The sequence below is a fragment of the Arctopsyche grandis genome, chromosome 6 (assembly GCF_051622035.1).
Source record: "Arctopsyche grandis isolate Sample6627 chromosome 6, ASM5162203v2, whole genome shotgun sequence".
NCBI classification, from domain to species: domain Eukaryota; kingdom Metazoa; phylum Arthropoda; class Insecta; order Trichoptera; family Hydropsychidae; genus Arctopsyche; species Arctopsyche grandis.
In genome coordinates this window covers 7,466,507-7,538,595 of record NC_135360.1, presented here as the reverse complement: position 1 = coordinate 7,538,595, position 72,089 = coordinate 7,466,507, and the positions used below count along the sequence as shown (strand labels likewise).

At 34.2% G+C, this 72,089-nt stretch overlaps 5 protein-coding genes across 9 annotated transcripts; 1 reads left to right on the top strand and 4 right to left on the bottom strand.

Moving 5' to 3' along the window:
- Positions 1-12,080: 12,080 nt before the first annotated feature.
- On the bottom strand, positions 12,081-23,925 carry phtf (putative homeodomain transcription factor). Its single transcript, XM_077432768.1, has 15 exons — positions 23,840-23,925; positions 21,761-21,854; positions 21,546-21,685; positions 19,436-19,644; positions 19,267-19,364; positions 19,113-19,190; positions 17,218-18,040; positions 16,264-16,363; positions 15,456-15,563; positions 15,197-15,378; positions 15,014-15,123; positions 14,707-14,935; positions 13,844-13,939; positions 13,527-13,766; positions 12,081-12,410 (listed from the first exon to the last, which is right to left on the bottom strand). Exons 2-15 carry the CDS (start codon positions 21,778-21,780, stop codon positions 12,261-12,263), a joined length of 2,583 nt encoding a protein of 860 aa, XP_077288894.1. The 5' UTR covers positions 21,781-21,854; positions 23,840-23,925; the 3' UTR covers positions 12,081-12,260.
- A 692-nt stretch (positions 23,926-24,617) lies between these two features.
- Positions 24,618-34,264, bottom strand: LOC143913091 (neprilysin-4-like). Its single transcript, XM_077432685.1, has 13 exons — positions 33,631-34,264; positions 29,476-29,991; positions 28,387-28,526; positions 27,965-28,133; positions 27,347-27,891; positions 27,059-27,209; positions 26,625-26,811; positions 26,369-26,487; positions 25,900-26,292; positions 25,459-25,698; positions 25,272-25,389; positions 25,060-25,203; positions 24,618-24,991 (listed from the first exon to the last, which is right to left on the bottom strand). Exons 1-13 carry the CDS (start codon positions 33,711-33,713, stop codon positions 24,815-24,817), a joined length of 2,982 nt encoding a protein of 993 aa, XP_077288811.1. The 5' UTR covers positions 33,714-34,264; the 3' UTR covers positions 24,618-24,814.
- A 521-nt stretch (positions 34,265-34,785) lies between these two features.
- Positions 34,786-43,772, bottom strand: Shmt (serine hydroxymethyl transferase). 5 transcript variants are annotated; one of them, XM_077432695.1, is made up of 10 exons: positions 42,753-42,897; positions 40,040-40,221; positions 39,714-39,970; positions 39,302-39,417; positions 37,152-37,312; positions 36,879-37,074; positions 36,468-36,598; positions 36,249-36,389; positions 35,840-36,059; positions 35,434-35,762 (listed from the first exon to the last, which is right to left on the bottom strand). In XM_077432695.1, exons 3-10 carry the CDS (start codon positions 39,914-39,916, stop codon positions 35,524-35,526), a joined length of 1,407 nt encoding a protein of 468 aa, XP_077288821.1. In that variant the 5' UTR covers positions 39,917-39,970; positions 40,040-40,221; positions 42,753-42,897; the 3' UTR covers positions 35,434-35,523. The 5 variants fall into 5 exon arrangements, with proteins under 5 accessions (XP_077288818.1, XP_077288821.1, XP_077288820.1 ...); XM_077432694.1 differs by having other exon boundaries at positions 42,776-42,897; XM_077432696.1 differs by having other exon boundaries at positions 42,787-42,897.
- A 2,007-nt stretch (positions 43,773-45,779) lies between these two features.
- STUB1 (STIP1 homology and U-box containing protein 1) lies at positions 45,780-59,602 on the top strand. Its single transcript, XM_077432708.1, has 7 exons — positions 45,780-46,028; positions 55,642-55,840; positions 55,971-56,112; positions 57,997-58,102; positions 58,191-58,247; positions 58,320-58,436; positions 58,585-59,602. Exons 1-7 carry the CDS (start codon positions 45,909-45,911, stop codon positions 58,708-58,710), a joined length of 867 nt encoding a protein of 288 aa, XP_077288834.1. The 5' UTR covers positions 45,780-45,908; the 3' UTR covers positions 58,711-59,602.
- Positions 59,603-63,343: 3,741 nt separating this feature from the next.
- LOC143913623 (uncharacterized) lies at positions 63,344-69,478 on the bottom strand. Its single transcript, XM_077433519.1, has 2 exons — positions 69,316-69,478; positions 63,344-65,303 (listed from the first exon to the last, which is right to left on the bottom strand). The coding sequence occupies exons 1-2, from the start codon at positions 69,328-69,330 to the stop codon at positions 64,500-64,502; spliced, it is 819 nt and encodes a 272-aa protein (XP_077289645.1). The 5' UTR covers positions 69,331-69,478; the 3' UTR covers positions 63,344-64,499.
- Positions 69,479-72,089: the final 2,611 nt, after the last annotated feature.

Here is a 72,089-nt window from a genome sequence, read left to right as displayed (position 1 = left end):
CATCATCTCTGTGATATAAATTATTGCAAAATTAAAAATATGATAATTTTTTGACTAGGGTAACCAGGCTTTTTATACAAAAATTTTTTTTGAGTTGGAAATAAAATTTAAAAGTCTTAATGCTATAAATATTGCACGCTTAAAATATTATTTTTGAGACAGGGCTTACCAATCTTTTCATACAACAATTTTTAATGTGAAAAAACAATCAATATAATATGTAAGTAATTTTTAATGACAGTTTATTATTATTTTAATTTAAAAAATAAATAAACTCAATTTAAATTTTAAAATTTGTAAATCGTTGTTAAAAAATTATTTTTTAAAAAATTTTAATATTTAATAATTTTAAAATAAAATTCGATCAAATCAAGATACAGTTAATAATGTATGTAAGTTTAACTTTAAGCGAGAAAAAATCCAAAAATATTCCCATCGTTTAAATGCTTTCAATTATTCTAAAATTTAAAATAAAATACAATAATTTTTTGACTACAGTAACCAGCCTTTTTTATACAACAAAAAAAAAATTAAAATATTCCCACCGTTCTTATACAAAATTTAAAATAAAATAGATTTTCAAAATAAATTAGATTATTTTGTCAATTAAAAAAATTCGTTGTATAAAAAAGGCTGGTTACCCTAATAAAATTTATAATATATTAAATTTTAATCATAAAGATGATGGGAATATTTTGAGATGTTTTTTGACTTAAAAAAAAGTTGTTGTATGTATAACAAGGTTGGTTGCCCTAGTCAAAAAAATTATTTTATTTTAAATTTTGCATAGGGACGATGGGAATATTTTTCGTTTTTAATCTCACTACAAAAATTTTGCTGTATAAAAAAGCCTGGTTACCCTAATCAAAATTTATAGTATTTTAAATTTTAATCATAAAGAAGATGGGAATATTTGTAGATGTTTTCTCGCTTAAAAAAAATGTATTAAAAGGATGGTTACCTTAGTCCAAAAAATATTTTTTTTTTAAATTTTGTCATCATTCATAGGCCATAGCATAAAAACAATGAGAATATTTTTAGATTTTATTTACAACTTGAAAATATTGTTGCGTAGGGGTGGGTGGAGGATCCAAGTAAAAGGCCAAAGTCGTTTCACAGCATTTATTGGTGATTAAGGAGATACACGCACTGGCAGTGCTCCGTCCAGAATGTCTTGATATCGCCTTATAACGGATAGGTCTCTCAGGGCATCTTCAACGTCCGATTTGCTTGCCTATTGTTGTGGTCACGTACTAGATGTCCCACGCTACCGCTGTGGGTTCTGAGAACTCTACCGGAATGCGACCCCGAGTTACCGCTACTCCCGCTAAGTGCATTCGGGGGAGATAATCCTCGAAACCAATTATAACGGTCACACAGTCTCTGGGATGCTACTCGGCCTAATCCAATTGCACTTACTCGGCCTAATCCGAGTGTACGTAACAATATTTTTTGTATAAAAAAAGGCTGGTTACCCTAGTCAATATTTAATCATATTTTAAATATTGCAACTTCTTCAGTGGGATTCATCATTGGTGAGTATGAATGTAAGTAATTAAAAATATGGTTTGTACGTTCAACCAGCTCACTCACTTCTGGGGTATGGTGGATGCTGGTGTTGTCTAACACTAACCATACTTTTTCAAGATTAATACTTAATCTTTAAGAAACACCGAGCTTAACATTATTATTTTGACATCTTGGTCTTGAACTTTCGCAATTTACAAAAAAAAAAAAAAATGTCGTCTCGTAATTATTAATGGCTAAAGAGTATTTTTTAAATAAAAAAGTTAAAGAATCACCGAATCAAAATTGTTAATGTATTTACATAAAAAATACAGTTTGAGAATAATTCTTGGAAAATAAATTTTATGACCTCCTAAAAATAGTTGCCTTTTTTAAACTCAAAATATCGCTTTACAAAAATGCAAGTTAGAGAAACACTGGATCTTTAAAAAAATTTAAAACACAGATGATACCGTTCTCAAGAATTCACTAGTTGATTTTGGATACTAAAAAAATATACTTATACTTTACAGTTAATTTAAATTAAACCCAAATATCCTATTTAAACATTATCCTAAGCTATTATTATTCCGAAGTTATCACAAATTGTCTCATTTTCAAATGTGTGAAAAATGATTTTATTCTTCACATTTTTGGAATTTTGATTTACCATGGTCTGTCTATTACTGTCCACTACTACAAAATTCAGTTTTATGCTATTTTTATATTCAAAGGCTATTCGGATGACATTTACGTAATTTATTATTTTTTAACATTAATTCGCGTACTCCAGTTTAAAATCCCTGGTTTTAATTTTTAGATGTTTGCAGAGTGATATAATGAACACTGTTTCAAAATATCACTACAATACGATTATTATTCTAGAAGTAATCAAATGCACAAAAAAGGCTTTTTTTTCTATTGAAACTGAAATCGGCCCGGATTCTGGTGAAAATAGTCGCGCACATTTCCGGACATGGGTGAAAACAATCCACGCGTCAAAGCAGGCGGTAAGGTGTTAATGAATGTATTTCTCCAAAACTAGGTCCATCTTCTTTATTGTTGTTAAAATGTAATGCTCACAATCTAAAATACTCTGCAGTTAGGGTTCTGCTATGGTTATAAATTCATAAATTCCGGTGTAAACGAGTCTTCATAAATATTGACAAATGAATGACACGGATTACACGACCCATGTTCAATGCATTTTTTTTCAACGCTACCCGTAAAGGCTCAGCGGGTAGTATTCTTGTTTACTTTGTACATGCTCAAAAAACAACGCCCATCGGCGTATTTCAGGCTCATGGACTTGTTAGCAAAACGCCGATCGGTGTCGGTCAGCATTCAAAGGGTTAAGAAGATAATATATGTTTTTATTATTTATTTTTTACTTAAATATATACCAAGGAGGCCCAACAGGTAGACCCCAATGCGCCTTCCTAAACAATGAATTACAAACATTGCAGCATTTTTATTACATAACTCGCTGTATTTCGAGAGGCTGAAAAACGTGAAATTGACAATTTATTAATTAATGAATTAATCTATGATGTAGACTTGTACATAAATTTGTACATAGATCATAGTTAGCTATTTGTGATAGGGGGTAGGATGATTTTTGCCAATTTGATGAAGGAACCGTTTCAACAATGAAATCAGATATATTGACAAACTCTGATATGAAACGATCGACTTTGAGTCACAAATATCCAAGTCTGACCAGCAGTATTAAAATTAACACGGAATCGTACCCGGTAACCTCTCGGTGCTAAACATAAACGCAACCACCGAGACATACTGCTGGCTAATATAATACGAACTAAGAAGAAAAAATGCAAAAAATATATTTAAATCATATAAGAATGTATGTTAGCTATGATAACAAATAAAAATTGATATTAATATGACTTAAATGGAGGAACATGATCAGGGCTGCGCCTAGGAGTTCGGGCGCCTGTTTTCAAACTTAAATCGGCCGCTCTAATTTTATCAGCATTTGTAAAAATCATATTAATAAAAAAATTAAGTTCATGCGAGTAGTGCAAAAATCTTACCTTGTGATAAATATTGTGAGAGAAATATAGTGTTGAAAATTTTAATCACAATAAAAACTAACCAGAAGAACAGACAGAAAACCAAAACGTATGGTTCTGAACAGGACCAGACGACAAGAGAGACTGGACGTGTTCAAGTTCATTCATGAAAATATAGTGTTTTACCCTCAATCCCACAACTTGGTTTTTGGGTAGTCAAATTCCAAACAAATGCCTTGAATATCTTACTTCGAACCACATCAAGTTAATTAATACGAAATACTTGTAGAAACAAATCAAGTAAATATGTTTTTCCCGACGATATCCATCAAATTACGCAAAATGTCAATATACCCTTCCCTCAAACAACCGCCGTGAAAGGTATTAATAACTTTCCCGACTTGAAAGTGTAAATAATTTGGGAATTCATCGTATTCATTTATATGTATAATTTAAAAATAATAAAAATGGAGAAAATATTCAATTTGACATTTTAAAACCGGAATCGTGTTTTTTCAACGACTCAACAGCCCCGCTAATTATTTTTATAAGTTTATCTATTGCGCAATCGATTTTTTTTAAATAAAAAAACATCCCTTACTTCTACGCTTTCTACGATTTGTTGTTACCAGATCGTTTTGTTTTATCGGTCCTGTGGAGTCGATTAAAAAACATTCGTTCATGCCGTAAAATAACAAAACCCTACATATTTGTAACTTGTACAATGTACACACATACACATTATTGAGTTATAAAAAAAATACTCCACGACTCAATGGTACTGACTCCAACTCTACAACCCTGGTTTTTATGGTGAAAATTAATTGATCAATTATAAAATTAAACCTTGAATATATGACCATTAATTTTATAAAATAAAATTTATCCTAAAAATCAATAAAAAACTAATGAAAATGGATTCTGTCATCACACATGAATCCAAAAAAAAGTCATAATACTGGAATATACATAATTATCAGCAAGTACAAAGTTTAAGCGGAATATGATAAATTGATAAGAATGCATTTACGATAAAAAGGTTTTTTAAGCATGTCTGCTCATTTGTATAAATGTTGAAAAGTATAAAATATTGAAAAAAGTTACGCGACATGACGTTCTCTCAAAAATTTCAGAGGGGAATTGATGCGTCAATTAATTGGATGCGACATTCATAAAAATTATAAAACGTCGACACAAAAATTAACCAATTACGTTAATCGTATATTCTTATATCTATTCGTAAAAAAAACTGTTGACCAAAAGTCAAGGAAAACACAATTTGTAAATGTAATTGGTTTTAAAATGAGACCCAACGAAACGCTTTCAATTGGCTACATTTTTGTCAATTTTTACATCGTCTTCATTAAAAATAAACAAAGGAAGTAGAAATTTAACAATTTTTCTATACTTTCAAAGCCACATTACCAGGCTCGGCCGAGGGTATATGGCGCCCCTAGGCATACTATTTTCAGCATCCCCCCCCCCCTTATATTTTGTTTAACCAATTAAAAGTTCTTGAAATTTTATGTTGAAGAAAAATGGTAAACGGTTTACATCACAAATGTGAATCGCTACCAGGATAACCACCGTTACAAAAATCACTCAGTAAATGCTTTTTTTACGAGATTTGGGCAGTTTTAAGCAATATTTGGACAGTTTTCTGTACGCCAATTTTCCTAAGCGACGAATTTTCATGCGACAGGAGATCCGCGCGAGTGATTTTCGTAGCGGCGGTTATCCTGGTAGCGATTCACATTTGGAATGTAATCACCGAACCAAGTAAACTATATTAAAACAAAAAAATATATTTAAAATTTTTATTCAAAATAAATATGATATATAAAATTTTAATTTTCAATAATAATCAAAAAAGAAAAATGGGGTGCCTTGCAGCGCCCCTTATCTATGGCGCCCTAGGCATTTGCCTAGTCTGCTGCTCCTTTGAGCTGACTCTGCGCATTTCTATAATAATTTGAAATAACTTTTTAACACTTCTTCCCATGAAAACGCAAAGTATGCAATTATAACAAACTTTATATTTCTGAGCACGTTATATAATTTTATTTTACCAAATGATGGGCCATCCATGCTAAATGAAAATGACAAAACACGGAATTTCCTGTTCTATGTTCGCCATGTTCGTGTTCGTTATTTTCGTGTAGTTTGGACAAGCAACTACATACATACATACATACATATGTACATGTACATAAACTCGCAAAATTTACAAATAAAATCATCATTACTATTCAAATTTCGTATTTGCAACAAACTAAAGCGATGACTAAAAATAATAAGTATATTAATGCAATCTGAACCGAGTATATAATAGCCGCTATTATGTACATCCGCTATTTATGACTAATCTAATACATATGTACATATTCTTATGAGTATGTTGCCACTTCTGGGATTCCCCAAGGATCAAATCTTGGCCCTTTATTATTCCTAATATTTATCAACGATATTCAATCTTCTATTCACCATTCTAAATTTTTATTATATGCGGATGACTTAAAAATCTATAAGAGAATAATTGATTTACCTGACGCTCTTTATTTGCAAGAGGATTTGAATTCTATTTATGAATGGGCTAATGTTAATAAACTTCCCTTCAATATCCTAAAGTGTCGGGTCATTTCTTACTCTCGTTCTCGTTCTCCTATTAAATATCCGTATAAATTTCATGATTCTCTTCTTCAGAGAGAATTATTTATATCTGATCTGGGAATAGTCTTCGAAAATAGTTGGAGTTTCAACATTCACATTGAGAATATCTGTGATAGGGCAACAAAAATCCTTGGATTCGTAATCCGTAATTCGTCTGAACTAGGGCTCACTGCCATTCGTCTCTTATATTGTACATTAGTTCGCAGTGTGCTCGAGTTTGGCTCCATTATATGGTCTCCCTATCAACTTCGTTACTCTCTAATGTTGGAACGAGTCCAAAGGAAATTCCTTAGATTTTTATATCTGAAGACATTTGGATTTTATCCATATCTGTTCCCTAGTGCCTTTGTCTTGGGATCTTTGGGTTTCAACTCCCTGGCAAAGAGAAGAGATTTATTTCTTGGGAAACATTTCGTAAAATTACTTAGAGGAGAGATTCACAATCCCACTATCCTGGAGAAACTAAAATTCTGGGCCCCGGAAAATCGTAGAGTTTTAAGAAAACATGATATATTTTTACCAATTAGGGCTAAATCAAACGTGCTCATGAACTCCCCCCTCTCGAGAGCTGTTCGACTCCTTAACTTACTGGCACAATACTTGGACCTATTCGATGCCAGTTATGTTGAGTTGGTGGAACACATCCTAAATAGCACGATATAAATTTTTCAATCTTATTTCTTTGTTTTTATTTTGTGTACATATTTTTTACTTGATTTTTATTATTTTTTTATGATGTTTTTTTTTATTTATGATTTTTATTATTTTCTTATGTTTTTTTTTTTATTTATGATTTTTATTATTTTTTTTATGATGTTTTTTTTGTAATTTTTATGATTTTTATTATTTGTATTAAAATCACATTGACGCTTTGGGGCAACCTGTCAAGTCTCTGTGGTATTGATTTTTTAAAATAAAATAAAATAAAATAAAAATAAAATAGGGGAAACACTACTCATTAGTTTTGCGAAAGTCGTTGGCCATTTCAATTAAAATAATGCTCGCCAACCGACTTTTAATAAATATGTATATTACTCAGAGTGGTCCATATGTATGTGCGAATTGTGCAAATCACACATCGGCTGAATTTCTCATGGCAGCCGTCCACGAACCAGAAAAAATCCTCGGGTCCACTTTCATTATTACTAGATGTGAAACAAAAATCTAAAAGGCGAACATTGGTAAAAAATAACACTTTTTTCTACATGTTTTGCCGGGTTTTATCACGGCCGCCTTTTGTATTGTTTTGTATTTTGTACTGAGAAACGATTTTCGAATGCAAACCCATACAACAAGGGTGTGACCATGAACAAGAAAAGTGACCGTGTTCGGTGCAATAAATTTTGTTTTCGACGTACAATTCTTAGAATTATTTCGAAGCTTGTTTGATATTATGTAATATTTGAACGCCACTCGGATGAGGTTTTTTTGGCGAAACCACACGTGCTGAGCACCCCTGCCATACATATATAACGTCAATGAAGATTATTACTCGCAAATTTCTCCGAAAAGAATTTCACTCTTACGACTCAAAAGCTACGAAATTTCAATACTGTTCTGTTCAGTTCTGTTCGGTCTTACCTCGACAGTTGTTGAAAGATCGTTTAAAGAATTTAATAAAATTATAACTCGGTGTTTTTATAATATTAAGGAATAAAAAACATTCGGGATCGCTTTTAAAATTTATCACAACAAATAATGAGGACGGTTCGATCGCATGTGGATCTCCACGTGATTCTATAGTATCGGGAAATAATAGTGAAGTAATTGAAAATAGTGAAAGAGTTATTGTAAATGGTGAAAAAATGATAGTGAGAGTCTTCAAAAAAATAGTGAGAGTCTTCATCCAAAATGTGTGATAAACCGCTTTTCGAATTTCATAAATATTTTGTAATAAATAACAATAATGTCGTGGCGGTTCGCTATACGACATGGTCGAGCTTGGTCACCTTCCTGCGAGTGTGGACCAACTCGGCTGTGTTCAGAGTAGCTACCTTACTCTGCCTTCAGCTATCATACATAAAGCACGTATCTAATTCGTTCATCCCCCATAATGTATTTAATTTTATCATATCCTTTTCCTCGAAGTGAATAAATGTTATTTGATAGTTTAAAAACAAATTAGAAAAGGGGGGGGGGGGAGGCAGCAAACATATTTTTGACACAGGCTGCTGAACTCCTCGAGGCGGGCCTGATAATGCTATCAGTTGGTAATAAACTAGAGCACTATCAAGGAAACAGTAGGTTGAAAAAAGTCACAGGATTTTTATTGTTCAAATTTAAAATCCAAGTGGATCGCGATTGTGCTGTTTAAATAGTATTCAATAGAAATTATTGATAAAATACACCCATTGACATTGCGATGCACACTAAATGAGAACGACAGATTAAAAAATGCCCGATAATCATATTTTACATACATAGGTATAAATTGTATTATTGGTATTGGCATACATTGGTATAAATTGTACATAAATGAGAGATCAATAGATCACATCCGGTTCAATCGATTGATCTTATTGTAAACGAGCATTAGATAAATAAGCATGGAACTCTCTAACGAATCGTTACAAACTACATACATGTGATCACATACAAGTTCAGAGACTATATATTTCGAATTCTAAAATACGACATTTACTTAAGTAGGTTGCGACCGTTGCATCGAGTTCGATGACTCATCCAAATATAGTAACTCACGAATGTGATGCTGTTCCGACAGAAAAAAAATGGTCAAGAAAAGTGGGTTTCGGATATTTTGGTTCTAATATTGTGCCATACACACTCGATGGGTTGAACGTCGATAAGAAACATTTGACTTAAAAGTAAATATGTGCTGATTTATCACCAGATATTGATGTTTTTATAGCTTGCTTCGAAAAGGTTCTGTCGTAGTATATTTGGTTGTACGAGTTATGTTGAAAGTTTTCCATTTAATGGATATTTATATACATATATACCAAGTCAATTGAAATCCAGACCCGATACTAGATAGGGTAAAAGTAAAAAGAATACTTTGTAATATTTTGACCTAAATTATCATGTATGTGTGTATCCATGGGAACGAACACATGTCGTCTTATTTTTCTCATATATATTTTGCTTTTTATAGATTCATATCATTATGAAAATACATACTGACCCATTTATTGAAACATAGCTGAAATACCCAGCACTTAGGAGGGCTGGACACCAGCGCCATGTCCATACAAACGTATTAGACTTCTCCCCTCCTCAATTATGGCACTAGAGAAATTATTTTTTAATATGCTATGGATATCCACCATTGGGATGCATCTATCGTTTTATTTTTTTGATTAGTTATTTTTTATAGGAGCTAGGAGCCTCCAAACATCTATAAAATCGCCTCTTTTTTACACCCACGAAATGAGTCCAGCGTGCTGTGCTTATTTAACGGTCGATTTAAAAAAAAATACGCGCATAGTTGCACAGAAAATATCTTTCTCATACCGATGATGAAATTTTTTTAAAAATTGGTCCAGTTTTGGAGGAGCAAATAGGAGAATACGAAACCTCGATTTTGTCGATTTAAAATACGTATTATCTGGTTGAAGCGCAACTGTCGCATTCACTCAATATATATATCGAAGAAAGGAACGACAACAAAATTAAGGTTTCGGGTGTACAGCCCTCTTAATACATAAATAATGCATTCTCTCGACATGGAACTAATTTGAACAATTAAATAATGTGATTCATTGAATGATTTAGATCTGAATGACGCCCAGTAAGTATCTCTGTTAGTTGCTAACACCAAAAAAATAAGGAATCACATTACGGTCAATATAAAGTAATGAAATTAACATAAAAGTTGTGCTGATTGATATTCTTAGTAGTATCCCTACCCGCCTTCAACGTATATAATGATTATAATTATAATGTTTCTGATAAAATGGTTTGGTAATGTTTATTTTTAATGTTGAAACGAAATCGCCAATTTTCGCCAAGCAACAATCGATATCGCAAAATCAGAAAATACTGCACTATCTTCACTTTAATAGCGTATTTATAAATATCTAAGTAAAAATCAATCGATACAATATTGACATGCCGTCAAACTTTTATCAACGGCATTAGTGTCATAGATTCGATCTAATCGTTACAGAATAAATAATAAATTAAATTAAAATTAAACTAAGTAATGACATAAGTTTGATAAATTGTTATCTTAAAACAGGCCAGGTTTTTATTGGTTTAATAGTGGCGTGATCATTCACAATATCATAACATGTAAATTTCACTGATTCATATGATTTTTTTTGCAATGACTCTCGATGCATATTCCACACAAATAAAAGACGAAGATTATATGTACTATATACTGTATTTTATCCAACGTAATGAGTATTATCACATTTGACTATAAACTATTAAATTCTTCTAATAATATGAAGTTGTTATAATTCGTAAATTAGCAATACATACAAACATGAAAAAAATAATAGTTAACGTTAACATTTTCGAAATAATAATAATAAAACATTAACAAATAGAATCGATTCGTTTAAAATAGGAAAAAAAAAGCACCAAATAAACCTACAAAGTATAAAGAAAAAAAAACCCCCAACAATGAAATTGTTGAAACTTTTTAAACGAGTCTAAAACGAGTACGAGCTACAATAGTTTTAACATTACAATACAATTTTTTACTCAGCACGATCGTTCACTATCGAAGTTTAGAAATCTCCGATGACTAAAAAGCTCAATTGTATAATCTACTTCACAAAGGTATCACAGGGACTACATAAGTGTGATAAACTCGGCTAATTGAAATCTCGGCGGAAGCAAAATCATAATAGTCTATCGCATAAATATTATACTAGATTTGTATTAGAATGCCGCAGACAATTAGCCGAGTCAATCATTTCTTTACTTTTACTACAAACTGTATTTTTTCTTTTATTGTACATGACCTATAAATACATAAAAATGTTAACCCATAAAAGGTGCGAGCTTGTTTCTCCAACAATACAAAACATATTTTAATAAAAAAATTAAAATATTTGACTGGCTGAAAACCAGACTGGTACAAGTGATATTTAAAAAAAAAATCTGGTTTAAGTGCTAAAATAATGGCATATATAAAATGCTATTATTTTAGCACTTAAACCAGCTTTTTTTAAAAATGTCACTTGTACCAGTCTGGTTTTCAGCCCGTCATTTGAGAAAAATTACAGGTTCGTTCACAATGAAAAACCCGAACATTATTATTGAGATCAAAATGGCATTATTTACGAGCTTAATTTTTTCCAAAAAAATTGTCCTCATAAATACATATGTAGGTACATACAAGCACAGACATTTAAAATATAATATACATACATATATATCATTAATGCATACTGATTGTACATTTCCGTATTTTGTTACCTTACTAATCGGTATAAAAATATGATTATTAACGTTTTTCTCAGATATAATAGAATATATAAAATAAACTTTATTTAAAAATTTAAAATCTGCTATCAAGTGCTTAAACATGATTTTATATATAAAATATATATATATATATATATATACATATATAATTTATAGCGTTTTACTGTGACAATACGTCAATTTGTTATCATTTAATAACCTAGCACACACCCGTCAAAATTAATATAACATAAAATAAAGTTATTAAAACTTTTCATTTTAATCGATAGTCAAAGAGAATAAAGTAATAAGCTAAGCGTCAAAGGAACTTGTTAAATATTAGGAAAATATGAAAAAAATATTTCATACCATAGATTAAATCATACAAAATTGAAGATAAATTTTCTAAAGCAAGTATGCATAGCAAATTGAAATCCGCACTAGAGTGTATCAATGACTTTTAGAAGTGTTTTTTTACTAGTTTTTATTTTTATAAAGTGCATACGTAATAATAATCAAGTGAAGAAAAATATTTTGAAATTAATAATTCCGAAAAAAATTGTCTATAAAATTTAATGAGATAATTTACATCAAAAATTTATTATTTATATAAAAAAATGAAAATTAAAAATTGAAGATTTGCAATAGTACTAAGTATGATGATAAATTGATCTACTTTATTTTAATCTTATGCAACTTCAATTTGAAACCTAATATTTCGGATAAGACGCCCGAAAGAGCTGAAAGTACAACGACTTTAGTTATAGTATATAAATACGGATTTGCACTCAATCCTGATATCTTGAAGGGGCTCTCCAACTCCTAAAAAAAAATAAAAGAGAAAAAAAATTAACAATAACATCATTAAAAAAACAAAACAAATAATAAAAGCATTCTGTATTCTATAAAAAAGCAGTTGATCAAGCTTAAATGCCCACCGCGTTAAAGGTCTGTTCAAACCTAACCATCACGAACCGGCAGCAGCAGGTATCATGCAAGTACGGACAGTATAAATGCGTCCATATAGAATGTATCAAAGAATACTGTCCGTACTTGCAGGATACCTGCTGCTGCCGGTTTGTGCTGGATAGCTATGAACAGACCCTAACAAGTGCTTAAGTTTAACCGTTTGCCCGTGGCCGTCTTCTATGGCAGCTTTGGGCGGCAAGTCTGCAGCGCGGCTGTCTTCCATAGAATTTCTGAACTTTGCACGGGATTTTGAGCCTTATATGCGTCTATTTCAACTGTTTTAAGGTTCAAATTGGTTGAATATATTACTGAGAGTTGAATGCCATCTATTCAATTTGCTTAAAATGAATATATACCAGTCAAAATTAGTTTTTTGTGGAACCATACTGAAACCTCGTTTATGTGACGTCACGTCTGTTGAAAAATGGCTAGTAAGTAAGCTACTTTTGCTCATCAGTACCTAAAGCTGAAAAATGTATACTTTGGGCGACAAGTCTGTAGCGCGGCTGTCTTCCATAGAATTTCTGAACTTGGCAAAGGATTTTGAGGCTTATATGCACCTATTTCAACTGTTTTAAGGTTCAAAATTGGTTGAATATATTACAGAGAGTTGAATGCCATCTATTAAATTTGATTAAAATGAATATATACCAGTCAAAATTAGTTTTTTGTGGAACCATACTGAAACCTCGTTTATGTGACGTCACGTTTTCATACAATTATGAAGAATGATTGTTTGACAATTAATCCGAAACTACGAGATATATTATGTATTTTATTGTTTAAAATAATACTTTATGTGTTAATTAACATATCTGTTTACTTGAGTAAATATTAAAATCTATATTTAAGGTCGAAAACTCGATTGCCAAATTCGCGAAAAAGGTGTCGCGTACAGGGCTTGTTCGCTATATTTATTGCCGCGGGCAAAAGGGTATGTTAGGTTTGTGATCAATTATCAAAAGTTACCTTCAAGAGATCGGCAGCTAATTTCAACACGTTATTAGCAACGGAGAGTCGATCTTTGCTAGCTGGACGCCTTTCCATCGCCAGGTGCAGGTTAATCTGCTCAGTGAGCAAAACCGGCATGCACCTATGCTTTCGACTGGCTCGGGTTCCAAGAGCGACCAGCCTCAAAAGCACGGCACCCAGAGCCACAGCCCAACCGAGAGTTTCGGCCGTCCGAGAAAAGTCACCTTGACTTTGATCCTACAAACATGATCAAATTAATCACCGCAATCTAAATAAAATCCCATTTAACAAAAAAAAAAAAACCCAATACATACCTGTAATAGATCAATAACGAGGAATGATATCAAAAGTACTAATAAAATAAATGCAGCAGACACGATAATGTCAACAGATCTTTGCGGTCCTCGTCTCTGGAAATAGACATGATTGATTAAACTCGGAATGGTACATTTGGCGAATATCTAATCAGTATCTAGCGCTGTAACAATGAGTGATACAAGTTCGTGTAGTTTAACCCTTTGAGTGCTGACGTCTTTTCTGATGAAATCCCGCCAGGCTGAAAATTTCGCCAACAATTCCAACTAGAATTATTTAGAAATCCCAATAGAAAGCAGGTATAAAAATTGTATCTAATCCAAACAAACCTTAGATAACTACCGCCGAGGATTTCGAGTTTTGTAAAGGTGTGTTTAGACTCTCTAATATATCTTGCAACAATATAAAATAAACAAAAGAAGTCTATTAATGAATGTACTTTTCCAAAACTAGTTCCATCTTCTTCATTGTTGTTAAAATGTAATGCTCACAATCTAAATGCTAAGCCACAATCTAAAATACTCAGAAACTAGGGGTTTCCATCGAGAAATTCTGCTATAGTTATAAATTCAGAAATTCCGGTGTAGACCAGTCTTTATAAACATTGATACGGATTACACGACCCATGTTCAATGCATTTTTTTTCAACGCTACCTGGAAAGGCTTAGCGGGTAGTATTCTTGTTTACTTTGTACATGCTCAAAATACAACGCCTATCGGGGTTTTTCAGGCCTATGGCCTTGTTGGCAAAACGCCGATCAGCGTTGGTCAACATTCAAAGGGTTAAGTACTGTTATGGCAAACGAATTAACGCTTTGACAGAGATACCAAATAAGTGTTTTCGAATAAAAATCATATATACCATGAGGTACGATCGTACAGAGAGCCAAGTCTTTATATTTCGAACTCTGTTCAGACGAAAGTGAGGTAGAGACGATTGACGGGCACGTCTGGCCGATGTCAAGTGAGAGAAGAGTTTGGCGTATAAAAATCGTTGGTTGAAAGCTCGTTGGGCGACAGTTAAAAGGAAAAAAATAAGTACGCCTGATCCTAGTCGGAGAAACGTGGCCAACAGATTAATTATACGCTCCCTGTAACATGATAAAAATAGCTTATAAAGTATTCTGAATGAATGATATGAGAAATGCACATACAATACAATAGCATACCAAAGGGTCACACCAAATGCAGCACATACAAGTTGAAACGGCGAATTCGACAAGAAAAGTACAGGTAAATCCCAAACAGTCACCTGATCGCTACCGGTTTCGATGAGTATCTAAAAATCATTGATTCAATGAAGTATTAAAATCAAATATACATTGATCATAAATACAATATGTAATATGTACTTGTAGTAAACGCGTGATTGGAGGTATAGCAGCTAGGGTAGCCGCTACGAGAGTGCCAGGCCAGAGTCCTCCGTCGATTCTGTTCAGGGCCAGTTCGGCTCGTCGGACTACCGCGTGACTGATTTCGACTACCGACATCGGAGTCTTCAAGATACGTCCATTCTCCCAGATAGTACACGATACTAAAAATCAATATACAACGAATATTAACATACGATGATAATTGAATATTTACATATGTATGAAAAAAAAAATTAACCTCGATCACTAGCCGGGTTTAAAATCGTGAAAGGTTCCCATGCAGAATCGCCTTCTAAGCCTTCAGATTCGGATTCGTCAGGCTCTGAGTAATAGCTGCACTCTTCACCTGGAATTGTTAATTGGTTATTTATTTTACTATATATATGTAGTAGTTGATGGGTGACCGTCACCGCACCGAATGTTAAAAAATCGAAAATGTTCGTTTACCATGAATACATATGAAAAACGGTTAGTATATATATATCAGTGGCGTGCGGTAAAACTATCTCTCCCCCTGTCGTACATCCTCACTAAATTTGCGCGAGCAGGATACAACAGGAACAAGAGGAACAGGCTTTTCCTCCAGTATCCTGCGCGCGCACATTAAACAAGGCTGTATGACAAAAAGAGAGATAATTTCACCGCATGCCACTGATATATATTATATATACATAGTACTGTTTACCATGCATCCTTGTTTTTTGATCTTTCGACTTAAGATCTTTCGATTTTCGATCTTTGTCTTCAAATATTTGCTTTTTCGATCTATTGACTTTCCCTGCCGTGAAGTAGACCCAATATGTATGAATGGAAATTTCAAACTAAATCTTTTAAATAATACTTTTTTTTGTATGTAGTTTGAAGGATTCAAAAACACACAAGCTTTTCTGACGGCCTTTGAATGAAGTTTAATTAAAAACGCAGCGTATATGTTTTCGGCCCATAATTAAAAGTTTAAAGCTTTTATTTTCATTTGAGATTGGTCTGGAATTGGATGTGAATAATAATTTTCGTAACGGCCTCAATACGAATCGCAACCAACTTACTATTAGTAGTTTGAGCAAAATCTGCATGTTGTGACGGCGCTGACGCAGATGCTGTATCACACTCTTCCTCACTCGACGATGTGATATGAGTACCGCGATCCTGTCATAAACAAACTATTAACAAAACTTCACAAAAAAAAACCACATTCAATTTCATTTCCTAATTTACTATGAAGCTAAATGTTTATACACTTTCCAAAACCTAAGTAATAAAAACGTGAAAAAATACAAGCATTAATTTTCATATATAAGGAACAGTTTGGTGATTATTCCGCAAAAAGTGATGTCGAGCGAATCGCTAAAATCTCGATCACGGAACATCTAGCTCCTAAAAACTCCATCAATCGAAAGCTAACCACGCGAAACATTGTACTAACGAGAGATCGAGTGCCAGATGTTCCGTGGTCGAGATTTTAGTGACTTAGTTTTAATTTAGATCACTTTTTGCGGAATAATCCGTTCACCACGAGGAACAATGTATCTCAAACAGAGAAATTTAATATTGATAGTGTTACGTACACCGCCGAGTAAGTGCAATCGGATTAGGCCGAGTAGCATCCCAGAAACTGTGTGGCCGTTATAATTGGTTTCAAGGATTATCTCCAGACTAAGTGCAAGTAGGCTTTTTGGCCGCTATTGGTCCCTTCTCAGAAGTGAACGATAGCGTGGGACTGAGTGTCGTGGGAATACATATTCGGGTATATGCCTAAACAATAGGGAAGTAACCGGACGTCGAAGATGCCCTGAGCGACCTATCCGTTATAAGGCGGTACTTAGGCGATATCAAGACATTCTGGACGGAGCACTGCCAGTGTGTGTATCTCCTTAATCACCAATAAATGCTGTGAAACGACTTTGGCCTTTTACTTGGATCCTCCACCCACCCCTACGCAAAAACAGTATGTATGTGTCTCCATAGTGCATTAGTAAATGAAATAAAATAAATCTAATTACTTTTCGAGACTTTCTTCCACGGCATTCAGATCTCGATCCATGTTTTTCTTTAACTTTGAGCCAGTTGAAATCATACCACTCGTCGCTCTCACAGTGCCCCTGATCTCCACTCAGATTGGTGCTGCTTCCACCGTCGCTGCACAGTTGAGGACCCCGACGAAATCGCACGGTATTACCGCTACCGACAGACACATTCTCATACGTCTTGCTGTCTTTGGAATCGGCGTTGTCCCAATAGTCAGGATCGCTCTTCTTGTCAGTGAATGGATAAAACTTCCTATCGAATTGGTTCATCTTGTTCATCGACCTCTTCGGTCTTTTGTCTTTGTACTGTTTGAGATTCGGAACGTCTTCGCAACCGTGAACCTTATCCTTATTCGAGTCGACCACCTCATCTTTTTCAGCTTCGGCGCTAGAGTCGGGCGTTTTCTTTGTGACGTTGTAATCGTCACCATTTTCGCTACCGTTAGAGTTGTTCCCATTTAGACTTTCAAAGCCGTCGTCTCCCTCGGCGCTAAATCTCGCATTTCTGACATTGCCGTTGGCACGTCGTCGTCTGAGGATCGGGCTGCTATTATTATCATCATCTAAAGATTTTCTACGCGTGGCTGAAACGCTGTCCAAGTTGAATTTGACGCACTGGCTCGTCGGAGGCGTCAAACTCAAAGTCGGTATTTGCAGATTCTCATTCCATTTGTTTTCCTTTTCTTCAGTTTCCTCGTCGAAATTCTCCGTTTGCGTAGACGCATTGACTGGTGTACTAGCTTTGGCTGGTCTGAGTGCCGACGATAGATCAGACGGTGGATTTAAAATATCAGCAGATCTGAACATATAAAAGCACACGATTACAATTCGATTAAATCATGTACACGTGTGTGTAATTTACAATGGATAGATACGGAAGTAATTACGATGCGTCAACATCCGATATCAGACTTGATTGATGACATTTGTGGAGCATAAGCTCGACGCATTAAAATACCACTCATTTATATGATAACTTATGAACTGGTCACGAATCTTTGAATAATTACCATAGATATAGAATACATAGATACGCCCTGACGCTCTAAGCCGATCACCCTTTTGATGCATGCACACTCTCTCTCAGTAGCTAGTTAGCTTCTAAGTCGGAAGGTCGATTGACGTTCTTCGAAAATGCCAACATATTCAGTGAAATTGTGTTACAATTACTCAAGAAAACATAAAAAGGCGGATGGCATCACATATCATAAATAAGAATTAATATATAATGTCTTCAATTATAGTAGTATTTAACATATAATGAAATATCGGCGCGATGTATGTAGTGTTGTATGCAGTGATTGAACAGCGGTCGACATCCTCTGCCACAGATGTCTTTAAATGCACACGTATATCTTGTTGGCACTGAAGGAAATTCAGAAATCGACATTAAGTTTAAAACTACAAACAATGAACTAAATATTAAAGTGTCAGCTTTAAAATTGATCCTTGTGGAAGTTACTAATATTTAAATATTGTAATAGTTAATGATGGTTTTATTATAGTAACATACATTTGTAGTTTAATATGGTGTGTATAGCTAAATATTTTTTTCTTAATATGGCTTTATTAGTTTGGTTTACTGTCACGCGGAGTGTCCAATAAAATAAAATTTCAGTGCATGTACATATGTACATAAACTGGTTGCTGACCACTGCCGCCCGCTGCGTCGAACTTTTTTTTCACCACTTCCCCGCTAGTTAAACCCCCCGCACCCCTCAGTTAATGGCGACAAGATCTCCAACGAAATTTGTATGTAAAGGCATATCTATGTATTCTATATCTATGATCATTACAGTTAGCAAAAATTACAGAGAAAACATTTCAATTTAAAAATTATTCTATCAGTCTTATATTGCACCGTTACAAACCTAAAAATTTCACTTTCCTCCACTCCAGAAGATAACAAGCACGACCTTTTCCTATCATGATTCAAAGATCGGCTGCATCTACAAGCACACACATACACATGTGTTACGATACTTACAAAAAGATAATAGGAGAATATCAACGAATGAAATATACCTATGACTTATTGGATGCGTGTGAGCCGTACTCACAATGAAAGCGTGCACCACTCCCAATCCAGCCATGAGAAACAACGGCACCAAAATGCACGAGCCCTAAAATTTGCATACAATGTAAGTACAGCACAGTAAGTATGTAAATTATGCAATATATAATATGTACTCACGTCTAGGTTTGCCGAGGAAGGAGCTAATAGATACAGTATGGTGTTCGTGACTTGTAGAATCCACAGTGCAAAGAATAGCCGAGTGGCTAGAGACGAGGTGTGTAATGTCCACCATCGTTTCCAAAATGGAAATAACAATACTCGAGCTAGGGCTAGCCGTACTATTGTGCTGAGACCTTGCACTGGTTTTGCTTTTGGAAATGATGATCCTGAGTGGAAGAAAGGGAATACATCTTTTTATTTTTTTTCTGAATTTATAACATCTAATGATGGGTATGGTGCAAACGATCGACAAGCGCCAGACAGACTGAACCACAGATTAACTGGATGGCTGCTTTAAACGCAATTCTCGACTTCACGAATGATAGATTGCACATCAGATGACGAGTAAACTTTCGATGTGCACAGATGCAATTATTAAAATTGAGTTGGATCTTTCTGGCGAGTTTAATAAGGCAAAATTCGGAACCAAAGTATCAGAAGCAAAGAACGTATACAGGGTAGGTATGTCGGGACTTCGGATAGATTTCGTTTAGTGTAAGTGCGAGCAGTGCGCACGCATAAGGTACACGTGTCGTTAATCTGTGGTTCAGTCTGTCTGGCGCTTGTCGATCGTTTGCACCGCATCGCTAACGATATACACCAGCTTTGCATGGGTTCGTTTTTGAAAAGGGTAATAAAAAAAAGCTGTATAAGTTTGTATCTATTGAAAATGGATCCACATGCACATGCAGGAACTTTTATTCTATATATTATTATGATTTTGTGGTACTTATTGGTTATACGGGCGCATACGAACATCGAGTACACACAATTACACTGAAAATACAAATACATCGTAGTATGGCTCGTCACAACATGAAAAGTTATTTAGTTTATGTGACGGGATATATGTATGTAATACAAAACCAAGATCCATTTGAAGAGATTATCTCTGCAATAAGGCAATACTGGCCTCGTAGACATACATATGTAAGTAAGGATAATAAAATTACTTGAGAAATGCTTTTTCAATATTGTTCGACATAATCCCAATCAGTGATTGCGTACTGTCACTTTACTAAAAGGTCATTCACGTAACTGTCGTGTATTTGTATGTGTATGTAAGTGTAAGTTTATGTATATTCGATGCTCGAATGCGCCCGTATAACCAACAAGTACCGATTTTGCTATACGATAGTCTACATGTAGTTATTAATTGGCCTTTGCAACTATTTAGTGCATAAATTTGGTAACTTAGATGTTAAAATTAGTTAGAAACTTGTTATTTTCGAATTTTATGTTAGACCCCTTTGAAAGTGTAATATATAATATTTTTATCAATGATTTTAGAATGGTATTAAAAAATCAATAAATAGCATATTGTGTTTCACACTAGCAGAAAGAGTATATTTTTCCCTGTAGAAAAGTGCATGTATAAAATACGATATTGTATAAAATTTTTGGTAACTAATATGTATATTATCAATTTGCATATATTCGTTTCCTATACATTTAAAACCTCATAATCGTAAAATACTCTTTTGGAAAATAAAAACACTATTTCTAAACTAAAGGATTCGATAATGGGTATTATTTAATTGTTAATTAATATTTATTTATATTGTTTAGTCTAAAAAACGTGTTCCTTAATACGTAGTGAATGTTTTATAATACAACAGTCACAGCATAGTGCACTGGTAGAGCTATTGCATACAAGTAGATAGGTCGTGGGTCCAAGTCCCAGCCAAAAACGCTGCTGGCGAGCTTTTGTGGTTATTAAAAAAAAAACACAGATTAACCGTCTCATTTTAGAATTTTCCAATTTTTTCTAGCTTAATTGTTGATACGGATCCAATAAATCAATAACCTCCCCTCTCAGTTTCACCCAAATTCTAATTATTAGCATCTCGAATTTGTTAAATCTTATAAAATGATACCTACAAAAGGTATTTCTCGCAAATGTGCTGTGTATCAAAATTTTGTTGATTGTCCATAGATGTCTCTATTGTATTCTATGTTTGGAAAATTGTTAGTACGTATGTACAAAAATATGTGTCGCCTTGAGGGTAATTCCTGTCATGGCACATTTGATGTATGTATTTAATAATATTTATATAGATATAAGTACCCCTGACGAGATCAATATCTATGAGATCAGGTTGTAATTTGGTTGATTTTAAAGGGGCGTGACGCAGTCCTTGTACTATTCGTTGTTCTATTGTAGTTTCCCATTCTTGTTTGTCGTAAGTTCCAATCTTTTTTTGGTACCTAAAAGATTAAATCAAAATGTTTTATTTATAATCAACGTTTATGTGCGAGTTTAATAAGTAATCATAACAATACCATGCAGCAAGTTCTGTCATATTAGACGTCTTATTTAGTAATATTTCAAATCCGAAATTGACTCGCCAAGTTTATAGTCATCGTACGGCTCTTTCTGAAAGTGACAAAACATTTAAATTAGTCCCCGTATTTATAAATTTATCAAAACTAAATTTAAACGAAGATAACGGAACACATGTGGAAATCAACAATAGCTCTCTTATCAGAGATGAAAACTATGCAAACAAATTTTGTTATGTTATTTCAAAACCAACTGTACTTCATCGACGTCATGCATTTCGTCGTTGTTCAACGATTGTTCATATCGATCATTTGTGCGTGGATGCCAATTAGTTTGTCTCCGACAAATATGTCAATTACGACGTCCTGCCTATCATCAAACACGCTCGTTAAAATATTACAGGCTATTATTAGTATTATATAAGTGGAATTGTGAAAGGGGTCGACTTTAACGGTACATACATACATAGAGAGTTTATCGAATTACAACAGATGTTGATCGAGTTTAGTGTGATGTGTACCAGTGGTTGACACATTAAAAAAACTCAGTTTGCTTCAAGTTATTCGGATCTAATCCACTTACATATACAAACTAATCCACTTACATATACAGACTAGTGTTTAGCACATATGCTTTCGAACATAGTGGTCACGGGTTCCAGTCCCATTGGTTTCTGCCGGACAGACCTTGTTTTGTAACTCCAGGTCGATCGTTTCTTATCAGAGTTTGCCCTTTTTACATACCTCCTTTACGTTTCACATGGCTTTCGTGTTAGTGGTAATTTTTATCTCTTATCCGATCGTTTTTATCTGATTTTCATTGAAACAGCTCCAAAAAATTGGCAACCTTTACCCATTTCTGGCAATTTTCGAGTTTTCAGCATCTCGAATTTCAGTGATTCGTATAAAAATGCTATAAATTTGTCCATAAACGTCTCGCAAATTACTAGTTTTTCAACTTCTCGAAATTTGACAATGTACATACATATGAAGGGCTCGGGGCAAGATAGTGTCAACCATTATTTTGGTCCAAATTTTTCTGAATATGCCATTTATGTAACTTAATCATTTTACATAGGATGGCATATTCAGGAAAATTTGGACCAAAATGATGGTTGACACTATCTTGCCCCCGAGCCCTTCATATATAAAAGTGCTCCGAAAATTTAAGGTTATCAAAAATTTATCCATAGATGTTTGTATGATGCTTTGTTAAAATTATTCCAAACATTGTATATTGTTTGTAATTGACTAGAAAGGCGCATTGGGGTTTACCTGTTAGGCCTTCCCGGCATATATGTATGTAAAAATAAATAAATATTAAACGAAAAAGATTCATATTACTAATGTGGATTGGATCCTTTATGCTTTTCATATATGTATGTATGTATGTTCCCATCGTTTACAGAGCTTTGTTATATATACCTTTAGTATATGAAAACCAATATTGGTCTGAGCATTTCAACTAATCAAGAGGAATTGCCTTTATTTTTTTCCTACTAAAGATATAGGATGTGTAAATGTACCAGTGTATGACTTGACTAGTAGTAAAATTTAGAGCATTGTGTGAGAAATTTAAATTTAAAGTGTCAACTAATTATAACACAAAATGTTTTGTTTTTATTTTCAAATCGCCTTTAATACAGTCGAACTTTAATAATAATCAAAAAATTTGGCGCGAATTATGTAAAAATGATATGACAGTACTATAAATAACCTTGAAAGCGAAAACTGTAAAAAAAAGTGAGCGTGAAATTTCACGGCTATTGTAAAACAATCAACAAACACAGAGCCATTTGGACAGTTTCCAAAGGGGAAATTGACGCGCGACAATGACAGTGGCAGTTCAATGTCAACGTTTCGCAAGGAATGCAATTGATAAGATGTAAACAAATTAAGATTTGCCGCACAACGAAAGTCGAATCGATACATAGGGGAATGTATTTTAAAACGGCGAGGACGAGATCAGATGCGAACGATGAATGACTATGTGTAGCGATTGCGCGATCGATCTACGACATTTTGCACGTCGATTTCTGCGATCGAATAGAGCGTTTCATTGGAGTAAAAATAACAAACCGAGGTATCGCGTGGAAAATTTCGACACGTCCAAACTCCACGAACAACGCGTGACAACTGGCGAACTGGTCGCTGCAGCTGCGACCGGGACAGCCACTGCTGCCAACAGAACCCCTTTCCATTACTAAATCCTCGATAACTTGAAATACAAATACGTAAATAATTCGCAATCGAAACGTTAAACGTGAATATTCATCTTTACAAACATCCTTTGTATTAAAAATTTCAAAATCTGTACGTCTTAGTATAAATTCTGCACGTATATTCCTGTATTAAATGCATATATGAATATTTAAATTTTTGTCAATATTGCAATAGGAAACTTTCACTGAAAGTTTTCACTTTTATGATGTTGCATTTTAATTTACCTTTATACATACATATAGTGTGTCATTACTTATTGCTGAATAATGATTTGTACACTAGTGTCACCCCAATCTTGGATCAACGGGTTTCCAATTGTTTTCAATTTATATATATTATATTTGTATATGTATACTTCGAAAAAAGTTTTTTTCGCTTTACCTGCTATGTAATTGAACTGCGACATTGTAATCGTCGAAAACAATTTTCAAGATCTGTATAATTTTTGATAAAAGTTATATTAATTTTTACATTTTTAACGGGTTTCCGGAAACATTTGATTTTTAACAAGGGTTTCCGGAAACCCATGGAAACCATTAGGGTGACACAACTGTATATGTATATGGTTAGAAAAGAAACAATTGCAGTAAAAAATTTTATTATGTATTAAATTAACAACCACCATAATTTTTTTAATCATTTATTTTACACTAATTAAATAACTATTGCATAATTTTGTGTTTAAAAACTCACTTTACACACGAATAAAACATAAAAGTATAAAAAAGCACTACGAAAATTAAATTAATTACAATTACTTATTACTAAATACAATTTAAAATTACACATTTTATACATTTATACATTACATCCATTATTTTACACATTTTTTTACCAAACGTTACATTTATTCACTGGATTCATCGGACTCCCTAGCGGACATTGAAACTCTTTTGCAAAATCTTCAGAATTTGATAGAGTGCCGATTACCCTAAATCTACCTGGACTATGCACTGCAGTCTTCAATTTATTTTTCATAGCTTCCGGTCTCATTGAACCACACCAAACCTACAAGTTTAAGCATTAAAAATTACGAAAGCGATTTCGAATTTTAACCGGATCCAATCGTATCTTACCTGAGCAAAGTTTAAAAAGAACAATTGATTACTGGTGGCATTCATTCCAGGTAAAGTTTCATCCTGATTGTCATTCTGACGATACCAACGTTGATAAGCGCGAAACGCTTGCTTAATTCCTCCATTATCAGCGATGTTTTCACCCTGAATAAATACTCGATTGTCAGAGATAAGCTATTGAATTTGGAATAATGCGTAAATGATAGTACTACCTGTGTCATAAACCCATCAAGTGGCGTTGTCACTTCTGAAACAGTGTACAGTCCATATTGATCTATGATACATTTTGCCTTCTTATGGAACATGTCCTTGGCGATGTCGTGCCACCAACTGAAAGTACATTAAAGTGCTGAAACTTTGACAACTAATATACTAATGGGTATAATCAATCTGGGTAACCTTTTCAAATTTCCAAATTTGTCAAATAGTCTACCCTTGTCGTCAAAACCATGTGTTATTTCATGTCCAATCACGACTCCTATTCCTCCATAGTTCAAACACTTTGGAAAATAGCGATGGTAGAACGGAGGTTGCAAAATACCAGCCGGAAACATTATCTGATTCTTGTTCCGGCTATAGTAAGCATTCACGATTGCTGGAACTGTATTCCAGTGAGTCTTGTTCACTGGTTGACCCAATCTACAAACCGAACAATAGATTAATATATGTATGTACTACAATAGATTAAAGGTAGCACATTCCAAAATTTTACGATGATATTTGTCACCAAGTCAAAATATGTATAATGGAATCAAATTAATCAATTATAGCAAATACTCTAGCTATTGGCATAAAATAGCTCCCAAGGTGATTCTGATCGATTGCGACCGAACCACTGACCTAGATTGCTCAATTTTTGTCAGATGCTGTAGAATGCTGAGCGTATTCTCGAAGTAAGTCTCTGGATGTATGTGCAGGTCTTTGTAGCGCGCGTTCAGCTCGTCCTTGTTCAGTATAAATCCTGGATAGCCAATCTTCAACAACATGGACTCAACTTTCTCTCCAGCCAGAAGTTTAGTCTCGTCGTCGATCCAAGAAGTTATGTTGATAAGTTCCTGGAAAGATCTTTGAATCTCTCTGGTCATGATGAGAGTATCGTTTTTACTATTCTCATCGAAGTATCTGTTGACAAACATGGACCCGAGCGCCATGCCCATATTTGCGTTCACTTGGGACACGCAGTTTTTCCATCGAGGTGGAGATTGCTCTCGTCCAAATAATATGTAATAAAACCTAAAATAGCATTTACAAACTGAAACACTTTCCATATCTTACGAATATTTACGGTTAAAGTAAGTGCTTAGTATACTTTTGTTTAGCTTCTTGGAAACGGTCGTCGAGATTGTTAACTCTGTGCCTGACGAATCTCCACAGCAGGTAGTTGGCGATCGTTCTGGGCTCGGTTTCATCCAAAACTTTCACCAAATCCTAAGAAGGGTTAGGCAGTGAACTTTAAAGGAAGCATTAATGCGAAGCAATTTTGCGTTAGATTCTGGGTCGTTCGGCGCGGAAGTGAACTTCGACACCTTACGACCCAAACATATTCTAAATGCCTTTATTGTTACCTCTAAATACTTCATGGCGAAAATAACCACTGTGTCGTCTAATTTAACTACTCTGTTCGTGACTAGCTCCAAGTATCTGAACCAATCTATACCCGGTACCATGACCATCAAGGAGTGGAGTGTTGAACGATGGTACAGGTGGGTAACGTTTCGTCTCTCTTCGGCTGTAGAAGTTATTTTTGCCAACCTGAAATATGGAGTAAATTTTATTAGAATATTTTACAGCAAAAGTCATGGTCTTGAAAATTTTTGTCAAGGCAAATTTTGCCCGGCAACTGAAGCATTGGTTGTTTTGCTTCAAATTGCGCGATATAAGTTATTGACTACTTCAACTGATACGAAATCAATACCACAGTTGAATGAACTCGCAAGTATAAAGCAATAAAAGCAAAAATAGAAAATACATCTAGAATGAGTACAGAGCTTTTACTTACTCAATTTCAAATTTCACGATCTCATCAGCTTGCTTCAAAGCAGCTTCGTTAGGCGCACCAAGTAGTGTTGCAATTTTAACCAAATAATTCTTGTAAGCTTCTAGGTAAACTTGATTTGTCGATTCCAGAAAATATTCCCTGGTAGGCAAACCTAAAAATGATATTTCAACTATATTTTAAATAGACACTGGAAACTTTTTCGGTTATTTCACTGCTTTCTCTGAATCGCATAGCGGGTGAGACAACTAAAATAGCTTCAAAGGGATCAATTGAATTTCGAAAGCAAACCTAAGTTTGTCTGGTCGATTTGGATAACGAACTCGTCCGAATTCAGCAAATCTGGACCGACCCATTCCGATATAAGAATATCATTATTGTACAACCTCAGCTTGGCTACCATTTCGATCCAGTCGAACCGCCTCTTATCCCAAGCAGGGCTGATAATAGGCCATCCGCCCAACGACTCCAAGAGCTCTAGTAACGGTTGATGTCCCCTGTTTTCTATTATCTTATAATTCATGCAAGATTCGTACAAGTACTTGGCTTTCACCGTGGCGTCCAACTCTTTGCTCTCGTCCAAACCTTCATATTTCAACTCTTCACCCGTCGCCCTCCTCTTTCTGCTTCCGTAAACATTATTCTGCGTTTTAATAAATTTATGATCCACCCGTTTGATTCTATGTCTGTTGGGAGATTCCGCATTCAGCAGGGCATTATCAAATCCCACATTTTGCAAGGGAGTGCTTGGGATACGAGTTCCAGCATCAGCGTCCGCCAGAAGGTCTCTCAAAACGATGTCCAAGTTTTCTCGCAACATCTCGAATGTGTCGAATCTAAAACATTCTTATTAGCTTGAGCTCAGAAGTAATTAAGCAAATTAACTATTTAAGTAAGCTGATCGATTACCCAGCTTTATCAGCTGGAATTGGATTACGTGGAGCCCAATTTCCACAAGCATATTGATAGAAATCGATGCAAGGATCCGCAGTTGGGTCCATATATTGACGCATTATCTCACCTTGGGTCTTTCGTATGCTCTTGATATTACCTTCTCCCTTCCAAAAAGGCTGAAAACCTAAAAGTACAACCAGAAAATCAATCTGATTCCATAGATAAATGGAAGAATCGTTGTTTTTAGACTGAATTAATTGAATATTAAGGTTTTAGATTTAGATTTTAGATTTATTTTAGATACCAGCTTTCAGTGATTTTCGTTAGACCTTTTTTTACAAGCTTTTTATGACAAAATACCTAATCACTGAATGCATTGTCATAGTTAAATATAAATAAATCTCATAATTTCTTATTGTCAATGTAAAACGGATTACTTTCTGAAAAGATTGTACGGTCGACTCCTTCAACATCATCCTTGACGTCCTCCGGCTCCGGATGACTCTTCGGCACATCTTCTTCGTAATCTAAAACCTCACCGTCACCAGTTTCCGTCATGTCCGAATGGGACTCCCATCTGAAATTCAACAACGAACAGCAATAGCGGACACACAATATCTGCGCAACGCTTATCTCGACAGTTTTTCTGCAACTCGATGATAAAACACGAATCATTGCATTACTCGGCGTTGGCGCACCACGTTTTTAGGCACGCCAATCAGAGTTTATCATTCGGGACACGATAATAAAATAGAACAAATAAACATCGTGCATTGCAAAACGCTGCATTTCTTGCTAAAATCTTGACGAAGCATTTATGCTCAACGTCGGGCATGATTGGATCTATCTGTTCTAACTAGTTCTCTATCTATCTATCCATCTTAATAGGGCTCACAGCGTTTACCGTGGATGAACGCTGAATCTATTTATAACGAGATTGTAGTGTTACAAATGGGTCAATTTGACTAGTTGACTAGAATTGTCTATCCGTTTAAGTAGATATGCCGAGACCTTCCGATAAGGGCACCTGCTGAATACAGATGACCAGCTCTTTTCAGCCGAGTCTATATGATTATAAAGACTACCAGTTTTAAAATATACCAATTGAGAAGCACTCTGTTTGAGTCACTTAATTATACGACAGAAAATATACTGATTATTGTTAATTGGTGGAGCAGTAACGTCCAGAAATAATAAAAATTCCTCATAAAAATAAAATACTACATTGCAAAATGTGCTTTCATTTTTTAGTTCTGATAGCATATTTTTCTGAATTGAGTTGAATTAATGTTCTGCATTTTTTTTATGTATGTAGATATTTCTTGTTGATGGAATTTGCTTAAGGTTCAAAACGAAGATTTGGTATTTGAGATTTAGAGTTTTCCTCCTGCTAAATTAAATGAAATACGGTGTAAATTAAGAAAAAGACAGATCAAACCTTATACTACATATGTATAGCTGCAAATTACGCACTTATGTATGTATAGGAATAATTGAATAATACAAATATTTATCCAAATACTTACAAATCATGTTCCGCAGATAAATTTTGATTTCCATGATTATTCCTCCATATAAGAGCGCTACTAGTCAAATTTGCCGCATTGGTCTCTCTCTTCTTTCTTTCGTTTCCACTTTCAATCTCTTCTACCACAGTAGCATTGGTAGAACTTTCTACCTCTTCCTTTTCTATATTTTCTGTGGAATCCACAGCACCCAGCTCTACGCTGAAATTAAAAACGTCTCGATTCTCACTATCTTTCACTTTAGTGTCCAATATCCCCGATATGAGTTCTTCGTGCTCTTTCTCAACCAAACTGAGAATTTCTTCAGTCGGCGGCAAGACTATCGAGCTGGTCGGTATAAATGATGTCCTCACGTCGTTCAACACTTCCCTATCCTCCGGTGTCATATATTCAGAGTTGGTATAGCGGGATGGTATTCGACGTTGTTGCGATTGCCTAGACATGCGCGGAGCGCTCAAGATGGCACAAGTCAAAGCAATCATCACCACCACTACAACTGCAGCCACTTGTTTTACTCTGATAAATAATATTATAGAAATATTAGTAATTTCATTAGGACTTAAAATAAGTAAGGTATTGCACATAGTAGGGTTACTAATCTTAATATTAAACAAGTACATGTGTAGTACTCGGGGGAGAGATCACAGAAAACGATATGTTGCATAGTAGATGAGTTTTTCAGTTATGAAATAGCATCATTAGGAAATTAGCAACCCTATTCACCCACAAAAATATATTCGTTTACTGATAATTAATCAATAGTAGTGTATGATTTGTCCCGAGTAATCGTTTGTACTTATGTATTTATTTAGACACAATATATTGGTCGACCGTTATTCACGAGGCGTATTGCTATGTTTGGATTGAGCTATATTTTAATTAAAATGTGTCAATAACTTGAGCGAAGATACTTTAGACGTCGATAAACCTATATTTCATTTTGTACGCCTATTTAATTTTGTATAAAATGTAATTTTTATCGTAGATAAGAAAAAGGCTACAGTTGTCAGGCAATATAGTTACTAGCCACATAAAGCTAAAAAAAATTATAATAATCGTGCGCTATTACAGAGAACCTTAAGTGTCCTTGATGAATAATTGACATTAGTGCAGCGGTTTCCAAACTTTATGCTACTACGCCTCCCTAAAAAAAATTTTTTTTCCGCGCCTCCCTACCTTTTATTTTTTAATAGATATAATAATATAGACACGTTTTAAATAATAAAACTTTATTTAAAAAAAAATACTGAACACTACAATAGACAGAATAATAAAAAGGTTTTGCTATAACATAAATTTATACGAACACCTATATTTATTTTTATATTAAATTACTAATTAAACTACGTCTAACACATCAAAATTTAGTGTGAAAGATGTTGTTGTTTATTGGCACAAAGTTTATCAAATCTTGGGGGGCAATATGGAGAGTGCCACTCGTAACTCCTTTTCGACTATTAACCTGGCTCGATATTTGGTTTTCATTGCAACTAGTGCCGAAAATCCCGTTTCGAATAAATAATACGTTACAAACGGTAGAAGCACTTGCATTGCTTTGCAATACAAATTCATCCAAAATTTAATTATGGTTTCATTTTGAAACTTTTGTTTTAGTGAGCTATCGCATGATAATTCTATCAATTTTTCTTTTTCGATGGTTGTCAGCTCGAATTCGTCTTCTTCATTGAAGTTAAATGAATTCTGTGTCCACAAAAATTTTGAGAAATCAAGGTTTTTGAAATAATTGGAAAAATGCAGCACTAAACCATCCAAGTGGTCAATAAAAAGATTTTTACTTGCTTCAATATTGGCTGTGGCCCAGAAATCTTTGGAAAGTGAAAACATATCCAACTCATTCTTTTGTAAATTTGATTTCCATAACTTCAACTTTTTAATGAAAGCCTTTACTTTGTCTTTTTGAACAAGTGGATGTATTTGTGATCCCTGCATTGCTTTATTTAAAACGCTCAATTTTCCAAAAATTTCAACCAAATAGGTAAGTTCATGTCTCTTCATGTTGGTTTTCTTCGAAAAAGGTTGCTAATTAAATGTGTATATAAAAATGAAATAAAAATAAAAATAAACATTCATGCATTGAATTTGTACTGTTAAGCTACAATAGGAAGTTTTATTTATTTGTAGATGTTATGGTATGAAAATTATTTTTTTATTAAAAAGTTTTGGCGCCTCCCCTGGCAATAGTCCGCGCCTCCCCATGGAGGCGCGCCTCCCAGTTTGGAAACCGCTGCATTAGTGTATAGTTTTAGTTCAAGCAACTATAAATTCACACTGGCCAACAACTATGCGTTTACGTACACAACCATCGAGTGAAAGTTTGTTATAAACGAAATGGCGAGTTTGTTCAAATTAACAACATAAAGATTTATATTTAATAATTATAATAATCTAAATAATATCATAATAATTTGATTTGTATAGTCTTTAAAGAGTTAGTCACTGTATTGAGCTCAAGAAATAGTTTGAACAAAATGAGTATCAAAAGTTTATGTCCACGAATCCAACTGTTTAATCGATTTTTAATATGGCCATCGAATGTATTGTTTCGAGTGGCGCGATATTCGAAATTGGCCACTATTGCTTGCGTTTCGACGTCAATAAGGTTCAAATTTGACGTCACGTTATTTCGAAATAAACAATGTACTTCCGCAGCGCGAACTGTATGTACATAAATCAACGACGAGATTTGACAGGTGACAGATGACGATGACCGTAGTCGCTTGTCCTTCTGTCTTAACAGTTTGGCATCGGGGTGAAGGTCACCGTACTGTCAACAGTGAAAACATCTATGGGATCAAAAATTTCAGTTGACTTGCTCTAATTTGCACTTGGAACTTTAAGAACAGACCCAGACTGAAAAAAAAATGTCAGAGCATACGATTTTTTTTAGTTCAATCGACTCTAATGAGAAATTGGTCGTCGCCAAATCAAAATTGACACGCGAGCGTCACAATGACCTGAAACATCGTTTCAACAATTACAATGATAATACGCACCTACACATAGATTTCATTTTAAAATATTAATATTTGCGTCACTTACGTCCAACTATATCCATGCAAACAGTCCATGAAAACAAATACCGTTAAATTTGAATAAACGGATATATGTATGAATGTATCTGTTAGATTTTCAATTGAAATTAAATTTCGTAACTCATTTGTTTTATTTCATTTTAAGTTATTTTTACCGATAGTTGTATTTGTTGGATAAATAGCTTGTTTGTTTGATAAGAAATAATAATAAGAATATAATTGTTTTATAAAGTCCATCATAATGATTTAAATTTTTAAAACTAAAATGATTTCAAAATGACCGAAATTTTTATTTGATTTTATTTTCAGATTAGGCCACAGTGACATTATGAGTGGTCTAAATGCATTACTGTGGCCAAAAAACAAAGCAATACAGATAATAATTTAAATTATATATCAGATTTCAAAAATAATGAGAAATCGTTTAGTAAAATAATTATAAAAATACATATTATATAAAATATTTAATTTCATCACAATATAAAGAACACTAAAAACACGTCGAGAATATCAATAGCCTTAGCAAAAGCTGAGTTCGTTAATGTACTTATGTATATATTGTAATATTATACTATGTTAAGCAAATAATTTTATAAATATTTCAAATATGATACATATATTAAAGCAAATTTTTTTTACTAAATAAATAAAAGGTAAAATTGTCAGTAATACAATAAAGTGTATCAGCAATATCAGACATATTGTTTCTAATACAAAATTTGTTATCATATCATGTACTATGAATACCGGAACAACGAAATTTATTTAGAGTTTCTCGTAAAATTATTTAGAGTTTCTAGTAACATTATATTGAATATTCAGTACATACAGGAAAGTAATTTAATAAAAAAACGAAATTTGAGTTTATGATGTAATATGTAATGGAAAAATAATATAAAAAAATTAATCTTTTTCTGAGACGGGTCAAAACTTTGTATTGCACATATAATTTTAATGTTTTTTATTATTATTATTTTCATAACAATAAATATGATTGTATTTTTACATACGTACATTTAGTAGAATTTAGCTAAAATTTTATTTAAAAAGATACAAATAAGTTTTAAAAAAAATTTGTATGTAATGATAAAGTTGAACAAACCTTTTTCTTGCACATGCTTGCTTCTTTTCATGGCGTCTCCTTTCAGCTTCTTCCAAGAGATTTGCTATAGCACGTGTGGCCATGTCACCACTCGTTATTTACACTGAGCACATTGTGTGCCGAGCCACTGCGCACCGTTGGGGCTTCGGAATCTGCACCGAACACAAGATCTAGGACGTATCCTTCCGCGTCGCCATTCGTCTATCCTTGCGCTAGATCGTCCCCGTTAGCGATGGCGCACTTCTCGAGGAACTCTTTTATCTAGTCGTTCCTTCGCTAGCCGAGCGGGCCGAGCTCATTCAGCCAATTTAGTCCAATTGACTGTTATGTTAAAAATATTTATCCGATACTGCCACACTATTATTTGGGGATTTTGGATACGTTGCTCATCGCCAATTATAACAAATGTCAATCTATTAAATGTAATTTGAACTCGTTAAATATTTTACTAAATTGCTACGTATGTACATATGTAGTGAATTGCAAAAAATAAATACACCACAGACATACATATACATATTGAAATGAAATGAAAAATATTATATAATAAAATTTGATTTGTTAAATACAATGTTTTGCAGAGTGAAGAGCATGTCGCTAGCAATTGAAGCAAGCAATGATTTGAGATTATCTCATTAGGTATGCTTCGTAAGCTAGTAAAATATACTTGCAGACAACGTACCATTTTCTGTGTGTAAAATTTAATTTATGTATATTGTGCGACTATTGTAGTAAATGAGAAAATAGTGTGCTCACTCGGAAATAATTTAAATTGAATGTAGTCCGACATTGTCAATACAATAATCTTTGTATAATATTGAATATTCAAATCAGCTTATATCCTTGAATCATAGCCTAACAAAGAAAACAGGGTAGATAAAACATTTTTTTTCATTCTTGATATATGTATGTACATATGAGCCGTTATATTTTTGAAAATGGCGGAAGTTCAATTTTCAGTTCCAAAAACACTATTTCATTATTTTTAAATATTGTTAAATGCATAACAATATATTTAGTGTTTTGCGAGATATTTCTCGAAATTAAGAAAAGTGGACTTATGCCACTTTCAATTATAGCGGCTCAATCAGTGGCGGATCTAGGAATTTTGTCAGGTGGGGGCCATTTATAATTTTTAATACACTATTTTTTTTTCAGTTATATTATTAATTTATTGATATAGAAGCTTATTAATTTGTGAAGCAATATTTAAACTAAATTATAAAAATATAAATACATAAAATATTCTCAACTTTAATTACTCGGAAATCGAACTATACAACTGTGATAAATAGAAATAAAATATAAATAGAGATAAATCGAACTATACAACGAAAAGTGGAAATTCCCAGTGTAGGCGAAGGATCGTGGATCAGCTGCACTGATTATGCACATGCGAACATTTTATACCTGCAGGGCAGAGTGGTCTGCTCACACCGATTCCATAATGTTACTTTTTGGACCAAAAAAGCGCGTTTGAATTGCGTTCTTAGACGCCGAATGCGAATTTGAATTATTATGAATATGTATAATACTATGTAGTCCTCTAGGATGGTGGCCATTGATCTCGTGCCACCACCGTGGATCCGCCAGTGGGCTCAATGCTAGGTTATTGGGAAGGATCAAAAAGTTTTATACTCCATTTATTTCTGAAGGCACTATATAGTCGATAGTCAATATATTTAATTGTTTAAAAAATGCTTTTGCTAAATTCCGAGTGTAACGTTCATGTTTGTTGTAAGTGCTTTGGTAAATTAAATGAAGTGTGATATAAAATGTGTATTGAAGGCAATAAAAAACTCATAAACAGTTTATACAAAACGTATAATTAAAAAAATATAAGCTTCCAAATACGAAATACATATACATATGTACATATTTGCGACATACATTTTAAAAATCTTTATATCCCGGCATCGGGAATCGCCCACTGAAATTTACAACTTCGGTTCTCAAAGCTTTCACTTTAGCTAATGTGTCAGGGTCACTGTCCAAATATTTATTAAAGTCTACCAGTTTTGGTCCAGATCTATTTACGATATCGCTCGACAATTTCAAAGCGCTATCGATGAATTCAACAACTCTATCTATGTCGGTTTCGACGAGACCCCTAGTCGTAAGAGCGGGAGTACCTGCAGCAAAAAAAAAAGATTCATATATCAATACATTCTGCATTGAAATTGCATTGAAAGATTCGACAATTTTATACCTAATCTAATTCCGGACGGATTCAGAGCGCTTTTGTCACCTGGAACGGTGTTTTTGTTACAAGCAATCGATACAACTTCTAAGATCCTCTCAGCACGAGCGCCGGTGATAGATTTGGAGCGCAAGTCCACCAGAACAAGGTGTACATCCGTTCCATCGGTGGCTATGTCGTATTTTTTAGATTTCAAACCTTCAGCAAGACGCTTGCTATTAGCAATAACCTAAGAAAAGTAAATATTATGAATGAAACTATATATTTGAGAGGCTACAAAAGTTGACCAGTATATAATAGTTGAATTTTAAACAATATATTGCTATAACAGCACTATTCCAAGTACATAAGGTACCTATTAATGCTATTATGATTGGTCAATTACATACTATGGTACATTGTATTGTTAAATACACACTTGTTTTTGGTATTCGACATATCCTGGAAGAGTCGTTAGCTTCATCGCTAATGCAATGCCGGCAATTGTATTATTGTGCGGTCCACCTTGCAAACCCGGAAACACGGCTTGGTTGATTTTTGACTCCAGGTCGTACATAGTCTAAAATTAAGCATAACATATTAAAATTTGATGAAAGGTTCTAATATTAAGAAATTAAATCAAAATTCAAGATTATACAGTTTGTCCATTGGCTTTAACATTGCGAACTCCTTTACGGAAGAAAATCACACCAGCTCTCGGTCCTCGCAGTGTTTTATGGGTGGTAGTAGTAACAATGTCGCTGTATTCGAATGGACTGGGAATAACACCTGAAAAATATTAATATGAATTAAAAACTAAAATTTGGACACATTGAATTTGAAACTAATAGGACATTCGATTATAGTATAGGTAGGTGAAAGGGTTAGAAGCACAAATGATCTAAAAGTAGAAGATATAAGATATAGTCTGTGAGAATCTAATAAATACGTTGAGACTAAGTTGTGAATAAGAAGAAAGTGAAATAGACAAAGAAAATGTAAAATGTATGGAATACAATTATTGAAAAAATTGTATACAATATTCGAAAATGTAAAAAAAAAACCATACCGGCAGCAACGAGTCCAGAAATGTGAGCCATATCTGACATCAAATACGCATTATTTTGGTCAGCGATTTCCTTAAATCTTTTATAATCGAGACAACGAGAGTAACAACTTGTGCCGGCAATTATGAGCTTCGGTTTGAACAGTTTCGCTGTCTCGGCCAATTTATCATAGTCGATCCGACCGGTTTCTGGGTGCACCTGTTAAATACATATTATACATATCGGCCATATATAAATAAATAGTTAATTGTTAATTTAATAAACTAAATATATACCTTGTAAGGCATACTCTCGAAGAAAATCGAAGTGGCAGATATTTTTTTGGTTTGAGTCATGAATCCGTGAGTCAAATGACCACCGTCCGGTAGATCCAATCCCATGATTCTTCCATGGGGTTCAACAATTGCTGTATACACGGCGAAGTTGGCCGGAGATCCTAAAAATTAAATAATGCTTTGTATTTTACGTTTCCTACAACTATATTTACATAAGATCATGTTTAAAGATTTCGATAATAAATAACAAGTTGTTGTTTCGGAAATAGATAACAACCTTTCTTGCGTATTGTTATTTGTTATTACGAGTAAATTTTTCAGTATAATATATTTGTCGAAAAGTATAATATGCATTTCAACATAATCTTCATTGCATTGTATGGAGTCGAAACATGGATGCTGAAAATTAGATAAAGGGACATATGATAAAGGAAGATGCTAATCAGAAACCTGCAGAAGAATAGACATAGCGAAAGCGGCGATGAGCAGTGTGACAAAGATATGGAAAAATCGTTCTATAATGAGAAAAATGAAAATCCGTCTGGTGCAATCTTTGATGATCCTCATTGCATTGTATGGAGTCAAGAATATTGTCGCTGAAAAAAGAGAAAGGGACATGCTAGATGCCTTCGAAATGTGGTGCTGGAGGCGGATGCTGCACATTCCATGGACCGATAGTCGCACGAACATCTCCATCCTTATAGAGCTGGCAATTTCAGAGAGACTCTCCACAATATGTAGAAAAAGGATTCTTTCCTACTATGGCCATATTGCCTGGGATAATTGTAAGAGTGTAGAGAAGCTGGCAGTCACCGGAACACTAAAGGGAAGGCGAGCAAGAGGACGATCTCCCGTAATTAAAGAACTGACAGGATCTACCCTTAACGCTGCTTTCAACTTGGCACAGAACCGGGAGGAGTGGAGTTAGATCGTCCACCGAATCCCAGATGATAGAAATGACGCTCATTGGGCAAATGAGGAAGAATATCAAATACCTTAGTTGATAACTGTTACATCGAGCAGTAGCACATAGCCAAACCATTTGTTTTAAATTTAAACCATTTAATTTAAAAGATTTTAAAATGATGAAGTAATGAATGCCGTATGCTCAGCATAACGAGCAGGGATAGGAAACAGAATACGTGGGTGAGAAGTATGACAAAGGTAGTGGATATAGTGGAGAGAGTGAAGAGATTGAAATGGCAATGGGCATGTAGCCAGAAGAATGGACAAAAGAAGTACCAGAATCATAGATATAGAATAATATAGATGAGGTATTGCAAAAAAATTTGCCTGGAGAAAGCAGACCCAACATGGAGCTGCAAGGGAAGTAATGAAAAAAAAGGAAGGAAGGCAAATATGTCAATTGACTTGAAGCCAGCTACCTGCTATTGAAAGAGTGCACTCTTCAAAAGGGAGACAATTTTTCGGACGTCAGGCCCCATCTATTATATATTATTCTACAAATCTATGCCTAGAATAGTACCTGAGAGAATATAAAAGGCTAAAAAGATGGTCACAAGGAAGATGGGTAGACGAAATTTGGAAAATGTATAGGGTGAGGTGACAGAGACGAATGGAAGCGTGTTGGGAGAGCAATGGATGATGAGTGGCTTTAGATGATGATGATATATGTATTTTATTTTTATTACAATCAATGTACACTCGTCATTACAGATCGCTCCAATGCGACGAGTGTACGAGAACGGTCAGACAACGTATACAGTACGTTCAACAAACATATAATACAATAATTAATCAAGTACAGAAATAATAACCATAGAGACATCTATGGATTATTTTTAGATTTTGTGCACAATTATTATTACAATTTTTATACACATAATAAACACGAAATTATAAAGACATCTATAGATTTCAGATTTCTGTGCATAATTTCTACAAACTATACACACAGATTTTTGTGACAACAGGAAATGATCTATTACCAATTTTCAGGAACCGTTTCAACAATGATCAGATAAAATTGGCAAACTCTGATAGAGAAACGATCGATTTGGAGTCACAAAACCCCCAAATCTAACCAGCAGTTTGACGAGTCGAACCATCGATCGCAGTGGTGCTAAATATATATGCTACCATTAAGCCAAACTGCTGGCTAATACAATACATAATAATAATGTATATACCTGAATACGGTTGAACATTCACACCCCATTCTGCAGGATTTAAACGGTACGCTTCCAAGCAACGTTTCTGGCAAAGCAGTTCAATTTCATCAATATACTCATTTCCTCCATAATATCTGAAAAAGTTTCAACCAAAAATTATTTTATAGTTACAGACTGATCTTATTATATTATATATATATATATATATATATATATATATATATATATATATATATATATATATATATATATATATATATATATATTTTATCAACATGTTATTCAACAAGTCAGCGGGTTATCTTATTTACCAATTAACTAATACAAGTGTCAGTCAAAAATAACAGAATGATTTATCACATCCTCACATTTCGTCAAATGAGACGTAACTAAAAAGATTAATCTCATAACAGAATTATGAAATAAATACCGTTGTCCAGGTAGTCCTTCGGAATATTTATTGTGCAAACAAGAACTGAGGCATTGCAGGACAGCCAGCGACGTAAAGTTCTCAGATGCAATCATCTCCAGTCCGGTTTCCTGCCGTTTCTTTTCACATCTTATAAGGTCGAACAATTCCGGATCGCAATCCCACAAGTCGGCATTCATAGGGTTACTTTTGTCCGAGCTCATCGTGAATAAAGTGCGTGCGGAGATTCTATTGACGAACGAACTCTTCGGAAACGGCTGAAAGTATTCAAATAAATAATGTATTGGAATCTCAATAGGTGCGAGAGTTTATTTTAATGGACGTACAGGCGTTCCAACGGTAGAAGGAAGACTATGTGTGTTAAATTGATATGATCGTATCGGAACAATGGTGGGGTGTTCTGCCTCGTACGAAAATGTTTACATAGATTGGATCGGAGTGATGCAATGAATGCATATTAATTGTAGACTTGTATGTGTACTATCGTTATGTGTTTTTTTTTATTCTGCTGTTATGTTCGAATTTCAACGATAAAAATATTATTTTATAAAGCATATAAGTTATAGATAATATTTAAAGGTCACAACGTCTTCGTATGCCAACAAGTTCTAGTGAAAAAACACACTAGATGTGTTGATTTGACCTCTGGTTCAATATTTTACACATATTTTCAAATCAAATTCATACTAAATAGCTAAAATGCATACATTTCTGTCTACATATGTACAAGACATCACCAAAGTGAATTTTTTTATAGTTGCCATGGTTAAAAAAAAAAATAATTTCAGCTCAGAAAACAATAGGTTCATCTGCTAATTAACATGGTCATATTTTATAACAAGAATATATCGTTACTTACAAGAAAGCATCGTAAATCTAAAATAACATTTTATTCATGAATGAAAAACTGTTTTTATGGCCCTTACATTTTCAATTACATTAATTTATCTTTAAGCTTAACATTTTATCTTCTAATTCGTTTCTGATTGGCTGTCGTCAAAGTCGTTTTTGATTGGCTCGATTGGTCAAAGACGTTTGTGATTGGTCGGTCGTTAAACAATATTACTTTTTTTTAGATTCAAATAAATTTAATAAAAAAACAAATGAAGACTTTTTCATAGTTCGACGGTATTCTCACTAGTAGACTGCATTTCCATTTACCGAGCGAAGCCGTGTAGCACCATTAGTAATATATATATATATATATATATATATATATATATATATATATATATATATATATATATATATATATATATATATATATATAAATGGAAGGGATATGTACATAAATGGACAAATAGCTATTTTTGTGTGCTTGTCGCACGTACATACATAGTATGCACTACATGTGAGAAGATTTGATTTGACTAGAGATTTCAAAAAATAAATATTACAATTATCGGAAGTTCATAAGAATGTAGGAGACCGCACCATGAACATTGACAAGAACATGCATACACGAAAGGATATATATAGATACAAGCTCATTTGTATGTGAACTGCCGAGTGAGAATGCAGGAGACCAGCGGACAGCTGGGCGAGGGCTTGGGGATGGAATGAGGGGCAGCCCGGGGTGTGGAGAGAGAGGGTGATGCGAATTGACCGCAAGGGTTGTGTATGTTGAAACCGCTAGCGATAATAGCCTCGGGTTTATATTCCTTCCCAAAAGCAGCAGCATAGCTTGGTGGTTGCGTTAATGCTAACCACCAAGAGGTTGCCAGGTTTGATCCCGTGGGTCGACCTCAATTGAAAATAATTTATTCCGAGTATCGTCTGTAGTGTTACTGGTCAGACTTGCATATTTGTGACTCCAAGTCAATCGCTTCCTATTAGAGTTTGCAATTTATTTAATTTCATTGTTGAAATGGCTACTCATTAAATTGACAAAAACCATCCCACCCACAATATCGCCACTATTAGAATATGATTTCAAAATTCATATATATACAAGTTTAATACCATAGATGTCGCTTAGGGTCAACCCGATAACGGTATCTTGGGAAAATATAAAACTGGGTCTATCGGCTATTTTTTTATTTTATTTATTTATAAAGGTATACACCCGTTTTATTTTACACGACATCTATGGTCAAACATTATACATACATAAGCATTGTAAGTACTATTCAAGGTCATAGATACATCAATTGAAAAATTTGCATTTTATAAATCAGCTAATTCGAGATGCTGTAAACTCGAATTTTGCGATAAATAGGAGATCAGATAAATTGGCAAATTCTGATAGGAAACGATCGATCTTGGAGTCACATAGCCAAGATCTGGCCAGCAGCACAGCCAAGAATTGAACCCCTGACTGCAAAATAGAAAGCATTACACGCTAACCACTGATATATGCTGCTGGCTATGCAACCTTTCCCAAAAAAACAGTAAAACCACACGTTGAAGTATCAACGGGCCCAACACTAGTTAGCAATTGGTTAAATTTTCATAATAATTGATATTAATTTTAATAAGTTTCTGAATATACATATCTGTGAAGTTAACAATAGCCATAGTGCCTCAAAAGCAAATTGCCTTAACGACCGTCCGATGACTAGTGATTACTGTACCAGTATATATTAATTATGAGTAACGATTATAAGAACCTTCATTTTAAACTTTTCCATATGTTTGTAATTGTTTTGAAGAGAACGTTTCGGAATTGTGGTGTTTTAAATATCTACATAATTGTACTGTATTAAATATGTACATATATAGTTTGGCCAAATGGAACTTCAGAAATCTTTCTTGTACAACAGAAAAGCAAGTTTTTACTCATTAATAACATTAAACAGCAGAATATTGTTACATGTGTTGCCTACTAGTATCAAATTTTATAAGTTAGCTTTTCACATTGTAAAAAAAGTTATTATTGTCAAAATATTACTTATGAAGATGGGTTTCAGTCGCTGAAACCCATCTGAAATTCATTTTACCCACTGAAACCCATTTTACACACAGAAATTCAGTGGGTAAAACTAAGCTTGTAAAATTTTCATTGTTTTCTCAACAAATATATCTTAACACTTTGATTACGGTATGTTGTAATTATAATTCACCAGTAAACAACCCAATATATAATAATAATTCACTTCAAGATGTTATACGGTCGCAATTTTATCTAAAAAATATTCAGATAGGGCAAAGGTTAAAAGACTGTACTCAAATACTTTGTTAATATGTTGTTTTGCACATACTTAATGTATTTATATAGTGTTTTAAAAATAATATAGACGTACACTTACATAATTTACTGAAATTTTAATTAATACAACTAATGGAATGTATACTGGTTTTAGAAAACTTGTTTGAACTTTTGTAGATATACTACTACGGCAGGTTAAAGGTAAATGTAGATTAGATATCAAAATGTTGAAGGTCACCTTAATGAACTACTTTCTAAATATATTTACATAATAGTATATTTATATAAAAAAAATAATTTTAATATTATAAAATATTACTAACATATGTTTCGTATATTATTTTATTTGTACATTACTATAATTTAATTCGAATAAAAATCAAAAAAAAAAATTGTATTGAAAAATATGAAAACTTCAGAACTGAAAAAGGTTAAGTTGTAGCTGAATTTGATTTGGTTTACAAAGACATACCACATGAATTGGTTGTGAATTGTTTGGCTGTGTTTGTGGAGGGAGGCTCGAGGGCCCGACGAAGGGGCGAAGACCCCACGTGGGGCGCAGTCTCGAAAGAGACCGCATGTTACTACGACCGCACCACGAACGGTACTGACAGCCCAGCTGTCACTTCAAAAGCTGACAGTATGCGCGGTAACGTTGCGCATAACTTCCGGTAATTCAACAATGTTGAGGTCGACAATTTCAATCTATCTTGAACCAAACCGAGTATCTATAGTTGAACGGCGATTAGCAATGGTTTTGTTTGTGTTTACTCAGTTTTAAATTTAAAACGCGCCAAAAGTGTCAAAACACTTACGTGTAAACTCGCCTTGGAACGCACGTTGAGAGGAAACTTTGTGCGCACGCGTCCCTCTCACGGTATTGCCATATGTCAATTCATACATTTTGAATGGTGTAAATACTGAAATTAAAATTGATACTTCGAAATGGTAAACGGACTACTAGTCATATGTGAACCGGTAACAGGATAACCGGTCGCTCTAGATCGTGACCAGTTTTCTCGTGACCAATTTTTGGGTGTGACCAGTTTTCTTGCGACCAGTTTTAAGGTCTGTTCATACCTATCCAGCACGACCCGTATCCTGCAAGTACGGACAGTATTCTTTAGTACATTATATATGGACGCGCATGAATGCGTAAATGCGCATGCGCGAATGGAGTATAATCACTTTGTGACGAGTACTTTGCGATCAATAATCACTGAACCCCACAGACATATCTATGGTCAAATTCGTAAGCTTGCAGTATTTTAAACAATTCGCAAAAAGCGACTTCGCGCAAGTCTCTAAAATCTCTATAACGGAACATCTGGCAGCCGAAAAGTCCATCATACTAACTGTATGTACGCCAGGGGTTCTCAATTGAGAGCCACCTGATGTCGTGATGTGAGAGCCACCTGATGCCGTGGTAAAGCTCGGTGCGGTTTTCCTCCAAGGTGCCTGTCTTCGTCGTCTGTGCTCTGCTCTCTGTCTCCCTCTCTCTCGTACCGTGTGCGTGTGTAAGCGCGATGTTAGTAGATGGAAATGGAAGGAGATTATAAACAATGAAACAGGTTGTAAGCCTGCATCGCAACTGTATTTTATATCAACATGTAGATCGGTCACACGTCGTCACCCGTCACACTAAAGGTCTGTTCATACCTATCCAGCACGACCCGTATCCTGCAGGTGTCCTGCAAGTGCGGATAGTATTCTTTGGTACATTATATGGACGTGATCATACTCCATTCGCGCATGCGCATTTACGCATTCATGCGCGTCCATATATAATGTACTAAAGAATACTGTCCGTACTTGCAGGATTCGGGTCGTGCTGGATAGGAACACTCTTAGAAAAAAATTTCGCCTTTAGCGCTCTAATCTAAAATGTTGTTTGGCTTTTAGCGCTCTAATTATAAATTTTAGAGCGCCTTTGGCGCATCGTGCGGTGCCCTAACTTATTCGGCGCCCACGGGTGCCACTCAACCCAGCCCCCCCCTAAAACCGGCACTGATAACGAGAACGTGACGAATAGTCCAATTAGCGTCTGTGGATATTAATTTATTTGTATTCTTATATTTACATAAAATGTACAATGTTTTTGGCCAGGGAGGCGTATTGGGTTACCCGTCAGGTAAACGGACTACTAGTCATATGTGAACCAGTCACAGGACAACCGGTCGCTCTAGATCGGTCACACGTGATCACCCGTCACACTAAAACTGGCCACACCCTAAAATCGGTCACGAGAAAACTAGTTAACCGATTTTAGGGTGTGACCAGTTCTAGTGTGACGGGTGATCACATGTGACCGATCGAGAGCAACCGGTTGTCCTGTGACCGGTTCACATTTGACTAGTAATCACCGAACCACCTGTCAGGCCTTCCTGGTATAAATTCGTCCTGGTATTAAAATAAAAAAAAAAAAAAATAACACCAAAGTGCTTTACAGTAGCCAGTACTCTTGGTGCTGCCACGATATTTATTACGATTGTGATTTTATTTGTTACAGAATGGGGCCGTCGACACCAACAATATTACTTACAATATTTTCCATATCCAGCTCCCATATTGCTACCAGTGATTGCTATTTGGGAACTGGTTACGGAAAATATTGTAAGTAATATTGTGGGTGTCTACGGCCTCAATGACTTTTTCACCAAGAAATAGTTTAATTATGAAGACGAATTGACGGGCTGAAAACCAGACTGGTAGAAGTGACATTTTTAAAGAAAATCTGGTTTAAGTGCTAAAATAATAGCATATATGAAATGCTATTATTTTAGCACTTAAACCAGGTTTTTTCTTAAATGTCACTTGTACCAGTCTGGTTTTCAGCCCGTCAATTGATTTATTTTGATTTAGCAACATACAAAGGTGTGTTCGCGAACACATCCACACGTCTGTAGGGCGCGTTCGTAAGTGCACTGTAGTGTAGGTGTGGAGGGGGGGACGAGCGTAGTATTGCGGTGTTGCTGGTCTCTGTACTTAACGATTTGACAGTTGCTGGTGCATCTGAGGGGGCGTAGGCTCGCTGCGGGGGCGTCGCCATGAGCAAACAGACCTATTCGACTGTCAACCTGACGGACAAGGAGCTCAAAGACCAAGGCAACCGACTCTTCACGCTCAGGAAATACGAGGATGCGGTCAACTGCTACACCAAGGCCATCGTCAGTATTCCATTCATACATTCATACATTGTTTACCTTCAATGCTTACAAAGCGCACCGTTTCAATGCTCTGATGCGCACACTATGATTCTGATTGGAATTTTCAATACAGACACACACATATGGATTGAGTTTTTCCTTGATGTGATTGACTTACATATATACGGTTGATTATTTTCGCTGTAATTTATCTTGCTTTGTTAATTGTTATGAATGATTTAGAAGTTCGTAGTCTTGAAAAGATAATTTGTATTGTTATATATGGGTCAATTTAATAGATATATTCTTGAGTCATCTCAAACTGGTTTTTTTTTATGGTGAACTATTAACCAGTTATTTTACTGAGTGTGAAAATTCCAATGAAATTTATTCTGTATTATGCAATAGTTGATTATTTAAATATCGATTTTTATAAATATATACTTTCCTGGTTTGATTTTTTTTATAAATATTTATTCATACATACAACTTAAATATGATAGGAAAATTTTCGGAGAATATTTTATATCAAGTCCGGTTCCAGTTTTCTGTAACTACGCAATATCATAATTGAATAATTAGAAATGATTTGGGATTCAAATTAACTTATCAAGTACACCCAGCGCAAAGCGAAGCTTATCAGTTGCATCACATGCAAATAACGATATATATATTTTAAAAGACTAGGAAAGGAATTTAAAATAACAGTTTTCGTATTACTTTCTACAACTCCTCTTCATCAATATGCAGCAAAAAAAAAAAGCGATTTCGTCAATAGATAACATTATGAGGGGAATCATTGTAAATTTGGAGTAAAAATGATCATTTTTTTTTTACCTGGAGTAGATTTCATAAATCAAAAAATCGATAAAAACGGATTTTTTTTTCTTTTTCAAGCTTTTCAACATATCAAGGGGACTTCAAATAATACTAGGGAATACAAATAAAAATGTTTTTTATTTTAATATTTAATGGGACCCCCTTTGTTTTTAATAAATAGTTTTATTCGTTTGAGTAGTGATTCATATTATTTTTTTAATAATTCATCACTAATTTCATTGTAGCATACATCATAAATAATGTATTTTAATTATTTTATCGTTTTTGGTTTCTTATCTCTAATTTTTTTGCCTATTTTGCTTCACCTATTTTCGATTATATTTAGATCCGAGCTGTTTCCTGGCCATTCAATGGAGTTTATACCTAAACTATCTTTATCTTGATCGATATTTAAAAAAAAACCAAATGGTGATATACCAATGCATTAAAAATAATTAAAATTAATTGTGAAAACAATTTGAATACTCTAAAATTTTGAACGATGCGCCGGTGCTGAATCATCGTGAAAGACAAGATCCTTAACCATTTCCGGTAAGCCTTCTAATGTAGGAATAACGATTTTCTCGATGATTTTTTTATACTCCTGTGAGTTGACTATCCCATCTAGTTTAACCCATTTGAACCCAGAGCTCGCGTGAAAACACATGTCCCATGTGCCCAGGACTATTTTTTCGTTTATTTTCCAAAATCTTTGAGTTATTTCATGGGAAATATTTTTTATAGGATAGGGATGGATAATTAATTGATTTTTCAACATTTTTAATTTTTTTCAAGGTGGTGTCGTGAATGACCTTTGGGGCTAATGAAACATGTTTTTTAAAATAAAACAAAATTCACAATGGAGTCACATAATCAGTTATAATACTTTCTCACTGGTTATTTGTAATTTTATTGTTAAGAAATTTATAAAATTAATTTTAAAAATAACAAACACGCATCTCTTCGATAAAATGATATTTTCAAATCGCATAACATAACACACGTAGGTACATATATTGTGACATATACACATCGTCAACAAAAAAAAGGGTGCACCCTTTTAAAAGAAGAAATGTCATAAACGAGATTTTGGGTTCAAAAGTCGTAAAAACAAAATACACGAAGACAAAATAATTAATTATTATGATACGGTACAAAACATTTGTCATGCAATGGAATTTCACAGTTATCACAAGCGGAAAACGTTTTATTTTTACAGTGTCCACAATTTCTCCTTTTCTTTTTGACCAATATCAAATGTCTTCCAACTTCCTTTTGATTTTGATTAACTTTGCCGGGTCTGAATGGGACCAATTGTTTTCGTTTTTGACCACAATACTTGCACAACGTCTCTGTTACCTGTCTGATAAATCCTAATTTATCAAATTTACAACCAAAACTTTTGCTTAGAATCCAAGCGTTATTCACAGCTACATCGATGTTCCAAAACAGAATAGGCATGTACCATTTTTTCCCTCTAATACTTATATTATAGTTAGAAATATGGTTATCCATTTGATCAACCCCACCCATATATTTATTATACATATTTATACTAAATGGTTGATTGATTTCCACCCTACTTTTTTCTTTAACCGAATATCAGTTTCCAGGGGTGGTAATATGTATGTATGTGGAATCCGGAAGTTGAGACTCGTCCCAATTATCAATTTCTTCCCGTATCTCTGCAGTAGTAAAATTGCATTCTCTGGAAAAAATATGTGTCATTATCCCAAGGAGTCATATACGACTCCGTCGACTTTTGATTTTTTTTTTCAGGAATATGAGATATATAAACGCAATTTCTCTTATGCATATTATACAATAAGTCCTACTGTATTGGAAACATAAAGATAAATAAAAAATATGTAAAAATAAAAAACTTACGTATGTTTTCTCTTCGACATATCTGCAAGTCGAAAAGCGCTCGATGTTATTCCCTCAAAACTCCAAAAGGAACTGATTTAATTTCGTGTGACTTTCTTAAAATTCATCACCAACATCTAACCAAGCGTAACGAAAGGTTTTACGGCCGGCCTGAGTGATCTCTTTATTTTACGACGCAAAATTGTAAAATGCCGTGAATGACCGCGCTGGCATACATCGTGTAAGTTCATAACTGACCGCGTGGGTTCAAATGGGTTAATGATTGACCGAACACCATACCGTGTGATGGCCCCCAATACCATACCATGGCGAATGTTAAACAGTCAGCGCTTAGCACGATTCTTTATAGCGTTCGCCTGATTTTCGTCGTACTAGCGCCATCCCATCTGTTCCAATCAGGTTGAATTTGGATTCATCTGAAAAAGTAATCGTCTCCCAATCTTGAACTGTCCAATTTTTCTTCTCTTTGGCTCACCAAAGACGAGTATCCTTCATTTTCTTCGTGAGGAGGGTTTTTTTTTGCACGGCCAGTTAAAATAGACCAAGTTCATTTAGTTTATATTGAACTGTTCTAAGGCTTACTGTTTTTTCCAACTTCAATGAACTCAGACCTAATTTCTGACGCAGTTTTGAAACTATTTTGAAGTAAAATTCTCTTTAAAATCCGTTCGTCTCGAGAAGTCAGTTTTTTTGCCATTTTTCCTCTTTCGACAGGTGTTATGTCCATTGTTTTTTTATACTTCTTAAAAAATATAGTTATTGTAGGTAGAATACGTCCCCGTTCGTCGATAAATTTCCACTAAAGAATAATTTTCCTCCTAGAAAGTGACAATTTTTGATTTCTTGGCGATCGACAAAAATTCATATTTTACGCTCAACGCTCACAACACTAAAAAAAGGGTTACACGACAATTGGTGCAAGTCCAAAATGTTCAACGACAAAATGTACCCGAAAATTAGTGCACTGACAAAATGTACCCGCGACAAAATGTACCCGCGACAAAATGTTTAAGCGACAAAATGTTCAAAAATGTTCAAAATGTTCAACCGTATCCAATATTTACGTATTTAAATTGAAAAAAAAAACTTTCCGAGCGTATGAACTCCAGATTACATTGCATTAGTTTATATGGCAGGGCTTCTCAACCGTCTCCAAAATTTACTTTATTTCAAATGAATAATTTACTTTTTATCGTACACATCGCGGGCGTTATTAAATTAGTATAAATGACAGGGGTTCTCAACCGTATCCAATATTTACGTATTTAAATTGAAAAAAAAAAACTTTCCGAGCGTATGAACTCCAGATTACATTGCATTAGTTTATATGGCAGGGCTTCTCAACCGTAATATAAAATCTTATAATGAAAATAAATAAATAAAAGCCAAAATTACAAATCTTTTCTTCATATGAAATAAGTTGTATTCAGTTGAAAACAAAACAAAAATCATTTAAACATAATATGAGCATACAAAATAGATAAAGAAAAAAGATCATCATTTGACATGTATTTTTAAAATCATTTTTAAATTTATTACTTAATTTTGTAATAATATTTATTTTAATAAATAAACAATATTCAATTAAAATAATACATCATTAATTGTAAGATTAAAAGTGATCTGATCTCAAATAATGGAATCATCATAGTTCGAACTGTTGAAATGCACATGTCATTAAATTTAAAACATTAAAACACAAAATTTATCAATTTTCAGATTAAAACTTTCAGATTAAACAGAAATTATGATGTATTCTCTTATATTTTATAAAAACTTCCATAATGCATCCTCTTCAACACCTTGATTTTGCAAAACCCGTGTTCGTGTGTCAACAGCAACATTTCCTTTTAGCAATTCTAAATCCATGTACATATGTATGTCAAAAAACTATCAAATTTTAACATGTGAATTTAGAGATCACTATTCATTTAAGCTGATTTCTCTCATTTTATGTATCCTCAAGTGTGTATGGTCAATGGTTCAAAGAATATTTTCTTTCGAAGTTTTGGGTGGTTTTAGATAAAAAAGCCAATAAATTTCACTAAACGTCTTTTAAGTTTTGAATGTGCTCAGATTACTATTCGAGTGTTAGAACGAGATTCTGCTCACAATATTTGGAATACAAAATTTTATGTGAAATTTTAGTCAAAATATTTTTTAATTGTACTCGAAAAACAATGTTTATATCAATCAAAGTGCCAGGGTGGCGATTTGATTTAAAAGTTATATTATTAAAATTTCTAGTCATAACAATAAAACAATAACAACAAAATATTTCTTAACAATAACAATAAAACTTGACTCTTTGTTGTTTTCGAGAAAGTTACAACCAACAGCCGCAATATTTCCGGGTAAGTTTAAGAAATAAATACTCATTTGAAACGACATATGCCATTCATAAATAAACAGACAAAGCTGTTTTTTGCGTAAAGGGCTGTAGTGCACACAATATTGACTGTGACTAATTACTACTTTTTATGTACGTACGTATCTTAGGGTTGCCATAATTGTCGGACCACCGAAGGGGACTTCCCCCCCCCAAAAAAAAAAACACTCATAGCTTTCTACACTCGAAATTCATAGCTTTGTTATAAAAAATTGTGCAATCTTTTAAAACAATGCATCTGTACCAAATCTAAAATCAAACAATATAGATTAATAGGCGATTAAATTTAATAAAACCAAATAGAACCTTACCTTAACATTTTAATTCATACGTTCTTCTCTCGCCTTTACTCTTCTTTGAATTGGGCGACTTCATGTTTTCGTTTTTTGGAGCAGCTCTTTTTCCCCTTTTATATAATTATATAGTTCAATGCACGACATTTTATAATACATACACTTTTTTATAACACGCTTTTCACTGTGTCAATATAATGCGAATTGCGCTCATCTGTTCAGTGAGCTTTATGTAATTAATGAGAACACACGTTCAACATAGGCATTTTGCGGTGGGATGGTGAACAAGTATTGTTAACTTGATAACCTTATTAGAACTTTATAATACCAGAGAAATTATAAATTTATTACATAGATATATGTATATTTTTCTATAATAAATGTGATCGAGCTTATCAACTGTGAATAGCTAAAAATTATTATTCTAATGCTACAAACCGAAGTTGAAGAGGACATTGAAGAGATTTCGAACCCACCATTTGCCTATTGTCCTAGGGTTTTACGCAAAGAAAAAAATGCATTCAATAGCCTCTAACATGAGGGTAGTAAAATTTTATAACCCATTTGTCTTTTTACATATTTTCGTCCATTTGTGTAGACAATTCATCTGTCAATCATAGAACTAATTTCAAAATATATTATTGTTTTGCCATATTTATTCAACGCGCGTGATTTTTTTTACATTTACATTTTAATTGCATTTTACATCAATCGTGTGTCTTTTACATGTCAAAATGAAATTTTGTATGCAACTCTTACGCATAATAGTTAGTTGTAAATGATGCAATATTAATGTGAAACATAAAGGAGGTATGTAAAAATAATTTTAGTTGGGGATTAAGGAACCCGTTGCCCAAAAAAAAAAGGTTGACTATTGTAAATTTCTAATGTCTGCCTTTTTTACATACCTCCTTTTTTCTCCAATACAATGTCCGATTCATACATTTGTTTTTTGTTAAACACTAAGTAAAATCTCTCCATCATAAATCCTAATAGTCGTAATTCGAGACTTGATTGTAAAATAATACATTAAATTTATCTAAATTAATATTTGATATTCTTGCCTTATAATTGTATAATGAAATATTAAGTTTAAAAAAAACTTTCATTTTACATATAGCTTGCGAATGTACACTAGAAGACTTATTTGCAGAAGAAATAAAATAATTGCATTTTTAAACAAAATTTTGGAAAAAAATTATGTGAATTTGATTTAGAGACGCCGTAAAGGTCACATTCAATGTTAAAACTCGAAGTACACGTGACCGCTGGCTGGGAACTGTTTTATCAAAATAAAACGTGGCGATCAACGTTTATTTATTTATATATTATCTTAGCTATCAAGCTAATTTTAAAATTACTTAACTCTAAAATTTATAATTATCTTATATGTACTGTCCCTCACAGAGGTCTTCGGTGTTAAACTAATTCAATGACATACGCTTAAAAACTAAATTATTCATTTGAAATAAAGAAAATGTTGGAGACGGTTGAGAAGCCCTGCCATATAAACTAATGCAATGTAATCTGCAGTTCATACGCTCGGAAAGTTTTTTTTTTCAATTTAAATACGTAAATATTGGATACGGTTGAGAACCCCTGTCATTTATACTAATTTAATAACGCCCGCGATGTGTACGATAAAAAGTAAATTATTCATTTGAAATAAAGAAAATTTTGGAGACGGTTGAGAAGCCCTGCCATATAAACTAATGCAATGTAATCTGCAGTTCATACGCTCGGAAAGTTTTTTTTTTCAATTTAAATACGTAAATATTGGATACGGTTGAGAACCCCTGTCATTTATACTAATTTAATAACGCCCGCGATGTGTACGATAAAAAGTAAATTATTCATTTGAAATAAAGAAAATTTTGGAGACGGTTGAGAAGCCCTGCCATATAAACTAATGCAATGTAATCTGCAGTTCATACGCTCGGAAAGTTTTTTTTTTCAATTTAAATACGTAAATATTGGATACGGTTGAGAACCCCTGTCATTTATACTAATTTAATAACGCCCGCGATGTGTACGATAAAAAGTAAATTATTCATTTGAAATAAAGTAAATTTTGGAGACGGTTGAGAAGCCCTGCCATATAAACTAATGCAATGTAATCTGCAGTTCATACGCTCGGAAAGTTTTTTTTTTCAATTTAAATACGTAAATATTGGATAAGGTTGAGAACCCCTGACATTTATACTAATTCAATGACATCTTAAAATGATATTCAATGAGTCACAATGACATTCGCTTAAAATGTAATTGTTCAATTTAAATATAAAAATTAAAAATTTAGTATATGTTGGTACGGTTGAGAACACCTTTAATTTATAATAATTTAATAACATCCGCGATCTATACGATAAAAAGTACCATATACATCGATAAATATAATACAATAAAAAGTTACTTTTGCCATTAAAATAGGATAATTTAGGATTTTTGAACATTTTGAACATTTTTGAACATTTTGTCGCGGGTACATTTTGTCAGTGCACTAATTTTCGGGTACATTTTGTCGTTGAACATTTTGGCCTTGCACCAATTGTCGCGTCCCCTAAAAAAAGACATGCACTACTTGAAAGTCTGGGGGAAACTGACTTTAAAAGTTTCTGGCAACAATACGTTGAGGTATCCTGAAAACAACTGTAAAAGTATAAAAACAAAATTGCCAGAAAGTGAGACCCAATAGGGCGAAAAATGGACCATTCCGGTAAAATTTGTGACTGATAAGCTTCGCTTTGCGCTAGGTAATTCTAATTGGATTATGTTCAAAGTTTTATGGGTGAAAATTAGCGGTAAAAATATTAATATGAATTCAGGCATTTCGACGTTGTAAATACTCTCTCAAAACTATTTGACGACATATTTTATAAGCATTTTAACACTCTATTACTCAAATTATAAGCAATAAGGATCAAATGATTGAACTACTTTGTAGAATAGAAATATGGAGTTAACACCTGGGTCTAGAAATAAATAGAAACAACAAAAATCCTCGTCGTTGACAGATTCGAGTGTTTCATAAAGTGTAATGCTTTAAAAGACTATGAGGAAGTCGACGATTTTATTTACCAATCAGAAATCTGCAGAAGAATAGAAATAACTAAAATAGCGGTGATCAATCTGATACAGATATGGAAAAACCGTTCTATAATGAGAAAATTAAAGCCCGTTTTAAAGATCAAAGAATTCGGGATATGGAGTCGGGACATGGATGCTAAAAATATAGAAAGGGTCATTTTAGATGCCTTCTAAATGTAGTGCCGGAAGCATTAAATGGACGCACGAACATCTCCATCCTAAAAAAGCTGGCAGTTCTAGATAGAATCTACAATATGTAGAAAACGGATTCTTTCCTACTTTGGCCATATTGCCAGGAAGTATGTGGATAGTCTGGTATTTACTGGAACACTGGAGGGAAGGAGAGTGAGAAGATGGTCTCCCTTAAGATGGAGATCAAATTAACCGTTTGCCCGCGGCCGTCTTCTATGGAAGCTTTGGGCGATAAGTCTGTAGCGCGGCTGTCTTCCATGGAATTTCTGAACTTTGCACGGGATTTTGAGCCTTATATGCGTCTATTTCAACTGTTTTAAGGTTCAAAATTGGTTGAATATATTACTGAGAGTTGAATGCCATCTATTCAATTTGCTTAAAAAGAATATATACCAGTCAAAATTAGTTTTTTGTGGAACCATACTGAAACCTCGTTTATGTGACGTCACGTCTGTTGAACAATGGCGACGATACGTCTCAATTGTATGAAGAATGATTATTTGCTAATTGAGTCAACACTACGAGATATATTATGTATTTTATTATTACTTTATGTGTTAATTAACATATCTGGTTACTTGAGTAAATATTAATATCTGTAAGTTCGAAAACTCGATTGCCAAATTCGCGAATAAGGTGCCGCGTATAGGGCCTGTTCGCTATATTTATTGCCGCGGGCAAAGGATTAAAGAACTGACGGGATCAACGCTAAAACCTGCTTTCAGCTTGGTACAAGAGCCGGAGAAGTCGAGGCAAATTCGTCTATCGGATTCCGGATGATAGAAATGACCACGACGCTCAGCATTAAGCAAACGAGAAAGAAGTAGACTGGAATTATGTCAATGTGAGGCGTAGATTGCTGAAGATATTGTGCTCGAGTCCGGCCGATATTGTACTAGATTTAGATAAGTTACTACATTAGGGTCAGAGCACAATTTTAAAGTGTCATATTTCTTTTTATTTTCAGATAAAGAATCCTTCAGTTGCCATTTACTTCACAAATAGAGCATTATGCTATTTAAAAATGAAAAAGTGGGACTCGTCCTGTCAAGATTGTAGACGAGCTCTCGACATCGACGCCAATCAAGTCAAAGGCCACTTCTTCCTCGGCCAAGCTTTATTAGAATTGGAATTGTACGATGAATCAATCAAGCATTTACACAGAGGTATTATAGATATTGTATATTATAATATATTTATACTTCTAATATATAAATATCTTTACAAGTTAGGTTAATGATATACATTTTATCTTCATATAAAAAAATCATTAAATTGTATCTATTTCATGCGCAGCTGTCGATCTGGCTAAAGAACAAAAGTTGAATTTCGGCGACGACATAACGGCACAGTTGAGGATTGCTCGGAAGAAGCGATGGACCGTCCAAGAGGAGAAACGAATAGCGCAAGAAATTGAATTGCAAGCGTATTTAAATAAGTATGAATGTTGTTATTATCGATCTGGGTCGTATTTTGACACGAATTACGAGACAAGGAAGCCTAAAATGTGCCGTTAAATTTAATACAAATGACATTTGATGTGACGCCAACGTCACATGCTAAGATTATACTTTTGTGATTACTCACTGCGTTGTAATACTGTATTATTAATACTTAGTGTGTGACTAACTTGTTAACCCTTGGAGTGCTGACGTCTTTTGTGTTGAAAGCCCGCCATGCTGAAAATTTCGCCAACGTTTCCAATTTCTAGAACTATTAGAAATCCAATTGAAAGCGGGTATAAAAATTGTAGCTAATCCAAAAAAACCCTAGATAACTACCGCCGAGGATTTCAAGTTTTGTAAAGGTGTGTTTAGACTCTCTAATATATCTTACAACAATATAAATGTATTTTTCAAAAACTAGTTCTATCTTCTTCATTGTTGTTCAAATTAATGCTCAAAACCTAAATGCTAAGCCACAATCTAAAATACTCAGCAGTTAGGGATTTCCATCGAGAAATTCTGCTATGGTTATAAATTCAGAAATTCCAGTGTAAATCAGTCTTTATAAACATTGACACGGATTACACGACCCATGTTCAATGCATTTTTTTTCAATGCTACTTGGAAAGGCTTAGCGGGTTGTATTCTTGTTTACTTTGTACGTGCTCAAAATACAACGCCTATTGGCTTTTTTCAGGCCCATGGACTTGTTGACAAAACGCCGATCAACGTTGGTCAGCGTTCAAAGGGTTAAACAGTAAAAGTTAAGACTATTTAGATTTAGCTGTCCAAATGTTCAATCCGGTTCGTTCATGAACATTCTAGATTTTTCATACACAAATTATTGATTTTAATTATTGTGCTAACAGTCAAAAGCTATATTGGCGTTTTTCATGCCCATGGACTTGTTGACAAAACGCCGATCAGCGTAGGTCAGCATTCGAAGGGTAAAACAGTTAAAGTTAAGACTATTTTGATTTATCTGTTACAGTCCAAATGTTCAATCCGTTTCGTTCATGAACATTCTAGATTTTTCAAACACAAACTATTGATTTTAATTAATGTGCTAACAGACAAAAGCCATATTTAAATAGACTCATCAGGTGTGGTATGAAACTTAGCTGTCAAAACGGCTAAGTATTTAATATGGGAAATCTTGTGGAAACCGCTTTGCAACGTTGCTATAATATCCGTTTCTGTTTATGTTAAAAATATTATTTAATATTTCCTCTCTTCATTTTGGGCATGCTTGGATATAATTCTATTGAACTTCGGAGAAACTTTTCATTTATTCTTCAGCTTCTACGTGGTAATACATCGTGCTCATCGTTGCTGGAACAGTTGGGACTTTATGTCTCTATTAATTATGTGCGTGGTAGATATCATCATTTGATGGTTGCACCTTCTGCCTGCACAGTTCTTCATCGGATGGCTCCAATTCCAAGAGCTATCCGATTTATCAATTGAATCATTGCTGCTGAGCCTGAATGTGACATTTTCCACCTCAATGAGCGTAGGTTATCGGGGATTATTTTAACCTATTTGTCTGGTAGTCTGCGCTCATCATTATTTTCACAATTGATGTAATGTATGAGTGGAATTTTGGTCTTATCTCTTCCTGATATGTTTTTTACTTACGGCAGGTTCTTATATATTGGTGCTGGCTTTAGATGCAAGACATTTCCTACTATGTGTTCTTGTATTTGATATTTTAACTTTTGTCTTTATATATTCATATTTTTTTTCTGTGTCCTTTTTGTTATAAGTTTTTGCATTATGGCGCATTAGAGATTCCTGTAATGCCACAATGGTCTAAACTTAAATCAATAAATCAAGTATATGTTGTATTTGCAATGATGCATTCTAAATTTTCTCAGATTAATTAACGAGGACACCGAAAAAAAAGTTGCCATATTACGATGCGACAATAATATTAATGAAGAAGAATTACAAAAGAAGTTACAAGAAGTCGAGGAACAATCTGTATGTATTTTGCGTATTATTGATGATGATTTGAATTTTTTTTATTTATATTATTACTCACTGCCATTTTTTTTTTGTTAACTTTCAGAATAATTACATGAGTGAATTGAATAATTTATTTGCCAAAATTGACGATAGAAGAAGAGTGAGTATTGCGAACTTATCAAACTGTTAATAATCAAACCGATACGTGTTTGAACGTTGTATTGTTTTGTAGAAACGTGATGTGCCCGATTTTCTGTGCGGAAAGATAAGCTTTGAAATATTGAGCGAGCCCGTAATCACACCGAGTGGAATTACTTACGAGCGTAAAGATATCGAGGAACACTTGCAGGTATTAATCATGACATTTACAGTCAATGTAGGCCTGCTCTTACGACTTTCAATTTAGAAATTGAATCGAACATATGAGTATTTCCGTCTTAAGAGCTGGCTTAATATTGGAGAAGAGTTTGTTTCATTGGTTTTTTATTTTATTTCAGAGAGTGGGACATTTCGATCCTGTGACACGAGTCCGACTTACAGCGGATCAGCTAATTCCAAACTTCACAATGAAAGAAGTCGTAGACGCATTTATGCAAGATAATGAATGGGCTTTAGACTATTGAACTCTTCATCTTCTATTTACTCTCTTTCTACACCACCTATTGTTTTATTGTCATCGGTTTTACTGTATCTCTTTTTGTTTTTGTTTTGAATGGATCGAAAAAGGTAATGCAGGGTCGGCACGACTTAATAAAATACGAGATGAGTTCATGTTGTGTATCAAAATAAAAAAAAAATACATCTTGGGTATGGACATGTTTAATTATATAACTCTATGATTCATATTATGATTTTTATTATTAATGAATTTCACATATATATGTATAGTTAAATTTTCAAGGGTCAAATGTGTATACCTTTACATGTGTATTAATTCGATTCGAAATACTTTTCGGTCGTTATATTGATGTTATGTGTAACATGAATGTTTAAATGATAGATAATTTCTCTCGATTATTGAAATAGTAAATGTGTCGAAGAAGTTGTTGTAATCTTATTTGAATTGTGATATCGTATTTTTTTTTATAACGTTTATCTCATTTTTTATTACGTTTTATTTCCACATTGAATGTGAATTTTGAACTTTTCTTTTCTTTCTATTTGTGTATTGTATTGTAATGACTCGAGACAATTATAAGATAGCTCAAGCGATGACGCTTAGTCTGCAAAATATTTTTTACAAAATTGTATTAAATTTTAACACTACGAAGACAATACATATGTATGTAGTTTTCTATCTTGATTTTTATTATAATATATATTTTTTTATATATGACTTGCTTCATATATACATTTTACATTTTAAAATTATAAGTCTTTAGTAACAACAGTGTTGTATGAATATGTATTTTGTTTTCTTTTTTTTTTTCAAATATGAAATAAGTTGAAATATCCTATTAGATTTCTTTTTGTAAAATAAATGTAAATAATAAATATAAGATGGTGTATACCTTATGTTTGTTTTTTTGTGTTGTTCACCCCCCAATTCCTCAGGTTAGGTTAGGTTAGGTTAGGTTAGGTTAGGTTAAGTTGTCGAACAATTTTCTCTATATATATTTTTATTCTTCACATCTTTCATACAATTTCAAAAATTAAAACATACAAATATTGTATCAGGAATACATATTTCATATATAATAGTATTAATAAATGATACCAATCATCATAAAAACTTATAAATCTTGTTTGGGAACGATTTGTATATAATTTATTTTCAAAATAATCACCATCACATTTTCTTTTTTCAATATTATAATATATATATATATATTTGGAAACGCTTTCCAAATCGTCGAGCAATCGACGAGTGAATCATATATAAGAATAATAATAAGATAAAATGCCAAGCGAGAAGCTGAAAATCGAAGACAAAGAAGTCGTGTGTGTGTGTGAAAAAATCAGCTCAAACGTCACTAAACCTAAGATCGGTCTGACGCTGTTGAAAATGAACCACAAAACAAGACGATGACAATGACGGGTCGTGTTAAGAAGAATTTAACATTACTAATACATACATATATATGTATATTAATCCTTATAACAGTTCATTGTGGATTGTATTATTTTATTTTTTTATTTGTAACATATGAGACCAATTTTAAATTAGCTTAAGAGTTACTTACGGTAAATAATTGGAGTCATTCATAATATACTTACGGCTTAACTCAATCTGTCTACGTCTACTTTTGCTCTACTTATACAGGGTCAGATTAGGCCTATCCATATTATGTAATCGTTATTATTATTTTAATAGTTTTTTTTTATTATAATTATAATATTATTTATTTATTCTCCATTTAATTCAAACTAGTGATAATGTCTTATTTTGTATGACCGTTTGTGAAATCGACGCGTACCTTTTCTCCACAGTCAAAAACCTCTTTAGACCAGGTTAATTTTTTCATTATACATACTTACATTTTAAGAGTCTAAAATAAACACGTTCGGATTATATTATACTATATTTTCAACGGACTCTTATCATCATCAGTATATTGCTGAAGAATACCGTCCGATCGACTTCACAAACGGCTACAATCACTTCGTACATATATATATTACACACCGTCAGGATATTAATTTCAAAGTAATGTGACATGTACGTTAAAATCTTTCAATTGGTCGGTTAGAAAAAGCTTACGACGACGTCAAACTTCACGTCGGAAACAGAATTCGGGCAACGCGTGGTGTATGCAAATTCGACAATCACTAAAATCACTCGGAACGATGCGTACGTATTAATTGTGCGACGTACATATCATCATAGCAAGATCTTGCAACCGTTACACGTCCGACAATGTATTAAAACAGACATATTTGGACACATCTTTCGACGTAGTTTCGAATCTGCGAGCACAATTCCTAACATACACCACCGATCCCACTCTCGGTGCGCACATGCGATGAGAAAATGGACCGAGTCCACTCCAGCATCGGGAGTACGCACCCGAAACGATAATATAAAACGACTATTACTTAAGCCACATTACAAATCAAAAATAAAAAATCATCGAGACCATATAAATATTATATGTAGATGACATATATATATGTATATGTATTATATAGAGTTTTATTAAACATTTAAACAATCATTTTTGCTAATCGGAGTCTTGAACGCGTTGCGAGGATTCCAACTCCGGAATTTTCTTCTTAATTCAGATTGTATATTCAACTGATGTGTTGAAAGTCTTAAAACACACACTTCTGAAATCTTTATTGTATTATACATATCTGAAATCATATGTATAAATACTAATATTGAACTTTTCATGGTCTAATTTGAATTGAATGGATGTAGATCAGCTCTAGTTTTAACACTGTGATGGATAGCGAGTGACTAGGATTTAAATTTTATTTTATTTCTCTAAATATACTGAATGCAGGGTCTTCATATTCTATGTGATCCTCATCAATACCTCTATGGTTCGAATTATGTCATTATGAAATAAAAGCATTGATCGATATCAACAGAAATAATTATTTTTGCATCACTTGTACATGTGCCTTGCAGATGCGAGAGAGAGGGGGAATTCAGTATGCCGCGCTCAACAGTCAGTATTAGAAGGATATCCGCCTTGGAATGATGGCGCTGCTTCAGCCGTTATTTTTTCATTTCTTGTATTTATTTTATATTATTCGACGTTTAATACAAGATAAAATGATCTTTATAGATAATTATGTAACAATAATTAACCTCGCAGATTTAGCATTATTTTAACTTAAAACACACATTTTTTACTGGATGTTCAGCGTCCAGCACAGTGGCTGGCGGATTTTTTAAAAATATATTAAGGCAAGTGTTAACACAAGATGGCACCACATCCCATACAAGTCATCAAACGATTGCTTCATTTCGCTCAAAGTTTGATGATCGTACCGTTTCAACTAAATTGGCCTCCAGAATCATTCGATTCAACTTATCTTGGCTACTTTCTTTGGGGCTATATTTTATTTATTTATTTTACAATTTTGCCATAGTGATATTACAGAGTAGTTCCAAGTCGACATTATGGCTATACAAAAAAGAAGGATACAATAATAAGAAAATTAAAAACAATATAAACAAATACAATAAGAGTTAAACAAATCCAAGTTAATAGAAATTTGGTCGAAAAGCTCGATGACCTTGCAACAGGCGGCGAAATAATCAAATGGGTACGTGCCACAGGAAAAGAAAACAAAAGGCGACATCTAATGTACCTGAGTATTTATGAAAAGTTAAGTGTATTCCAATAATCTACCAAACACTTTGAGCTGTCATATATGCCGTTGATTGCTTGTAAGTGGAGCCATTTAGATATAAATAAAGAGAGGCCCCTCGAATGTTTATATGAAAATGCATCAGAAAGTTTCAGGACAACATCTTCTGGGTATGCTTCCATCAACAGTTGATGGATTTCTTGCTTTGGTATTGTCAGATTGGCAAGAAATTCAATAACAGATCAGCTTTTTGAATGACTTTATTAACCTTATGCAAATGGCCTAGAGCACGGTTCCAAAAATTCAGCACAAACATTGATTCTAATTATTCCATTTTCTGCAAAAGATAGTTGGTTTTAAGCCTATTATCGCCCTTTAAATAAACATCAGAGTATAAGTGATTGAGGGCAACAGTGATAGCACTATAACTTTCCAAAATGGCTTCTGTACTTTTGCCTCTGATTATATATAGAAGCTAGGCTTCACTCAAGTTAGCTTATAGGTAAATCTAGAGCTGGAGCCATTGCTTTCAGATACGATAAAGATTTCCGATGTTCGTTTATAAAATGTGTGTTTTATTCAATAACTTCTAACACACCCGTCGGATCACTTTATATAGCATGCAGATCTTCGTCGGGGGAGTGAAAAGCCTCGCAAGCACATTGCATGCATCGACTCGGAGTCAAACTCACAATAGACATGTATATTATTTATATGTATGTACATCTCACTAGGGGAAACTCACGTCGAGAATTACCCAGAATATCAAATAACATACCTAGAGGTAATTCTGCATCTAGTTACAAAGTTCTAGATGCATCGACGATATACGTAGGTTATATATATATATATATATATATATATATATATATATATATATATATATATATATATATATATATATATATAATATATTTATAATTATAAAACGTCTCATTGAGTTTGTATTGCACTTGTGCTGTTTTTCTTTTATTTATTATTCATTGTTTTGTTCGTCGCACGAGTCACAATAGTGTCACTGGGAGTAGTGGCGCAAATTTTATTTATTTTATTATCGAAGGGTTGGAAGGGGTTGTGGTGATAATTGAAATGCAAATTCATGTGTGGATTTTATAATCCCATGAGGCGTTCATTATGATGAAAGTTTTGACTTATGCTCAAGGCTTTCAAATGTTGGCAAATCGATATTACATATGTATTTCATACTAGCAGCCTTACTGTTGTTTTTTTTAAAGTTCAACTAAATGAAAATTCTATGAATTGCAATTGACCGAATGACCTTTTATATGAAAAATGGAATAATATATGTTTATGGTTGTGCAACTTTGAAAATGTCAGGTATTTTTCAGTTTTATATTGATATAATTTTTGCACGATAGTTGTTGATGTGATATATGAAAGGTTTAATATAAAATTAAACGTTATTCAAATGTTTTTTCAGCACATACAAATATATAGTAAAACTTTTAAAAAATTATTTAAATTTTCAAAAAAGGTCTTAAATTTTCATTTCCATTAAAATTCATTGCATTTTCATAGCTTCAATGACTAATGTCAATTATTTAATCACACGTTGAATGTCAACGGGTATTAATGATTAGAATTATCGCCATCAGATTTGAGTTGAATTGAGGCCGTCGCAATAGTGACCTTTTCTTTCTATATACCAGGCCTGCTAACAGATGAAAACATATGGTAATTCACACTCAAACTATCAGCAGATGATCTGTTGGAAGTTTGATTAAGATAAACCATGTGATTTTTAAGCTCAGGCCTGTTATAGTTGTCAATATCATTCTATTGCTATGGCTCAGATTGAAACTCTTTGCAATTAGATTTACAGAGCATTTCAGAACGGCAGCCTTTTTCATACATAGATAATTTATTATCCGACGCATTATTTATTAATATTATGCGAAACTTTGTTCTGAATTTTCAAGCTGGCGCTTGAAAATTTAATCAGACAGCAGATTTTCATTGATTGGAGTTCAAAACAAACTTAAATTTGAATGAAGTGGACAATCATATAATATAGTTCCGAGATCATAATAAATGCCTCATAAGATGAAGTAGTCGTATCAATAAATGATTGAGTAAAAATTCAACCCCTTTCCCTTGTCACGAGCCTCACTTCGTTCCTGCACCACTGCTAGTGTGTCAAGTTCGACGGGGTGAGCACAATTTCAGCCACTGGTGGAGGTGCTTCGCTCGGAGGAGCTATGATATTGGGTGTGTCTGCGAACGTCACTGTCCTGGGGCCAGGAGGTCCCAAGGTAGACGCCTTCTTGGCGTGCAGCGGCTCTCTGGTCCTGTTCAGCTTACACGTCCTCTCCATCTCGATCACCTCGGCGTTCTCGATCACAGTCAAATTGTCAACGCTGATCTCGCTGCTGGATATACTCGATATGTCGAAGCTGGAGCCGTCCATCGTCTGGAGTTCTATCAACGAGTCGTCCTTTTGGCGCTGCTGCTGTGGATGCGACAGAAACACCAGGGGTATTATCTGAGGTGGTGGCGGTGGTGGTTGGGGGGGTGGTGAAGGTGTTGGTGGTTGTTGAGGTGGCTGTTCCCGTTCTTGCTGGAGCAGCAAGGCCGTAGCCGCTATAGACAGTCTTCTAGGGGGAGGTGGTGGTATTTCCGTGAGCAGGAGTCTCTCGGCTGCTGGTTCTTTGGGTCTCCGTCTGGGTCTTGGGTTCAGGCAGCGTTGAGGACAGGCGCACAATAGTATCCTGACGATGCAGCAGAATAGGCCGGCAGCTATGAGCGCCGGTCCTGTCCATCTGAGTTCTGGAGTTTTGAAGCCCTTGTCGCCGGTGCCGACGAAGGCTATGACCAGACCCAGGGCTACAGTGCCGAGACCCACGTACAAGAGTCCTCCGACTGCTCCTGCTACTCTCGCTCGAAAGCCGTCCTCATCGTCTGAAGATGAACCACCATAGGATAGATCATGGATCTGGAATATGAAATAATACGTTAAATTAATATTTGTTGCTGTGTTACTCTCAACCTACCGACGGGATAATATGAACAATAGGACTAACATAAGTGACCGCTTAGCATTTATAGGAATAATTTTGGAAGGCTATCTGCGGGGGGGGGGGGGGGGTATTACACTATCTATACGGATCGTGATTCTACATATGTAGTATCGCGGATTTAAAAAAAAAACGGATTCGCTACTGATTATCAGGATACTGACCTATTACACTATCAATACGGATCGCGATACGTGTGGATGGCGTGATAATATTAATAATTAGTGTAATATGCCTCATTGGGGAGATTTTTTATCAAGTGAATAATTTTATAACGACATTGTGTTCGCGATATTATAAAGACATAGAAATACGATTGGTCAACTGAGATATTCTGACCAAAGAGATTCGCGTATTTTGTTGTTGGGGTATGTTAAAAGTTCATAACGAAGCTTTTGACCAATAGGATTTGAAATTTAGATTTTGCCCAGTCTAAGCATTATTGAAATGAAATGTAGATACACATTTGACGCAAGTACCATCAATGTCAAAGTTTAACGCTACATTTTCGTAGAAGTATCTTTATGTAAAATCGATTGCGGGTATCCAAGTATCATTTTCAATACATTTAGCTAATACTGTAAAATCTAAGATAATTTTTATGTCAAATTAAGATTCAAAAGAACACAATGAATCGGATCCAAGCCATCAGTAAATGATATTAGATCAGGACCGCCGAAAGGAATTCCGGGCCCTGGAAAAATAATTCCATGCCCTATGACAGACTAAAAAAAATCTTATAAATATATTTTTAATATGCGAAAAATCTATCAGAACTATTAGAAAAATACCTATATGTTAAATGATATAATCGGTACGCTTAAACATGGACACAAATAATGCGTGGATCGAAAAATAATAAAAAATTTGCATTAAAGAAATATATGTATTTTTATATAGAATAATATTTATTTATTTATTTATTTAATAGTTTTGGATCATTGTGGCATTACAGGAAGAACCTAATGCGCCACAATGGCCTACATTTGAAAAATATATAAAAACAAGTAAACTGTAAATAAAGGAAAAAAGCAAAAGCAGAAAACATGGTAAAATAAAATAATAAAAAAAGTAACAAAAGGAAAATATACATCATTAGAAATACATCATTCAGAGAGGAAAAAAAAATAGCAAAAGTGTAAAAATCAAAAATAAAATCCATAAATCCCATTCTTTGTTTACACTGAACACTAATATAAAATATCAATATCGATCATTCGAATGTCGGTGCCCCTCAAGTAGTCCGGGACCTGGAACTTTAACCCCCAGCTTCCTCCCCCCTCTCGGTGGCCCTGGATGTGGTATTCGGGTGCGTTCTATGCCTACTTACTTGAAATAGAACTTGAAGATGCATTTTAATACCTGTTTTACTTTGATTTTCGCTAATAAATAGGCCAACGCTTCTGAACAAAAAAAAAAATCGTATGCAGCACTCTTTTTTGTGACTGGACCACCCCGAAAATTATGTGCTCCCATACCACCACCACAAAACAGAATAGCGCGTATCGAATATTTTCCGCAACATTACAATATATAAAATGCAAACGAGTCCGCCGAAATGTATTACCATAATATATGTAATAATATACGCTAAAAGGGCTCCTTTAGATCCGTATCACTTCATGCAAACGAGAATCCGCCGAGCACACGCTTTTGCTCGCCGGGTTTATGTTACTTTTTTCCAAAAATTGTGAATTGACCGTTGGTGTTGGCCGAGGGCGAAGTGATGAATAGCCTACGAAGGGGGGGTTGGGCTTTCATTCATTTTTGTTCAGCAAACTAAAATGAAAATGTAATGTTTAGATAAGGGCTGTGGCGAACGATACAATGTGCCCGAATGTACGTATATATATATATGTATGTAGCAACTGGGTTAAAGCGTTAACGATTTCGTGCCACGAATACACACAGGCTCGAATCGAATGTGTTGAACCGCATTGAATCACGTTTGATTTTATAATGTGCGATAATTGAGGGGGGGTACAGTCAATTTTGTCGATGATTACGATTACGTCTATTGTTAGCAATATATAACAATAGCTAACAATTACATAAGGATTCGCCCATCACAGCTGGAGTCTACCTAGGCATGCCGTGCCGTACGATTCAATGAGATTGTGCCTTTAATCTCTCGCAAATTCGGCTAGTCTGTATGTCTTTTTATTTCAGTCCTATGATCCCACTTGTTATATAAAGTACAACACAGATATACGGTTTTGTTGATTCTATTCAGAGGTACTGCTTCGATGTCAATCCCTCAGATGGGTGTTTACAGATATTCATGTATTTTGTTTTTTTTATCATTAATTTTAAATCGTATTTATTACATTATTCGGTCACCTTTAAATGAGTATCGGCATTCAGGGCCGGCCCTAGGCTATTTAGCGCCCTAGGCAAAAATCTAAATTTATGCTCCCCTATATATATATATATATATATATATATATATATATATATATATATATATATAATATAATAAGATCAGTCTGTAACTATAAAACAATTTTTGGTTGAAACTTTTTCAGATATTATATATATATATATATATATATATATATATATATATATATATATATATATATATATATATATATATATATATATAATTTTTTTTTATCTTTTGATTCGTTAAATACATATATACCAATAAATTTCAACGCAATCCCTCTTTTATTTTCTTGATATTCAATGTGTATAATAATTATAGTGATTTTAAGTATTAAAAAAATCCGACAACCGGAAGTAGAACTTTTGTCTTGTGTAAGTTTCTCTACATTTGCACTGAATTTGTATCGAAAATGCTTTCTTAACCGGTATGTGTGAACGTGTATGTATGTTTAATTATCGAATTTTGTTTTCTGAACTTCTTATGTTCTTCAAATAAGTACATAAAATCATGGGTTGGTCATATTCGAATTTTTTAAATTATATACTACTAGGTATTTTGTCACCTGAGGTAAAAGGAAAAGTTTGCGCTCCTATAGTCCTATGTAATTTTATTTTGTTTTAAATAAATATTTTTTAAGCAGAAATAAAATATTATTCTTATTTAATATGTTCAATAATAAAAAAATCGAAGAGGCTATTAAAATAAAAAAATTTCGAATGTTTAAGATAGCCCGAAGAAAGAATATGAGCTCAAAAGGTCACTGTTCGAAGAATAGTATCTTCAAATGTCTTAATATGTACATATGTATAAGGTACGGAAATATTGGATTTTCCACGAGAGTGAGCGCTACATTTATGGATTTCACGAAAGGGAGCGGCGTTCCCTAGCGCTCCCGTCCATTTCGAGCCCTGGGAGTATAGATTGAAGATCATTGGGGATATTATGCATCCTTGTCTTGCTCCCTTTGGAATGTCAATGTAGTATGTCATATCCCCGTCTACTTTTGTAGCGGCTGTTTGTTGACAGTATAGATCATTATAGAGATCTTTACATTTGTAATCAATATCAATATCAATGTCATGGCACTATGGCATATATGTATGTAAAATATTAAAAGATAAAAGATTTTACCTTTTGCCAAACAATACAATCGGGTATGAATTTAATGAATATTTCATACCAAATTTGTTTTTATAATTATATGAATAATAAAGAATGAATTTTAAGAATCTTTAACAGGCTTTCCATTCGGGAAATGCAATTATCGCAGACACTGCGTTTGCTCCACCGTTGCTGAATAATAATACAATAATCGAATTACGAACGCTCCAATGCAGAGTGCATTCGAATTGCAAATTCATATTCGCTAAAAATAAAACGTAGCGTGAATGAATGTGTATTTTCATTTATAAATATGTATTATCAAATGAATGGTTGCACATAAATAACTACAAGAAAAGAAGGCAGACAAAAGTCGGTATTATTCTTTCAAAACCTTTCAGTCACCAATTGAGGTTTTTGCATTTGATAATTCTGCTTACCCGATTTCTTTTCATCCATCTGAGATGTGCTTCGGTTTGCTTGACGCGGTGACCGCCAGCTCCAGGTTCTGCCACTACAGAGCATCGTCTTGCTCCAGCTTCGGCTGCTGCTTCCTGCCATGCTGCTTTCCCTTGCGCGCACTGAAACGTCAAAACACAAAGTGTCAATACGTGTCATGTCTGAAATATGTCCAACTTAGCGTAAAATCCAAAACCCACGATAAGAACAGTCTGTTAATGACCTTGACCATATAAGCCACTATGATAACAGATCTGTTATTCTACGAAGTCTCATCTTGTGAAATAATCTTTTACCAATACATACTTATTGCTTACAGAGCGATTGTGTATACCGGCAGAATCATCGTTTAAACGGACTATTTTACACATGATGATCTCGCACACGTCAGTAAAATTTCGATCACGGAATATCTGGCACTAGAAAATATCACACTTACGAGAATTCGAGTGACAGATATTTAGTATTTGAGATTTTCATGACAACACATGTCTTGTGCGAGATCACCATGTGCGAAATAGTCTGTATACCGCTGGTCGAACGATGTTTCTGCCGTTATACAATTTATATGCATTTGATTCCAACACAATCATAAGTTATTAATAGATAAGAACTAAAAGATCTGCACAACATGTACATACATACATATATTGTAAGGTGATTGATATTCGTCGACTACTGGCTTACTAGCACTGATCACCTGATCACGCGTTCGCGCCAAAAAGGCCTCGGCGTATGAATAAATCGTATACAATAACCAATAAGACCTCTTAACCGATTACCTATCGACCAATGACCTCTGTGCTGAGAGTATACGCTGTGTATATGTTCCATGCTTCATTCGGAGCTAGCTTGTCGACGGAACGTTTTTCACTCCGATCTCGGAAACCCTTCTCCACGTCCATGCTACAGTATTATACTGACCATAGCCACGCCTAGTGGCTTTGACTGTAAATTATATATAGTACTTTGACGACATACTATTATGTATGCATGATACATGATAATACAATTGTAAGGTGTGATAAATATTATTTATACTTAAAGATGTGCAAATGGTCATAATACTGTTGCGTATGGGTGGGTCCAGGATTCAAAAGGAAAGCCAAAATAGCTTCATAACATTTATTCAACGATTCAGGAGGAATATCTGGAATATCTTATATAACGTGTGTACCTCCTTTTAAACAACAAGTTGCACTGCACAGTCTCTGCGATCCATCGTCTGGACACATACAGGTCTGTTACTGAGAGTTGGCGCGTTCTTGTACTCACACCGAAGCTCGCGAAAGGGACAGAGGGTCTTTTTATTATTGAATGCCGTGTGATAGCATGCTATATACCTATTCATTGGCACTACACAAGCGCATTTGTTCGCGCCAACTCTCGGTAAAATACCTATACGGTCTACCCTAGCGTATCTATTGTTTACGCACGAACTCAACCAGGTCTGTGAGAACTCCAGATGTGCTGTCCATTGTCTAGGTAATAACGGGTTCCGTTAGCCTACTCTGGGGTGTCTATTGTTTACGCACGAATTCCATTAGGTCAGGAAATCCTCTCTCATGTTCCCACGTTACAATATTAAATATGACATATTCTAAAATAATAGTGGTAACACTGTTCGTACATACGCAACACCGACAGTGCGAATGCGCTGTAACTGATTGTTCGTAGAATCTCAAAACGTCAATGCGCAGATTTTAAAACGGTGCCTTTGGTTATTAGTGAGTGTAAACATACATCTAAGTGATAACCTACGATTATATTATGACGGTTGTTAATCACATTTCATCAGTGGTTACGTGGTGAAAGTCTTTCCATCTCTATCGCAATTGGATGTATAAGAGTGGGATACAAGACTTCGCTCTTGTGTCTCGCTCACGCGCCTCATTCTACATATGAGTGAGCGAGAAGAGGGGAGATTCACTGCACGCACCTTGACTATACACGTCACGATCATCCTGATACAGCATATCCACACTTTGTTGATTACCACCATGCTTTGAGCTACTACATCTGTGTATGCACAGCTTTTGATGATTTTTTGAGAGGTTTCTGAGCCGTACGAGAGAAGAGGGTTAAGTGCAGGTTAGCGTGCTGGGGTGTTCGCGACCCCGGCCAACCTTCTTTAACTAACGACCGGCAAAGTCCCAAACAACACGCGAAACATGTTCGATGCGTATCTAACTTTATCGGCCCAAGTGGCTGTTATTATTGCCACTGGCACGCATCGTAGACAACGTTTATCGCCCAAGAAAACATAACAGAAAATCTTGCACTTACATACATATTATGTAAAAAGGTTCTGAACTCGAAGAATTGACAAAACCAGACTTACGACACTTATGCCAGGATTTCACCTGCACGTGTTGCAAAACATGTTGACTTTTATCAATGGATATACAAAAGATTCATGACGCAAAAGAGGCATTTGCGATGGTCAGTATTGGCCTCTATCCATCAGCTAATCATGTAGTAATTGAAGACGCCTCAAGTCGCCGCAATAATAAATACTGATTGTATCAATTGATTTTCAATTCGAATGCTAAAGGATTGAGTTCAGTTGTTTTTTCAGCAGCTTTGTTCTGATTTCATCATATGTTGAAGAATGGTTACGTTGTCATCTTGTACGCATCTTACATAGTTGAGTTGTATATGTCGTTGTGGCGATCCGCCGACTAAACAGTGTTTTAAACAACCGCTCAACGAGTCTCATTTCAATGTACCGCTTATTTCTCCTGACAATCAGATC

Coding starts and splice junctions, on each gene's coding strand:
- LOC143913091 (XM_077432685.1), bottom strand. CDS start 33,713: ATGGCCACACGTGCTATAGCAAATCTCTTGGAAGAAGCTGAAAGGAGA. Junction 27,892..27,964: donor ATTCCAGCTGATAAAGCTGG/GTAATCGATCAG, acceptor AGAATGTTTTAG/ATTCGACACATTCGAGATGT. Junction 25,390..25,458: donor AAATTTGGAAATTTGAAAAG/GTTACCCAGATT, acceptor ATGTACTTTCAG/TTGGTGGCACGACATCGCCA.
- Shmt (XM_077432692.1), bottom strand. CDS start 43,441: ATGCGGTCTCTTTCGAGACTGCGCCCCACGTGGGGTCTTCGCCCCTTC. Junction 39,971..43,333: donor ATTCACAACCAATTCATGTG/GTATGTCTTTGT, acceptor GAATACTTTCAG/CCGTTTCCGAAGAGTTCGTT. Junction 36,060..36,248: donor ATGTCGAATACCAAAAACAA/GTGTGTATTTAA, acceptor TACTTTTCTTAG/GTTATTGCTAATAGCAAGCG.
- phtf (XM_077432768.1), bottom strand. CDS start 21,780: ATGACAGAACTTGCTGCATG. Junction 21,686..21,760: donor ATGACAGAACTTGCTGCATG/GTATTGTTATGA, acceptor TTAATCTTTTAG/GTACCAAAAAAAGATTGGAA. Junction 18,041..19,112: donor GAGGAAAGTGAAATTTTTAG/GTTTGTAACGGT, acceptor TTATATGTTCAG/ATCTGCTGATATTTTAAATC.
- STUB1 (XM_077432708.1), top strand. CDS start 45,909: ATGAGCAAACAGACCTATTCGACTGTCAACCTGACGGACAAGGAGCTC. Junction 56,113..57,996: donor TTGCAAGCGTATTTAAATAA/GTATGAATGTTG, acceptor AAATTTTCTCAG/ATTAATTAACGAGGACACCG. Junction 58,103..58,190: donor AAGAAGTCGAGGAACAATCT/GTATGTATTTTG, acceptor GTTAACTTTCAG/AATAATTACATGAGTGAATT.